Genomic DNA, 72,089 nt, shown 5'->3' on the forward strand with positions numbered 1-72,089 from the left:
AATCATTACCTGTTCCATTTCCTTTCCAGTTAATGGGCAGTCTCTCTCGGCTCTGAAAGGAGGATAGCTATAGTAGGCATCATGTTCCACTTCTTTTGGTGGGACTAGGAAAGTTTTTATTTTTTCTTATATTTCCATCATCCAATCATCATGAGGGCAATGGATTTAGGCGGGGGAGATTCAGTATGATGGAGTGGAGGAGCAAGATTCCGAGGACTGCACTCTCAAATGCAGACACCTGAAGCTTGTATATTGAAATAAGAATAGTAGAAGATGGTGGCTATGGATGTGTTGTGATTCAAAGTTTGTAACTGGAACGACAGACACACAAAGAAAGGAAAAAAAGGGAGAAAGACAGTAAGTGCAAGCCTAATTAGGGAAGTATAGCTCGCCCTCAAACTCTGGGGGTTCAGCCAGTAGTAGGTATTCATGATCATCGATTTTGATGGGGAGCGGATCATTAACTGCCTGAATACCGTCTTCGCATGGTTCCAACTTAATCAGCTGAAGTCTAACTCTGACAAATCGGAGATTCTTTTATTTGGCTGTTCCCTGGACCTTGGTTGGAAACCATTGTGGCCGGCTGACATGTTTCCTCCGGCCACAGATACTTCAGTGGTGAAAAATCTCGGAGTGAAAATGGATAATGGTCTCTCCTCTAAACCTCAGATTATGAGCCTGGTCGGACAGTGTTTTGGCCTGCTCAAAATGCTTAAGAAATTTCTTCCACTCCTATCTATTTCTCATAGAAGGACGATTGTCCAGGCTCTGATAGGATCCAGGCTGGACTATGCGAATGTGCTCTATCTTGGACTCCCTGACTATCTCTCGTTCCACCTGCAGGTTGTACAGAACTCTGCAGCGCGGGCAATTTTTGGTCTTGGCTGGAGATCCCATGCGTCAGGGATCCTGCAATCGCTTCACTGGTTGCCCATTCATCAGCGTATTGTTTTTTTATAGACCCTCACAATCGCATTCAAGGCCCTGCATGGCAAGGGCATGCAATACCTGAGGAACAGGATTGGCTTTCACCATCCAGCCAGGGCCCTTCGCTCAGCTTCACGGGCATTGGCCAGAACACCGGCCATTAAAAGGGCCCGAACAGGAGGGCGCTCTTTAAATATCTGGCACCTAAGGCCTGGAATGCATTGCCAGTGACACTAAGGAGGAGCGACAATCTCTGATCATTCAGAAAAGAGCTTAAGACATGGCTGTTCAGCCAATAATTTCACCTGTGTCTTTCGTTTTTGTGCCTGGACGGGTCTGTCAGCGCCGGGACACTCTTTCTGAGTAGCTGAGCGCTATACAAATCCCCTAATAACATAACATAACATAACATACCATGTGATACACTACTTCCGTCACATGAGCCGCTGTCCTCATCTTCCTCGCTTGCTTCATGTATTGTGTAGTTCGGTGGTATGAAGTGCTGATTCCTTTTGATCATTGTTAACCTCTCCACGTTTTTGGGTGAGAGACTGGTCCTGCTCACTATTACAATAGAACCAGCAGCACTGAAAACATGTTCGGAAGAGATGCTTGCGACAATGCAAGCCAGATAGCTTATCACCAGCCTGCTGAGGAGTGGCCATTCAGCCCCTTTCCAATACCAATACTGCAATGGGTTTTGATCAATGCACACCTCTGTTGGGTCGTCCTGATAGGCCTGGACCATCCGCTCAATGTTCAGGGGTGCTGCTGCTAACCTTTCGGGCTCTTTTCTCTGTGCATCAGCACTCTGCTTATTAATGCCTAACTGTAAACACCAATTGTGTAATGATTCTACTGGGCCTAATGATCCAGTTATTGCTGATGTTGTCGATAGTGATGTGAGTGTTGTGAGCCAAGCGCACTGCCCTCACCCTTCGAAGTTGCCCTGCTGCAGTACATCTTGTGGGTTGATCTTGCGGGCTTTTAATTAGCAGCCGTTCATTTTCCAACTTACTCGCTGCTTCAGCTATCCAAGTTTTGTAGCGGGTAACATCCATCTCTGAAAAAGGAATAAATGTCTTCAGTCCCAATTTTGCCCATGGATCCAGAATTGTGGCAGAAATGTAATGTTCTTGTGACAAAATCTTATTTTGCATCCTTGTATTTTCAGCTAAGCGACGGGCTAAGCTCTCCACCAAGTCATAGGCTTCCTTTTTGTCCTCTACACCGTTGTATGATTCAGACACCTTCTTCAGCTGATGATCTAGCATTTGCAATAATGGGATAGCTTGGCCCTTTGTACAGTCCTCCTTGCTGACTTCACGTGTGAAGACCTCAAAAGGACGAAGCATCTCTGTCAGGCATTTAACTAGGCACCATTGGTCCATCTGAAGGGTCATGCTTTTCGCTGTCACATCCAGTCTTTGCATGCCATATTCATTGAGTGGCCTGTACTGCCCAAACAGAGGATCAAGCTTGTAATACGTTGAGTTCTAACGTGTTGCCATCTCCTGGATGAGTGCTTTGACTAGCATCCTATATTCACGTTGAATGATCCTCAGCTGTTTCCGAGCTTTAAAAGAATGGCAGAAATTAGTGTATATTCATCGGCTGACTACGGGTTCTTTTTTCAGAAAGTCTTGAACTATAATGTTTATGCAGTGCACCAAACATGGAAACCCTGAAATGTAAACCAAGGTCCGTGGCCTTAAGTACACTACTGCCATTATCTGTGGCAACAAAACCAATACAAAGCCCTTTTGTGCGCAGACATTCAAAAACCTTGCTGCGAAACTCTTGCAAAATGTTTAGAGCAGTATGATATTTCTCCATGGCGAACATGGCTGCAGTTGCATGTTTCCGAGTAGCTTTAAAAATCACAGCTGTGTCAACAGCACCTCGTTCAGATACCTTATCTCTAACCCCCACAAAAGAGACCCAGTGTGCAGTGATGCACATGTAAACTGTGGCTTAGTAACTGGTCCACATGTCTGTTGTCAGGTGGATATTGTGAACTTCACTCTGCTGCAAAGCTTGTCCAACCAATTCCAGCACATCATGATGTAGTGCCGGAACAGCAATTCTTGCGAAATAGGAACGGCTGGGAACCTTCCGTTTAGAGCAGACGGATGACACAAATTTAAGGAAACCCACCCCTTCCACAAATGAAAAAGGGAGAAGGTCCAGTGCTAACATTTCAGCCAGCTTTGCATTGTACAACCGTACCATTGAGTGGTTGCGTTGAAAATGCCCCTCCAACCTAAGCATGCTCTCAATTGTAGGCTGGATTACTTTCCTTTGTGATGCTGTTGTTTTCATTAATCCACTTAGACTGAACGACGCAGTTTGTCTAATTGCCGTACTCGGTCGCCTTGGTGTCTCAGCCTGACTCTGAGTATGGCTTTTACTGCGGTGCCACTGAGATGTTACTGAGGAGGATGTGGGTGGTACGCCTAAACTACTGGGGACAGGGCTAGAAATGCCTCCCTCTTCTTTGCCTTCCACTGCAATAATATCATCCCCTGATTCTTCATGACCAATTTCAATGGGTTGAGTTGTTATACTTTGTTTTAAGTGAAGTAGGTGATTCTCCCACACGATAGTGTGGTGTATTCTGAGATGACTTGCTTGGCCTCCGGTACCATAGTTTGTACCAAGCTTACCCCTCCGAACACCTTGAAAAGAAGTCCCAAACTGGGGAGGAGAACTTTCTGGCACTGCTGGATGTGCCACTTTCAATACCAGATGAACTGTAGGGTGTGCTTGGAATGTGACTCTGTGCAGCTACACTGTGACTTTTACTACCACTACCTACTGAGATGGTTGAGCTGGATGTAGGTCCCTGCCGGGCCTTGGAAAGTATGGCAGCTGGTGGTCATGGTGGTGTAACCTGTGTTGGTGGTATCCATGCTACATTCCGCTCAGTAGTACCCTTTCTGGATAGGGTGAGAATGTCGGCCTCCATCCCCTTTGGGGCGGGAGTGATGTGCGTGATGACTGGCTCATCTTCATCAGCATCATCCCTCCTTCTACATCTACCTCTATAACTCTAGGTTTTTCTGGAACCTTCCTTTTCAGAAGCATTGTCTTGTGGCCTGCATCACTCTCAGATTGAGCTGGTGGCTGCCAAGTGGCATCACGATCATTAGAAGAGAGGCTTGAAGAAGAAGATTATGGACTAAGCCTACTTTTCCTTGCTGGTGTTCTGGAAGACAATAGATCTTCAGAAACAGTGGTTTGCTCCACTTTGTCTGCAGGGAGCTCGATTTCCTGAAATGCCCTTTCTTCAGGAGCAACAACTACTATTGTTGGCTGTTCTTGCGGCTGCTGCTGCTGTTCTTCTGGCTGCTGCTGCTGTTCTTGCAGCTGCTGCTGCTGTTCTTGAAGCGGCTGCTGTTGTTCTTGCGGCTGCTGCTGCTGTTGTTGCGGCTAAACACTTATCTGCTGAGTTTCCGCCTGCGTTGATTGTGTACTACTTTGCGATAATGACATTTCAACATCGCTGCTCGATAGTATACTGGCTACCTCTGCGACACTCAAGGGCTGGGGCCTAGGTTGGTGGGATTGGACTGCTGGTGCGGAGGTGCTGCTTCCAGCTTGGTTCCCGGACAACGCTGCTGCAGGCGTAATTTTTTGGACCCAAAAAAACATTGGCCGGCACACCAGTCTTGGTTAATGGCACTACCTTTTTCTGTTCCTTCTTCTCCCCGGCAACTTTCTTGGTATTGGACCTGGTACCTTTCTTTGGGGCCATCTTCTTCAAATGTCGGACAGGATGCAGGTGCACAAGTTGCAGATATGTCTGTGGTCACACATGGACGTGATGTGGTGAGCAGCAAGAATTCTGTCTGGCAGTACAATGAGTGATGATGATGACACCTCCTCCTCTATATTTTTGTGCACAAAAAAGCAAATAAGCCTGGAGAAGAACATCAGTGAAATGTTGCATTTGTTGTTGTGGTTCAGTTACTTACTGTACTAGTGCAAACACAACATATAGTCTAGCCATTTCTGAGACTTTGTCAACAAGGGTTATGTTATACTACTGTGTACAAACACTAACCTCTCAGGAAGGATAGGAAAGAGAATAAGAAACACCAAAATAAAAATTTAATGGAAGTTGGGTGGGCCCTATTTGCCATTAAAATATTTGAGCATCACATCATTCAAGAAGCTGCTGCTGGCAAAGGGGGTGGATGGATGGAAGCAGTAAGCCAATAGAAAAACCATGCAGGCCTATATGGCAAAAGCAGGACACTAATAACTCCCAACACAAAAAAAGCCCCCAGCCAAATGGACACCCACAAATCACAAGCAACAAGCAGGGGGCTGGGAAACACCAGGAGCTGACAAAAGGTCTATAAAAGCCAAGCAAAGGATGCATGCTAAAGCGCACTGCTCTGCCTTTTTAATGCAACAAAATGCAAATATGAAAATTCACAGACCCAAAAAAGGTCTGCAGGGTGCGGATGCATTGCATACCAACACACACCAGACACACACAAGAAAGGCATGTCTTTAAGACGCCCAACATCAGAAAGCCCACCCCAAAAAACACACTTCCCAACTCGATCTAAAAATTCAACAGACCATGCAGAAACAAACAGCATATGAAACCCCACCCGCCAAAAAATACATTTCCCAACTCAATCCAATGCCATCCATGCCCCAAATGATGTCTAAATTCTATAGACCCTCAGGAAGATCAACTTAAGGGCCTACGTCCCAAAAGTAATTTTCTAGCACCAGTCTCACATAAAACACTCGACACCTATGAGACCTTAGTCAGAAACGACTTATCCAAACTCAACTGCAATCGACAATCCAAACATAAAAACTTCACCGTTAAGGAGATTAGCACCATCAAATCTATTGCTAATAACAACCAAGTGACATGTGTTAAAGCCGACAAGGGTGGCGCCATAGTAATTCTTAGCACTTCTTACTATGATCAACAAGCGATGGTTCACCTCTCGGACACCAATACCTATTTGAAATTACCTAATAACCCCACCATCCAATTCAAGGAAAGACTCGACATAATACTAAACAAAGCTTTTGAAAGTAACATAATCTCTGAAAAAACGATTAAGTATCTCACCACCAAGCATCCCAAAAGTCCTAAATTTTTCTTGGTTCCCAAGATACACAAGGATCCACAAACGCCTCCCTGCAGGCCTATTGTATCGACATGTGGCAGCATCCACGATCCTGTGGGAAAATTTCTAGACAAATATTTCCAACCCATCGTCGTCTCTCTTCCCGCTTTCATTCGTGACACCACGGATTTCATCAATAAACTGAACCAAGTGCAAATAGATGATCATGGTCAGATATTTCTGTGCACAGTTGATGTATCGTCTCTATATACATCCATCCCACACTCAATGGGGATTGAAGCCATCGAGTACTGTTTATTGAGAAGCGACTTGGATAACCACTTAAAACTCTTTCTAATGGAACTTCTACAATTTACATTGTTCTTCAGCTACTTCACATGGAAAGAGGATTGGTACCAACAATTAATAGGAACATCTATGGGCAATTCTACAGCACCGGCCTATGCAAATATTTTTATGCATAGATTTGAAGAAGATCACATTCTAAACAAAACTCAATGGACGGATCATCTAAAAATATTTGTAAGATTCATAGATGACATTTTCTTGATATGGCAAGGTCCCGAGAACACTTTGAAAGAACAACTGGCACTACTGAATACCATAGATCAACGCATCCAATTCACATATGAATTTCACACTGAATGCATAACTTTTTTGGATGTCAAAATCACCAACACTCCCACAGGATTTACCACCAGTCTATTTCGGAAAAAAACAGATAGAAACAACACATTACACTATTCCAGCTTCCACCCACAACCATTGAAAGACCATTTACCATATAGCCAAATCATCAGAGCCAAAAGAATCACTTCGGAAAACCATCAATTTCATGAAGAGATGCAAACCACTCTACAGAGATTCAAAGCCCGAGGGTACCCACACCATGTCCTCGATCAGGCCATACAACGATCTGAAACCAAAACCAGAAGTCAACTACTGTCCAACACTCCGACATCTGATAAGGATGTAATCACCGTAGTTTCCAAATACTCAACATCAAGTTACAAATTCAAACAAATAATCAGAAAACATTGGGAAATCCTAAGGATAGAGCCTGACTTTAATAAAATTTTTGATACTCAACCCACCTTCGCTTTTACAAGAGCAAGAAACTTAGGAGAACTGTTAAAAACACCTTCATCTAACATTACACACAAAGGAACAATCCCATGTAGAAACTGCAACCACTGCAATAATGTTATTCAAGGGATTAAAGTTAACCACCCAATGAAGGGCAACAAAATCAGAGTTAGAGCTACAGCAACCTGCGATACCAGCAACGCAGTTTACATGTTGAAATGCCCATGCGGCAAGATTTATGTTGGACAAACTCAAAGTAAACTAAAAATAAGGCTCAACGAGCACAAATCGAATATAAGGAACAAACAACTAAAATCTACCGTAGCACAACATTTTTTGGAAGCAGGTCATGGCATTAGCCAGCTACGATATTGTGTTTTGGAAACAGTCAAACAACAAGAGGGCAAAGACAATCACCTAGAACTATTGAGAAGAGAAAACTACTGGATTTTTACATTAAACAGCATGAAACCGTTCGGCCTAAATGACCGAGTGGAATATCTGTGTTATCTTTGAACAGCTGGGGCTCCAGCCAATGACTCCTTACTACCGCAGAGTGGTCAATTCGCTATACCACTCACAGCTTGATACTTTCACTTAGAGCAATTTATGTTTGTCCATCATAGGCTAATGTATATATACTGCATGTCATAACATGACTCTTATCGTTTTTATCTCAAGAAGTATGATCTTGAATGTATCACGTTATTACAGTTTCAATTTTTGTCAACTTTATGTTACATTTCACTATTTTCTCACTACCCCTAACCGTTCTTTAACCTTTCTAATCTTCTTTTACCCCTGGGTATTACACTTTGCACACGGTCCCTTCGAGGCCGTGCCCTAACGTCACCTTTTACTTATATTTACTTCCGGGTCACAACTTCTCCCGAACCCGGTTACAGCTCTGACTGTCAGCGTTTATGGACGCGTTTTTGTACCCTCACGGTAAGCACTACCTTCGCCAAATGATTTGCAAGGCACTAATGTGTTTATTTAAAACTAGAGCGTTTTGAAATCCTTAGCGCAAGAGACACACTCTTCACTACGCGGTAGAGTCCACATCACTTCACTTTTTACTAATGTTTAATACTCTTTTCATTCGAAATGCACCCGTTGTTCTTTTAAAAGCATGAACCTTTAGCGCGATCCACACGCTTTTCACCACGCGTTCCAAACTCCGCTATTTCACCCATAACTTTCTCCGTTCACGTTACATCACTTTCTATCATGATGCACTCTTGATCTGACCTCTGCAGGTTTTCTCAGTTTTCTCTCAGTTTAAACGATCACACCCTATGAGCACGTTGAGCTATAATATCTTTGTTGGTTATCATGCACCAGTTAGCCTATGAACAGTTTTTTCTTTATGTAAAATACAAGCATTTCTTCGTTTTCAGAAATATATCCCCAGATGAAGGCATAATGGAAATGCTGAAATGCATTGGGATCATATGAGTGCAAAAAAATGACAACAGGAACATGAATAACAAAATACACTTGTGAATACAACAAGCTATGAATATATGTGAATAAATATCCAAACAACTATTTTTCGAGTAAAGTTATAATCCTTTCATGAAACCTTGATACAAGGACCTTTCTGGAACCCAGAGGACATCTCTCAGTGTTGAGAGTGCAACCCTTTCATTTAAATTCAACAGACCACACAGAAACACTTGAATAATAAAGCTGTGGTTACCTGCTCTGAGCCTACCGGATGAAAGCAGGTCTGTTGGCAGGCAAGGCCAGACAAGCTTGCAGGCCTATGCTTCAAAATGGCCAACAGCCACATGGCCAGGCCCAACATCATAAAGCCCACACCAAAAAACACATTTCCCAACTCAATCCAATGCCATCCATGCCCTAAATGATGTCTATTCAATAGACCAGTATGCGGTCGGGTGAGGAGTAATCAGGTAGTACCGAGCGGGTTTGCCGATAGGAACAATGTTTCCACGAGGCGATCCTGCCCTCGCCTAAGACCATGAAGTGTAACCTAACACTCGTTTATCATTACGAGTAAAATACAAACCGTATGTACAGAAAACACGCATGTTTTATTATTAACAGCGTATAGTGTAAATAACTAGTATTTATTTTTAAAAAAACACTTATTCATTGGAATATAGGAGTGGAAATACAGGGCTGGACCCTGTATGGTCCTGATGAAAAGCTTGGGGGAGCTTGAAACATGTCGACCAAAACACTGATCTAGCTCAACTAAAGTTAGAATACAGTGTTACCCCTTTTTAACTTTATACCACACTAGGAGCAAAATAAATTGTTGAGGCCCACTAGCACGGTATTTTTAATTACACACCCACTCCACCATTTCCACACTTACACCACACATAGTCATCTCACAAAACAAGTGCTCCAGCGTAGTCGCCTTGTCGCAGCACGCCCCTTTTCGTAGAGAACTGGGATGGCCCCAATGATGAAGCATGTCACCGTGGGGCAACCCCGGTGAGTGAGGGGACTCTAGAAAGACATTTTTCTTTCTTACATTCTTGGTACACACTGACTTAGTAAGTCAAGTCAAGTCAAGTCAGAGAATTTATATAGCGCACTACATACCCAGAGGGTCTCAAGGCGCTGAGGAGGGGGGGGCGGATTACTTGTCAAATATCCACGTTTTAAGTTGCTTTCTGAAAGCTAGGTGGTTCTGGGTAAGGCGAAGGTGAGTGGGGAGTGAGTTCCATTTTTTAGCAGCCAGGTAGGAGAAGGATCTGCCTCCCATAGTGGACTTGTTGATGCGAGGTATAGTGGCGAGGGCTTGGCTGGAGGAGCGTAGTTGGCGGGAGGGGGTGTAGAAGGTCAGTCTTGAATTGAGGCATTCTGGTCCGATGTCGTAGAGTGATTTGTGTGCGTGGGTTAGCAGTCGGAAAGTGATTCTCTTATTGACGGGTAGCCAGTGGAGGTCTTTCAGGTGACCAGAGATGTGTTCGTTGCGTGGGATGTCTAATATGATTCTGGCTGAGGCGTTTTGGATTCGTTGGAGTTTCTTTTGAAGTTTAGCGGTGGTGCCTGCGTAGAGGGTGTTCCCGTAGTCCAGTCGGCTCGTGACCAGAGCATGGGTGACTGTTTTCCTGGTTTCGGTGGGGATCCAGCGAAATGTTTTTTTGAGCATGCGAAGAATGTTGAAGCAGGATGAGGATACGGCGCTGACTTGTCTGTTCATTGAAAGTGAAGAGTCCAGGATAACGCCTAGGTTCCGTGCGTGGTCTGTCGGGATGGGTGCTTTTCCAAGGGCTTCCGGCCACCAAGAGTCGTCCCATGCAGAGGGGGATGTACCTAGGATGAGGACTTCTGTTTTATCTGAGTTCAGTTTCAGACGGCTGTGTTTCATCCATTCAGCAACTTCTTTCATTCCTTCGTGTAGGTTAGTTTTGGCGGTTTTGGGGTCCTTGGTGAGAGAAAGGATCAGTTGAGTGTCATCCGCGTAAGAGATGATGTTAAGGTTGTGTTGGCGGGCGATGGTCGCGAGGGGGCTCATGTATACGTTGAAGAGGGTGGGGCTGAGAGAGGATCCTTGTGGTACACCACAGATGACTTCGGAGGCCTCGGACTTGAATGGTGGAAGGCGGACTCTCTGGGTTCTTCCGGTGAGGAACGAGGTGATCCATTCAAGTGCTTTTCCATGTATTCCGATGTTGCTGAGGCATTGTAAAAGGGTGCTGTGGCAGACTGTGTCGAATGCTGCAGAGAGGTCGCGGAGGATGAGGGCGACTGTGTCTCCATTGTCCAGTAGAGTTCGAATGTCGTCTGTTGCTGCGATGAGGGCGGTTTCAGTGCTGTGTTTTGCTCGGAAGCCAGATTGTGAGGAGTCGAGGGATTTGTTGGCTTCGAGAAAAGCGGCGAGCTGGTTGTTGACCGCTTTCTCGATGACTTTGGCCGGGAATGGAAGGAGCGAGATGGGGCGGTAATTTTTGAGTTCGGTGGAGTCCGCTGTGGGTTTTTTCAGAAGGGCGGTGAGTTCAGCGTGTTTCCAGTTTTCCGGAAAGGTGGCGGAGTTGAAGGAGCAGTTGATGACGTCTCGGAGGTGCGGTGCTATGACGGAGTCTGCTTTGTTGAAGATGTGGTGAGGGCATGGGTCTGTGGGGGATCCTGAGTGGATGGAGTTCATCAGGCGGATGGTGTCCTCAGTGGAGATTGGGTTCCAGTCGTTAAGGGTGTTCGCGGGGGGAGAGTGTTCAGCAATTGGTTGGGTGGGTTGGGCTCCAGGTTGGTTGTCGAAGCTGTTGTGGATGTCTGCAATCTTGTTGTGGAAGAATGAGGCTAGGGAGTCGCAGAGGGCTTGAGAGGGGGTGATGTCGTTGGAGTTGGCCGAGGGATTGGAAAACTCCTTGACGATGTTGAAAAGTTCCTTGCTGTTGTGGGCGTTGTTGTCAAGTCGATCCTTGAATGCTGTTTTCTTGGCCTTTCGGATTAGTTGGTGGTGAGTGCGGGTGGCGGTTTTGAAGGCGTCCTTGGTACTGGTGGTTGGGTCTTTTTTCAACGCTTTTTCAAGGGTGCGGCAGAGTTTCTTGGACTTTTTAAGATCATCGTTGAACCACGAGGCCTTCTTGTTGCTAGGTTTGCTTTGACGTTTTTTCAGTGGTGCTAAGGTGTCGGCGGTGTTGGATAACCATAGGGTGAAGTTGGCGGCGGCTAGGTTTGGGTCCAAGGAGTGGGCTGGGGTGTTTAGAAGGAGCGATGAGGAGATCTGGTCAGTGGTGATTTTGTTCCAGTTTCTTTGCAGAGTTGGTTGGAGGTGGTTGGTGGGTTTGGGCTTGTTGTAGGTGAAGTGAACGCAGCTGTGGTCAGTCCAGAGCAGATCCGTAGTGTGGCTGAAGGAGACATGATTGCTGGAGGTGAAGATGGGGTCGAGTGTGTGACCTGCGATGTGGGTGGGGGAAGTGACCAGTTGTTTAAGTCCGAGGTTGGCGAGGTTGTCTAGGAGCGTGGTGGTGTTGCGGTCGTTGATCTTTTCAAGGTGAAAGTTGAGGTCTCCCAGAAGGATGTATTCTTTGGAGGGGAGTGCGTGTGGAGTGATGAAGTCCGTGATGTCTTCACTGAATTTTGCGCGGGGTCCAGGTGGTCTGTAGAGGAGGGTGCCTCTGAGTGTGGTTTTGGGGTCGATGTGGATCTGGAAGCGAAGGTGTTCGGAGTTGGCGAGGTTGGCGTCAGAGCTGGTTGAGATGCGGATTGATTTTTTATGGACGATGGCGATTCCTCCTCCTGTGTGGCTGGTACGGTCTTTGCGAGTGATCTTATAGTCTTCAGGGATGGCAATGGTGATGTCTGGTGCGGAGGAAGCATTCATCCATGTTTCCGTTAGGAAGGCGATGTCTGGAGAAATGGTGTCTAGTAGATTCCAAAGGTCAATGGCGTGCCTGTGGACTGATCGGGTATTGAGAAGAATGCATTGTAGGTGGTTGGGGTCGGGAGTCAGTGGTGTGGTCGTAGCGGAGATATTGTCGTTGCCGCAGAATTTGTAGGAGTAGCAGGAGAAAGGTCCATGGGTTTGTCCAGGGGCGGCTTGGACGCAGTTGGGGGCGCGGCCGGGGTTAAGGGCTAGGAGGGTGGCGGCATCGTAGATAATGCGGGAGGGCTGGGCAGCGCGAGGGGCAGAGGGTCTGGCGCTGGGCGTGGTCCAGGCGCGGACGGGCGTAGACGGGCTTACCTTTGGCGCACCTTCGGCGTGTACGTAGCGCGTGGACGCTGCGCGTGGGGGCATTGGCCATAAATGGATGGTGGGGGGGAGGGGCGAGGGCGTCTCAGCTGGGAGGCGGGGCGGGCACACGAGGGCAACAACAACAACAGTCAAGATGGAGGCGGAGGGGGGAGCACAGCGCTACAGTAATACGCGCAAAACAATCACCAAGCGCTCTATAAGGACCAGACAGTGTAAAACAATTTAAACAGGCAAAGAGGCAGGCAGCAGGCAAATGTAGCCGGTACAGGCACAGGCAAAGCAGCGCTACGATACCGGGAACCAGCAGGGGACGCTGGGAGCGACCACTCGGCTCGAGGAGAGGAGTGAGTCACAGCGCGCTGAGGAGGAGAAGCGCTCTATAAGGATCGTGGGAGGGCGTCTCAGCTGGGAGGCAGGGCGGGCACACGAGGGCAACAACAACAACAGTCAAGATGGAGGCGGAGGGGGGAGCACAGCGCTACAGTAATACGCGCAAAACAATCACCAAGCGCTCTATAAGGACCAAACAGTGTAAAACAATTTAAACAGGCAAAGAGGCAGGCAGCAGGCAAATGTAGCTGGTACAGGCACAGGCAAAGCAGCGCTACGATACCGGGAACCAGCAGGGGACGCTGGGAGCGACCACTCGGCTCGAGGAGAGGAGTGAGTCACAGCGCGCTGAGGAGGAGAAGCGCTCTATAAGGATCGTGGGAGGGCGTCTCAGCTGGGAGGCGGGGCGGGCACACAAGGGCAACAACAACAACAGTCAAGATGGAGGCGGAGGGGGGAGCACAGCACTACAGTAATACGCGCACAACAATCACCAAGCGCTCTATAAGGACCAAACAGTGTAAAACAATTTAAACAGGCAAAGAGGCAGGCAGCAGGCAAATGTAGCCGGTACAGGCACAGGCAAAGCAGCACTACGATACCGGGAACCAGCAGGGGACGCTGGGAGCGACCACTCGGCTCAAGGAGAGGAGTGAGTCACAGCGCGCTGAGGAGGAGAAGCGCTCTATAAGGATCGTGGGAGGGCGTCTCAGCTGGGAGGCGGGGCGGGCACACGAGGGCAACAACAACAACAGTCAAGATGGAGGCGGAGGGGGGAGCACAGCGCTACAGTCATACGCGCAAAACAATCACCAAGCGCTCTATAAGGACCAGACAGTGTAAAACAATTTAAACAGGCAAAGAGGCAGGCAGCAGGCAAATGTAGCCGGTACAGGCACAGGCAAAGCAGCGCTACGATACCGGGAACCAGCAGGGGACGCTGGGAGCGACCAGGTCTCTGAACCCTTCGCATTGGGTTCCTGTATTGCATATACTGACTGGAGGCCGACCTGGTCTGGTCTAACCTCCTTCTCCCTCCAATTCTTTTTTTTTTTCCAACAGACCACTCAGAAACACTTGATAAATAAAGCTGTGGCTACCTGCACTGATCCTACTGGATAAAAGCAGGCCTCTTAGCAGACAAGGCCAGTGAAGCTTGCAGGCCTAGGCTTCAAAATGGCCACCAGCCACATGGCCAGTCCCAACAACATCAGAAAGCCCACACCAAAAAAACACTCTTCTCAACTCAATCCAATGCCAACCATGCCCTAAATGATGTCAAAATTCAACAGACCACACAGAAACAGTTGAATAATAAAGCTGTGGCTACCTGCTCTGAGCCTACTGGATGGAAGCAGGCCTGTTGGCAGACAAGGCCAGATAAGCTTGCAGGGCTAGGCTCATAAATGGTGACCAGCTTCAAGGCCAGGCCCAACAACAGAAAGCCCACCCCAAAGAAAAGACATTTCCCAACTTAATCCAATGCCATCCAGGCCCTAAATGATGCTTGAAAATTAAATACATTCAAAAAACACCAAAGGAACAGTTGCTTCATCATGCACACACCCATGAGGCCATGACTAGCTCTGGGCCTACTACTGACTTCTACTACCCACAACATTTTTAAAAAAAGGAATGATAGTTACCAAAATTAAATTGTAGTTGCAACAACTGCAATGCCAATCAAACAGACACAACAACCGCTTACTTGTTAAATATCCAATAAAAAATCCTCAAATCCAATTGCAAGGATGCAGCAGACAAAAATATTGATCTTTCCAGCTCAAAATCCAAAGGCAGAATGATCAGGAGATGGGCAAAGAACTGGGAGGAGCTTGCTGGACAGGAACAGGAAGTTGGAAAGCCCCACCTTTTTAAAAAAGGACTCCTTGCACAAAAAAGGACAGCCAAATGTCAATATGAGGAGTTTTTTTTTCATCCACATCATCATTTTCAGAAGGTTTCATGCTGCTAGAGCTGATATTGTTCTCCAAATTGAAAATTTTACATGTACAAGTTCTCAAGCTTCACATTACTTCCGCCGGATGTCGATGGTGCATCAAATATGACGTGCTTGCGTCCTCACGCTCTCGCTCGCTGTGGAGAATGACGTGTTCGAGATCTCATACTTTTGAGGTGCATGATCGCAAGACGAATGACGTGATCACGAGATGAATGAGGTGATCGCGGGCGCGAACTCTTGCGAGAATGCTAAAATGGCTACCAACAATCCAACATCTCGTGGAGAACGCGACCGGATCGGGAAAACTTGTCGGCAAACGCAAGGATTCAGGTAAGGCGATCGCGGCCGGGAGAACATATTTTTACAGCGCAAGCAAGAAAATGATTTCCGGGATGATGCGATTGCAGAAATTTTGACATTTTGGCGCTCTTTGCTGATCGCGAAAATTTCTAATTATCGCAATTTCTGCGAGCGGAACGGAATTTGACCCCCAGGCCTAGTTATGGGTTTAGAGTAGTGCAGTGGTGTTCGTTTGGTGTAGGGGTTGTGCTGGGGGTAGTGTTTTAGGGTTTATTGTAGTGCAGTGGTGTTTGGGTAGTGCAGGGGGGTCATGCAGGGGATTGTTTTTCAGGGTTTAGGGTAGTGCAATGCTGTTTGTGTAGTGTAGGAGGTCGTTCTGGGGTAGATTTAGGGTTTAGGTAGTGCAGTGATGTTTATGTAGTGTAGGGGGTCGTGCTGGGGGTAGATTTAGAGTTTAGGGTAGTGCAGTGGTGTTTGTGTAGTGTATGGGGTCGTGCTTCGGTAGCTTTTTAGGGTAGTGCAGTGGTGTTTGGGTAGTTTGGAGGGTTGTGCTAGGGTAGATTTAGGGTTTTGGGTAGTGCAATGGTGTTTGGGTAGTGTAGGGGTCATGCTGGGGTAGTGTTTTAGGGTTTAGGGTAGCACAGTGGTGTTAGGCTACTGTAGGGGGTCGTGCCAGGGGTAATGTTTTAGGGTAGCACAGTGGTGTTTCTGTGGTGTAGGGGACGTGCTAGGGGTAGTGTTCAAGCGCCTTGAGACCCTTGCGGGTGAGTAGTGCGCTATACAAGTATCAATTTACATTTACATGGGTAGTGTAGCGGGTCGTGCTGGGGTAGATTTAAGGTTTAGGGTAGTGCAGTGGTGTTTAGGTAGTGTAGGGTGTCATGCTGGGGGTAGTTTTTTAGGGATTAGGATAGGGCAGTGGTTTATGGGCAGTGGAGAAGTGTGGCTCAATGGTTAGAGCGGCAGACCCTGATGCAGAGGACTGGCCCGGGACCAGGGTTCAATTCCCCGCCTCAGCGGGTCTTGCGCTCAAAATTCCACAGACCTGATAATTCTCGCCTCGGTGCCTATTCCAATCATGCAACTCTGGGTAATAGCTTGCTTAATCTCCACAACGGCCCCAACAACGCTAAGGATGCCAGGCCTCCACCTTGGGGGTGCATAGGAGTGAACGCCTCACAGGGAATGCCAGGATGGGTTCCACAGCGGTATTCGTACAAGCGCCTTGAGACCCTTGCGGGTAAGTAGTGCGCTATACAAGTATCAATTTACATTTACATGGGTAGTGTAGCGGGCTGTGCTGGGGTAGATTTAAGGTTTAGGGTAGTGCAGTGGTGAATGCGTAGTGTAGGGGATCATGCTGGGGGTAGATTTAGGGTTTAGGGTAGGGCGGTGGTGTTTGGGTAGTGTAGGGATCGTGCTGGGGTAGATTTAGGGTTTAGGGTAGTCCAGTAGTGTTTGGATAGTGTTTTCGGGTTCATGGTTTGGGTTAGTGCCTTAGGGTTTTTTCCGGTAGTACAGTGGAGTTTTTGTAGTGTAGGAAGTCATGTGGGGGTAGTGTTTTAGGGTTTAGGGTAGCACAGTGGTGTTTGGGTAGTGTAGGGGTCCTGCTGGAGGTGGATTTAGGCTTCAGGGTAGTGCTCTGGTGTTTGAGTGGTATAGAGGGTCGAGCTGGGGTAGTATTTTAGGGCTTAGGGTAGTACAGAGGTGTTTGGGTAGTGTAGGGGGTCGTGCTGGTGTAGTGTTTTACTGTTTAGGGTAGGGCAGTGGTGTTTGGGTAGTGTAGGGGGTCATGCTGGAGGTAGATTTAGGCTTTATGGTAGTGCTTTGGTGTATGGGTGGTATAGACGGTCGTGCTGGGGTAGTGTTTTAGGGCTTAGGTTAGTACAGAGGTGTTTGGGTAGTGTAGGGGGTCATACTAGGGTAGTGTTTTACTGTTTAGGGTAAAGCAGGGGTGTTTGGCTAGTGTAGGGGGTCGTGTCGGGGGTAGTGTTTCAGGGTCATGCAGTGGTGTTTGTGTAGTGTAGGGGGGTTTTCTGGTGGTAGATTTACGTTTGTGCAGTGGTGTTTGTGTAGTGCAGATAGTCGTGGTGGGGTAGATTTTGAGTTTAGGGTGGTGCAGTAGTGTTTGGATAGAGATGGGGGTAGTGTGTTAGTGTTTAGTGTAGCGCAGTGGTGTTTGGGTAGTGTAGGGGGTCATGCTGTGGTAGTGTATTAGGGTTTAGGGTAGTACAGATGTGTTTGGGTAGTGTAGGGGGTCGTGCTGGGGTTGTGTTTTACTGTTTAGGGTAGCAGAGTGGTGTTTAGGTAGTATAGGGGGTCATGCTGAGTGTTAGAAATGGGATCCCTGGCTGGCCAGGGTTCGCGCCAAAGTCAGTCAGAGACCACCATTCCTAAGTCAGGGCAAGGGAGTTACACGCCAAGATAACCCCTGCTCGCCCTCTAGGTAACGTGACGCGAGCAGCAAGGCTAAACTTGGAGGCTATGTAGGTTAAGTGTTTGCGCGCGCACCCAGCAACAACACCCAAGGCCCACCACAAAGGAAACTCCACACAAGGTTATATATAAATATAGCCTTTGTATTATACCAAAACACATTAGATAAAAACACACACTTTACAATGTGCCAACAGGCACGGGCAGAATTTACAGGGGATATGTACAAGACAGGGCCACCTGGACCACTGTCAGGAATAGGCACTTTTAGGACTAGCACTTAGAACATAGAATTTAAATCACTGTAGCACAAATTAGGAAATGTAGCACACAATCTGTAATCACTGGTAACAGGTAAGTACCACCTACGCAACACTAACCACCTTAGGAAAATATTACCCAGGGAACTAGGACCTCACTAGCAACACCTGTACTTGCAAGAACAACCACCTAAGTATCACAATACATTTAGGGGTATAGGCAAAAACACATTACACATGATGCATCACAACATTCAGAGGTGTAGGGAAGGAAAACACATGATGCATAAAAACACATTCAGAGGTGCAGGAAACACAATTGCGCCATAAATCACATTAGTCACCACCTGTGACTGTACCCAGGCCAACTGACCTCGTAGGGGCTAGGACGCCCTGTGTCCTAAAGTCAGGGGGGACCTAAATGTAGCAGCTGCACACTTAGTGCTGGGCAGCTGTAGCAACAATGATGGGGCCAACGTGGGAGCCTAGCTGGCTCTGAACAACTGACTGTCCCCTTTGGAGCCTCGCTGGGCTCTAACTAAATGGAATGCCCCTGAGCCTCTCGTGAACTCTTTACAAACAATTGCCGCCTTGTGGGAGCCTCTCTGGCTCTGAATAATGATGTGCCCCATGAGCCTTTCAGGCTCGGAACAAGAAGGCTGGCGTTGGAGTCCCGCGCTGGGGACTCGTGACCCAATGGCCCCCGGAGCCCTCTGGGGCTGGAAAACAAAATGTGCCCGTGTCGTTGGAGTCCCGTTCGGGGGACTCTAAATGTTGAAATGCCCCCCTGAGCCTCGGGGCTCAAAGAAATGCCACTGAGCCGCTCTGGACTCTGAAACCGACAAAATGCCCCCGGAGCCTCATGGCTCCAAACAAGAAGGCCCCCTGACATTGGAGCCCCTCGGGAGCTTGGCCCAAAACAATGCCCGCAACACTGCCCTGAGCGGAGGAGCGACCCTGGGGACACCCACACTCACCGGCTGTCTGGGGAGGCGGTGGCTCCTCGCCGGTCGGCTCCTCTCCGCTGGGCTTCTCCGGGTGGCGGTGGCAGGGCTCTCTCCTTGGGAGAGCCTCACTGGGGAGACGGGCTTTTTCTTCCGGCGTCGCGGGGCTCTCCTGCAACACCGGAGCCCCGCCTGCGCTTTCCACCGCCCAGCTCCTCTTCTCGTGTTGTGGGGCGGGACTTCCGGATTGTGGCTTCTGTTTCCGGGTCGCCGTAGGCAGCGCGGCGGCCCAGGGGGGTACCTCGGTGCCTGTGTTGGCGGCAATACGGGGTGGGCTCCCGTTGAATTAAATGAATAAACAAGGATGGGCACCTGGTTTCAGATCGGCCAACAATGCGGCAATGAGCGGGGTGGGCACCCGCGCCGCACAGCTCCACAAACCACGGGGAATATGCCGGGTGGGCACTGGCCTTTAAGAGCAGCAACCAGGGGGGTCCCCACGACACGGAATCCCTCAAGGGCGGCCTCAAAATCAGCAATAGGCGGCGTGGGCCACCGCAAAAGTGGAAAATAAAGCACTCTGAGCGCTAGGGGGCAAATCCAGCGCTCCCAGGTGCTGTAGTTCAAATGATGTCCCCTGGAAGTCCTTTGGAAGGTGGGGTGGCAAGGCTGGGCCCAGAGCCAGCTCACAGGGTCCTCCTAGGCAGGGAGGCAATCCCCAGTGGTGGTCCTTCTGGCGCCCAGCAGCAGCAGCAGCCCCCCTCAGCTTGGATCAGGAAAAGAACAGTTTGTAAGGGGACACAGCCCCTTTTTATACACAGTATTCCTTTGTCTTTGCTCAGGGTGAGGGGAAGAACCAGTCGCAGCTGGTCTGGGAGCACCCTTGATGTGCTCATCCCCTCACTCTATTCACTGGCAGGGCTAGGGTCATCAGTCGCACCACAGGGGGTAGAGTCAGCATTGTGTGGGGAAAACCCAGGCCTATTTAGGACCCAGGTGCACCCCTCCCTCACATCACACATGCTAATCTCAACACTCACCACCGGGCAGACCCATCCAGACTCCTTGACCCAGGCTCACCAGCCAGCTCCAGCCAATCACGTGCCAGCACACTCACTGCACACGTACACCCATGTCTAGAAGTGGCACTTTCACACTAGACACATACACGCCGCATACATCATTGCGCAGCATTCAATCACACAAGTCCGCACATACCAGACTCGAGCCTGCACACCTCACGCATCAGGAACTACCAGGGACACAGACATTCCCCATGCATTCCCATGGGAGGCCAGGCCAACCTTACTCCACGCACTCACTGGGACACAGTGAACGTGCGCAGAAACCAAAAATCACTACCACCAATTCTAATTCAGAAAGCAAAAAGTTTACGGGTAAACCTGCCAGAAGGGCCAAGTCCAACACTGAGGGTATTGTTTTAGAGTTTAGGGTAGAGCAGTGGTCTTTGGGTAGTGTAGGGGGTTGTGTTGCAGGTAGTGTTTTAGGGTTTAGGGTATCACTGAAGTGTTAGGCTACTGTAGAGGGTTGTGCCAGGGGTAGTGTTTTAGGGTAGCGCAGTGGTGTTTGTGTAGTGTAGGGGCCGTGCTGGGGGTGGTGTTTTAGGGTTTAGGGTAGTGCAGTGGTGTTTAGGTAGTGTAGGGGATCATGCTGCGGGTAGTTTTTTGAGATTAGGGTAGTGCAGTGGTGTTTAGGTAGTGTTGGGGGTAGATTTAAGGTTTAGTTTAGTGCAATGGTGTTTGTGTATTGCCGGGGATAGTGCTGGGGGTAGTGTTTTACGGTTTAGGGTAGTGCTGTGGTGTTTGTGTAGTACAGGGCGTCATGCTGGGTGTAGTGTTTTAGGGTTTACGGTAGTGCAGTGGTGTTTAGGTAGTGTAGGGGGTCGTGCTGGGGGGTAGTGTTTTAGGATTTAGGGAAGTGCAGTGGTGCTTGTGTAAAGTAGGATGCAAGCTGGGGGTTGATGTTTAGGGATTAGGGTAGTGCAATTGTGTCTGTGCAGTATAGGGGGTCGTTATTGGGGCAGATTTAGGGTTTAGGGTAGTGCAGTGGTGTTTATATGGTGTAGCGGGTCGTGCTGGGGGTAGATTTTAAGGTTTGGGTAGTGCAATGGTGTTTGTGTAGTGTAGGGGGTTGTGCTGGGTATAGTGTGTTAGGGTAGTGTAGTGGTATTTGGGTAGTGTAGGGGGACGTGCTGGGGTATATTTAAGGTTTAGGGAAATGTAATGGTATTTGGGTAGTATAGGGGTCGTGATGGGATAGTGTTTTAGGGTTTAGTGTAGTACTGTGGTGAATAGGTATTGTAGGGGTTGTGCGGGGGTAGTATTTTAGGGTTTAAGGAAGCGCAGTGGTGATTGGGTAGGGTAGGGGGTCGTGCCTAGTGTAGTTTGTTAGGGTTTAGGGTAGTGCAGTGGTTTTTGGGTAGTGTAGTGGTCGTCCCGGGGGCAGTGTTTTAGGGTTTAGGATAGCGCAGTGGTGTTTGGGAAGTGTAGGGGGTCGTGCTGGGGGTAGTGTTTTAGGGTTTAGGGTAGCGCAGTTGTGTTTGGGTAGTATGGGGGGTCATGCTGGGGGGAGTGCTTTAGGGTTTAGGGTAGTGCAGTGGTGTTTGTGTAGTGTAGGGGGTCGTGCCAGGGGTACTTTCTTAGGGTTAATGGTACATAGTGGTGTTTAGGTAGTGTAGGGGTTCGTGCTGGGGGTAGTGTTTTAGGTTAGCGCAGTGGTATTTGTGTAGTGTAAGGGGTCGTGCAAGGGGTAGTGTTTTAGGGTATAGGGTAGCACAGTGGTGTTTGTGTAGAGTAGGGTGTCGTGCTGGGTGAAATGTTTTAGTGTTTAGGGTAGTGCTGTGCTGTTTGTGTAGTGTGGAGGAAGTGTTTTAGGGTTGTGCAGTTAATCTCCACTCCTGCAGACTTTGTGCGTGTTGTGCAGGTAAATTGCAATCCCTCTTTCTTTTATAATCAGAGAGGGCACTTACATTGTTGCACTATTAGTTTGACACCATCCCTTAATTTTTTTACAGTGAAGATCATACCCAGTCCCCGTCCTGAGGAGAACCTTCAATATCTACGGTTCGAAACGCGTTGACCCCCAGCCTGTGACAAGAAAGAAGGGTGCAGCCAGGGAATAATCAATACCATTGTAGTGGGCCCTTGCTGGCAATCTTAAAAACGCTTTATCACAGGTCTTGTGAGATAGGCAGGCAGTCTTATTCCACCCTTAGTTCCGCCTGTCCACTTGTATTTAAGTTAAAGGACTGGCTCTTTTTGCATAGCATTTTTCCTTGTTTAAATGTCTTTCATATTATAATTAGTTTTGAATGTAATGACTATGTAATAAGTTGTATTTTGGTGTCGTGAATTTTGAGTATCCACTGTGAACTTCTGTACATCTGTATATATTGCGCACACAAATGTATGTTATTGATTCGACTGTTTTGACAGGACTTTCCTTTGAAGACATATGGATGAAATTATGAAACTCAATTATAAATGAAAATACATTTTTTGTAATACAAAACGTTTGGTTCACGCAGCACAAATTGGCTGTGTGTGTCCTAATTCATCATAAAACAAACCTGACTAGCCATCTTGTTCTGTTTAGCAATTGTTGAGGTCCAGGCTGGTCAGTTGTAGGATCCAATACCTTCTTTTGTGTACAGGGGGTAGATTTAGGGCTGAGGGTAGTGCAGAGTTGTTTGTCTAATGCTTGTGGGTTTGTGCTGGGATAGTGTTTTAGTTTTTAGGGTAGTACAGTGGTGTTTTTGTAGTGTAGGGGGTCACGCTGGGGGTAGTGTTTTAGGGTGTAGGGTAGTGCAGTGGTAATTGTGTAGCATTGTGGGTAGTGTTTTAGGGTTTAGGTTAGTGCAGTGGTGTTTGTGTAGTGTATGGGGTCGTGCTGGGGGTAGTGTTTTAGGGTTAAGTGTAGCGATGTGGTGTTTGTGTAGTGTAGGGGTAGTGTTTTAGCGTTCAGTGTAGCACAGTGGTGTTTGGGTAGTGTATGTGTTCGAGCTGTGGTAGTGTGTTAGGGTTTAGAGTAGTACAGATGTGTTTCAATCAATCAATCAATCAATCAATAAATTTGTAAAGCGCACTACTTACCCGTGAGGGTCTCAAGGCGCTGGGGGGGGTGCTGCTACTGTTCGAAGAGCCAGGTCTTGAGGAGCTTCCTGAAGGTGAGCAGGTCCTGGGTCTGCCGCAGTTGGGTGGGGAGGGTGTTCCAGGTCTTGGATGCTAAAAGGAGAAGGATCTGCCTCCAGAGTTTGTTTTTTGGATGCGCGGGACGGCGGCGAGGCGAGGCTGGCGGAGCGGAGTTGGCGGGCGGGGATGTAGAAGTTGAGTCTGTTGTTCAGGTAGGCTGGTCCGGTTTTGTGAAGTGCTTTGTGTGCGTGGGTGAGGAGCTTGAAGGTGATCCTCTTGTTGACTGGGAGCCAGTGTAGGTCTCTTAGGTGGGAGGTGATGCGGCTGCGTCGAGGGATTTTGAGCATCAGGTGGGCGGATGTTCTGACCAACTTTTTCGGCCCTCTTTTGAGGGAAGGTGATTGGAGGTCACTTCAGTCTACTATCATTCTAGTATAAGGATTAGAACCGTAAATAGGGCCTATTCACAAGGCGTGTTGATATAATTCCGTACCCTTTTCTCTAGATCAGGGCTTATAAATGTATGTTAGGGGATACATTCATTAGTATTAGTGATAATCCGTCCTTTTGTAAGAGTGTTAGTATACCTTCTATGGAGTTATGCTTATTTCGGGCCTTGTAGGCTTCAAACGGAAGAGACTCCATCTTTCTTTCTGCCCAGGCAGCTTGAGATGCTTCTAGGTCAAATGTAATGTTTTAGTTACGAGGTGTTGTTCACTTGGAAAGAACCGGCTCAGGCTGGCCCTTATCGAAAGACTGTATTTTTCTCCATTCCGAAGACACAACATCAGGCCGGCCGGCTGGGAACGTGTCCTTGGTACGGGGAGGTACAAGAATTTGGTGGGTGGCAGGTTACTGGCCGTAACTTTCCATGAAGGAACAAGCTTCCATATTAGTGAAAGCATGAGGCAGTCAGTGAGTCAGTCTGTAGGCGGCAGCTAGCCGTTAGCATCAATGCCTTTAATTATTTCAGGGCAGACAGTCGCCATTGTAAAGTCCGAGGAAGATCGAGGAGCTGATACTCTCTTAGAAAGATTGAAGATACTTTAGCTGGAGTGGCTGGCGAGCTTTGACATTAAGATTAGAGCATAAAGAGTGAAGCAGTTAGTTAAGGGAACGAATACCCGAGTGGCTGAAACTGAGTTATAAGATCGAAGCCGAGAAGTGAAGATGGTCCGTGATTGAGAGTAGAGAGGAGTAGTGCAGAACAGCCAGAGAGAGAGAGAGCAGGCGATGAGAGGAAGGTTCCAGTGACTTGGAGGAAGGTGAAGAGAACAGAGCATAACGGTGCAGACGTGTATCCGTGACTGCAGAAGTGTGACCTTAAGACGAGCCAAGGCACAGACGAGAAGGGAACCTAGATGACTGCTGAGTCCAGACTTCATATTAATAAAGTGACGTCGACCCTTTCTTAGTAGCGTGCACATTCTAACCTTTCATTTTCCTTTGCAGGCTATATGTTATAGTATAGTGTTATATTGCTATTGTTGTTCTGATAAATAAAGTACCCCAGTTCTTAGTGAACTAGCATGTGCCTCTTATTCTTATATGAAAAGGTAACCTGTTCTTCTAGTCAGGCGCCACTGTTTGAACAGACGCTGCCCCTGATCAGGTAAGTGGTGAATGAATAATTAGGGAGAGAGGAGCCCTTAAACTGGAGGATAAATTGTACATCATCTAATTTGACAATCATTGTGTGATCCATAATATTGTAGTATTATACTCCTAGTGAATAACGAGAGATTCCACACCATGAAGAGCTAACGGTATTCATAGGAAAGTGATCGTTGTTGGTAGGCGGCGTTAATGAGAGCACCAGGGGTGACACTGGTGCGTATACCCACAGGATTGTGGCTTGTGATGTAAGTAAGAGAACACCAGGGGGATACTGGTGCTTATACCCACAGGATTGTGGCTTGGGTTACCCACAGGATCGTGGCTTGGGTGAGCACTGATTGCGGTCAGTGTGTAATGGTAAATAATCAGTACTGCCCTAGGGTAGAATAGTCTGGACCCAGGTTGCCGCAAGACTAGCTGGTGGGAGTGTGATATTGTAGAAAACATAGGCATGTACATTGCTAATTCCCCATCCTTGGGTAGGAGACATAGATACCTGTTGTAAATAGGTCCTAAGGAGGGAGGTGGTTACGTTTCGGCTGGGTTAGTGGTGCTCTGATGAGCTGATTCTATCTGGTCTGAGAATCTGGTCGTTACAGTGGAGCCGTTCTGGATGTGCTGCAGCTGTTGTAGGTGTTTGGTCGGGATTCCTGCATAGAGTGCGTTGCCGTAGTCCAGTCTGCTGGTGACAGGGGCCTGTGTCACCGTTCTTCTGGTTTCGCTGGGGATCCACTTGTAGATTCTGCAGAGTATGCAGAGGGTGTTGTAGCTGAAGGAGGAGACAGAGTTGACCTTCTTTGACATGGAGAGGGAGGAGTTGAGGATGAATCCTAGGTTGCGTGCGTGGTCCGTGTTAGCCGGTGCTGTTCCCAGTGTGGTCGGCCACCAGGAGTATTCCCAGTCGGAGGGGGTGGGGCCAAGGATGAGGTCTTCCGTCTTGTCCAAGTTCAGTTATAGGTGGCTGCTCCTCATCCACTCGGCGACGGCCTTCATTCCCTCGTGGAGGATGGTTTTGGCGGTGTGCTGGTCCTTGGTGAGGGAGAGGATGAACTGGGTGTCATCGGCGTAGGAGATAATGTTCAGGTTGTGCTGGCGGGCTACTTGTGAGAGGGGGGCCATGTAGACGTTGAACAGCGTTGGGCTCAGGGATGAGCCCTGGGGGACGCCGCAGATGATGTTGGTGGCTTCGGATCGGAAGGGTGGGAGGCGGACTCTCTGTGTTCTGCCGGAGAGGAAGGACGTGGCCCAGTCCAGGGCCTTTTTCCTGGATTCCGGAAGCGTGTTCTTAGTGTGCGGTGGCAGACCGTTTCGAAGGCGGCTGACAGGTCCAGGAGGATGAGGGCCGAGGTTTCGCCGTTGTCGAGTTGGTGTCTGATGTCGTCTGTAGTGGCAATGAGGGCTGTCTCGGTGCTGTGGTTTCATCTGAATTATGACTGGGATGGGTCTAAGATATTGTTGTCTTCGAGGTGGCGGGTCAGCTGTATGTTGGCGATTTTCTCAATGACCTTTGCTGGGAAGGGGAGCTGGGAGTTGGGCCGGAAGTTCTTGAGGACCTTGGGGTCTGCCTTGGGCTTCTTGAGGAGGGCGTTGATTTCCGCGTGCTTCCAGCTTGCCTGGAATGCTGTTGAGTCGAAGGAGATGTTAATGACCTTCCGTAGTTGGGGGTCGATGGTTGCATCTGCTTTGTTGAAGACATGGTGCGAGCAGGAGTCAGACGGAGATCCTGAGTGGATGGAGTTCATGACCTTGCGTGTCTCAACGTTGTTGGTGTGGGCCCAGCAGGTCAGCTGGTTGGTGCAGGTGGGGTTTGGGGTGGGGGCTGTCATGGTCGGGGCATACGGGGTGTTGAAACTGTCGTGGATATCGGCGATCTTGTGATGGAAGAAGGTGGCCAGTGAGTTGCACAGGCCTTGCGAGGGCGGGATGTCGTTGGTATTGGCTGTGGGGTTGGAGAGTTCCTTTACTGTGTTTGCTGTTGTATGTGTTGTTATCCAGGTAGGTTTTTATTGAGGAGGATCTCTTGGCTGTTCTGATGAGGTGGTGATGTCTGCGGATGACGTCCTTGTGAGCTACGTGGCTGTCTGGTGTGCGTTCGTGAAGCCATTTCTTCTCCAGCTTCCGGCATGTCCGTTGGGAGGTATGGAGATCTTTGGTGAACCAGGCGGCTTTCTTGCTGAGGTGGTTGATGGAGGGTTTCTTGAGCGGGGAGGGGAGATTGTGCAAAAAAGCTCCGTCAGATGGAGTCTCACCTACTTCGGGGTACAATACCCATACGAAAGCAAAACAATAATAGCTAAAGAGTAGAAATGTAAACTTGGGCACTAAACCTTAATACATTGCTTTTTTTAAGACACATATAAGTGACAACAGCCAGTGTTAAAAACAATGCACATAAGTTACAGCAAACAATGTTGAATAACAGACATGAAGCACTAATGTCTTTCTGCTTTGTATAAAGTTTTGTTGAATAAATGTTTACAACTACATATCCCATAATGACACTTAAAGGCAGAAATGTGAGAGTATATATAGAGAAAGTAAAGAAAGACTTACTGACCGTGAGAAAAGCCAAGTCAGGCTGAAACGTGTTGGTGGGGTGTAAGACGATTGAATAAAGAAGCTTAAAATCCATCCAAGAGTGCCGCATCCTTTGTTTTGCAAAAATTGTTTGTGGCCAGGATCCGGCCAATATCGCAGAGCACCCACTGCTGAGCGCTCTCGGAGCACAAGGATCACATTGTGGACTAAATTAAGCGAGAAAGAGTGCCCGAATATCCATGTTTGAGAATACTCCAGAGGTCGGAGAAAATCACCCTTGGTAGCTCGGTTCTGAGACAGCATCGTGAGGCGCTGCCTCTGACGGTAACCCTTCGACGATGTGAGTGATACTACATTTAAATTAATGAGTGGATAATAAAAGCGGCTATTTTCGCTCACAAAACTGAACCATGTATGTAAACATTACAGGCGGCTGTGAGCAAAGACGGCTTGGATGGAATTGCTTTAATTAAATTAAAGCGCGTTATCAATCAACCATGAAGTAAAAAGCGCAGTCTGAACATATTAATTGTTATGGAAGCACGTGTGGCAAAATGAGCTTCTAAGGCGACAGCAATGTTTAAAACTGGCGAATGAGCTGAAGGGTTAGGTCAAAGGGCTACAAACAGTGGAATTAGCAGAAGACTGACATTGAAACAGCAAGTCAACCAAATGGAGAGATTGTACAAAAAAGATACTAATAAAAGTTGGGAAATTATATCCCTGGAAAAATATATTGAAGTGAGATGCATCCCTCGTGGACTGAGAATATTCACGATGCCCACATATCTGGAAACAAAAGAGGAATTATTAGAGGAGTGGGTAGAAAATAACACTGAGTACTCTCTCAATATGATGCGCATTTTAATTAAACATGCCAAATTGGATGTGGTTGGTTGAAATTACATCCAAATTAAGAAAAATGGAAGAAGCATTGGCAAAAGACACAAACCAGGAGGAAATACTAAAATTAAGGAAAGAAATGGACATCAGACTAGAAAAATATGAGCACGAAATAGAAGAACACAAAGAACGCAAATTCAAGCGCGATGAACAAGACTATCTACATGGGAGAATACTCACATTTGCAAAGAGATGTGACAGCCTGAAAAAAAGTTACCCCGCGATACAAACTAAAACAGTAGTAATGAGCACAAGCAAATCTGATGTAAGTGAGACAGAAACAAGTGATATGGCCAAATCATCCAAATTGTCTTTTTTAGAAGAGATGAGAATAATAAATCTGGACAAAAACCTCGCAAGGGCAGGTGCTCGAGGGAGAACAACGAATCAAGGCAGAGGAAGAGGCACACAGAATCCCTCACAAGTACAAGAAAAACCAGAATGTCCAAGCGGAGAAAAAAGATATTATCCACATCGCAACAGGAAATAGAAAAGACCAATCTCATCATCAATCTATCACAGTACCAACTATCAAATGATGAAAAGACACTCTTGAACAAGCGCTTATCATTCTGTCTGGAGTCACATTTTAACTACACACAAGTTCATATCGACCTATATAAATACGTCAGAAAGCTGAAATTAACTTAAATCAATGCAAACAAACCAGGCACAAGACAGGAGATCATATCAAACAGTGAGGAAGACAATCTACCGATATCAATTGATCAAGTGTCAGATCTAAAAAATATGTTTGATACTGTATGATCTGGAAGATGACACGATGTCTGATGAACAAGTATTGGAACATCTTCACATACAAACAAACAAAAGGCCTGACACTAGATTAAAAAGAAAATCTAAATATTATCCAACATTATCGCCTGGGAACAAAATTGACCTTTTCTCAGAAGCTGTGGTTGCGAAGTTGGAAAAATTGACAAATTTGAGAAACAAAAAACAAAGAGCAAATCTGAGCATAACAGAAAGAAACGCAATACATACATTAATGGATAATGAAAATATAACAATAAAACCAGCCGATAAAGGGGGTAACATTGTCATAATGGACACCAATGATTATGTGAATGAAGCACTGAGACAGCTAAATAACACAAATAACTATTTGAGACTCAAAAACCATCCGATGGAAAAAATGTCAAAAGATCTAAAAGACAACATACAAATATGGTATGAAAGACAACTACTGAATGCCGATGAAAGGACATTTTTAATTGTGGATTTTCCTGTAACACCATGTATATATTTTTTACCAAAAATCCATAAGACACTAATCAACCCCCCAGGAAGGCCAATAGTTTCCTCTTGTAGCTTGATCAAAGAAAACATGTCCAAATATGTGGACAAGTACTTTTCGCCCATTGCACAAAACATGAATTCCTACTTGAAGGATACGGGTGACTTCCTAAAGATATTAACAGGAATAGAGTCGAATCCAGGATATCTTCTGGTGACAATAGATGTTGTTTTGCTATACACATCTATTAGACATGAAGTTGGTATAACGGGTTGTCAATATTTTTTGAAACAACAAAATATATCAGAGTTTGAACATACAACAATGCTTTTGGAAATCATAAAAAATGTGCTTAACCAACAATTCAAATTATTCAATAAAGAGTTATTCCGACAAGAGTTTGGCACTGCCATGGGGATTTCATTTTACCCAAATTATGCTTACATCACCATGGGATGGTGGGAGAGGAACATCGCATGGAATGCGGAAAACCAAATGAATCCGGAATGAGTGGTTTTATGGGTCCGGTACATCGACAACCTCTTCCTAATATGGAATGGAACAGACTGGGAATTCAGGGATTATTTCACAAGACTAAATCAAAATGAGATTGGTCTGCAATTTACCTGTACCAAACACAAAAGACAAATCGACTTCCTTGATACCAAAGTATACATAGAGAATGGCAAATCGAGACCATACTGTTTCGCAAGAAAACGTCAACTAACAGTGTATTACATGGAACTAGTTCCACCCTAAACCTCTTCTACAGTGAATTCATACGTATGAAAAAGAAGTTCGAAAAAGGAGGATGCAGAGGAAAAAATTCAAGAAAGTAAAACCAGGTTCCAACTCATAGGATATAACGAACGAATATTAAACAAATGTAAAGAAAGAGCTGATTCAAAAACAAGAACAGAGACACTAATTGAAAAACCCAAAATTACCCAGGAGGAAGATCCACCAAGATTTATAACCACGTACAGCAAAGAAAGTGGATTGATTGCAAGCAAAATAAGGAAGTACTGGCACCTGATATCTGGGGATCCAGATATCGGTGAAATTGTGGGCAAGACACAGACAATAACATACAGGAAAAACATCTCCCTCAAAGATCTATTGATTAACAGCCATTTTCAAAAGAAACAATCAACAAATTGGCTAATTAATCAACGCAAAGTTTTTAAACCATGTAACTCATGCAAAGCATGCAAGATAGGTCGCAGTAAGACTACCATCTTGGAACCAAATAGAAAAAGAATGCAAATTGAAGAAAATATTACATGTAGCTCCAAATTTGTCACCTATGTAATAGAATGCAAGTGCAGCATGAAATACATATGGAGCACTACATGTATGTTAAAAAATGTATACTGGAGCACATAAGGGCAGTAAAGAATGGAAACATGCTATATGCCACAGCTAAACATTTCAAAACCTGCCAAAATGGAGATTGGAGAGGAATGTGCTTTTATGGAATCGAAATGGTACCTATAGGAGACCGAGGGGGAGATTGTGCAAAAAAGCTGCGTCAGATGGAGTCTTGCCTAATTATAAGATTCAGGACAAAACAGCCAGGAGGCATAAATAATGATGAAAAACTCTATGTACATCTTTGAACCTTCAGCACATGTGTCAGAGACTTGATAACACACTTCACAGAGCAGGGTTCTATACCCATACAAAAGCAAACAATAATAGCGAAAGAGTAGAAATGTAAACTTGGGTACTAAACCTTAACACATTGCTCTATTTAAGACACATATAAGTGACAACAGCCAGTGTTAAAAACAATGCACATAAGTTATAGCAAACAATGTTGAATAACAGACATGAAGCGCTAATGTCTTTCTGTTTTGTATACAGTTTTGTTGAATAAATGTTTAACTGCATATCCCATAATGCCACTTAAAGGCAGAAATGGGAGAGTGTTTATAGAGAAAGTAAAGAAAGACTTACTGAACGTGAGAAAAGCAGAGTCAGGCTGAAACGCATTGGTGGGGTGTAAGACGCTTGAATAAAGAAGCTTAAAACTCGTCCAAGAGTGCCGCATCCTTTGTTTTGCAAAAATTGTTTGTGGCCAGGATCCGGCCGCTATCGTAGAGCACCCGCTACTGAGCACTCTCGGAGCACAAGGATCACATTGCGGACAGTATATATATATATGTATATATATATATATATATATATATATATATATATATATATATATATATATATATATATATATATATATATATATATATATTACCTACTGGCTATCGCCAGTAGGTATATATAGTTAGGATTAATTCCCTATGGGATTTCTGAAAATTCTATGTCTAATAACTTTGGCGTTTGTGGACGGAATCGGCTGAAATTTTCAGGAAAATGGCACATTTTATTTCTGAGCAGCCCCTAAAAATTTGGTGGGGTTTCGTCAAGGGGGGGCTGAGAAAAAAGGGGGGTCCCAAAACGCGTTTTTTACATTGAGTTTTCCATAGGGCGGTTGGACTCACTTTTAGCTCGAACGGCTGAATGGATTTGCACGAAACTTGGCAAAATTGTAGGGACTGTTAGCCCGATGTGCCTTTGCTAGGTCTCAATATATGTGCTTCAGTGGATTTTGAGAAATTAACGTTTAAATCAAGATATATATCTGTAACAGCTCTCCGGGCAGCGATCCGGTCCGCTTACTTTTCGCGTTTCGGAACTTTGCGCGCAGAAAGCTGATTGGCTCTCCGGTGTCTGTCAACATTCTAAACAGTCCGGAGCGGCCGCCATCTTGTCTCTCGGTAGGATCGAGAGAGAAGAAGAGGTGAAAAACGAAAGGGGAATTTAATGAAAGGGGGCAAGGTATCCCCCTCTTGACCCCCTAGGAATGTTGTTGGGGTTATTAAAGGGTCCCGTGGGGAAAAGAAAAAAAAAATGATTTTTCACGGTAGAAGCGCTTCACGGGCCGCGAACTGGGCCGCAAACTGGTAGCGAAACGGGAATTCGCCATTTTGTGCTTCGTTAATTAAATTATTAGGTATAAGGGGGTGCGGGAGACGTATCCTAATCCCCTATGTTTCCTGAGGGTGGCTGAGGAGGCTGATATATGTTGATACATCTCTTCCAGCGGCTGTGCGTGAGCTTTTTTTTTTTTTGCTGCGTGACAGTCCGGAGCGGCCGCCATCTTGTCTCTCGGTAGGATCGAGAGAGAAGAAGAGGTGAAAAACGAAAGGGGAATTTAATGAAAGGGGGCAAGGTATCCCCCTCTTGACCCCCTAGGAATGTTGTTGGGGTTATTAAAGGGTCCCGTGGGGAAAAGAAAAAAAAAATGATTTTTCACGGTAGAAGCGCTTCACGGGCCGCGAACTGGGCCGCAAACTGGTAGCGAAACGGGAATTCGCCATTTTGTGCTTCGTTTTAATTGTTTAGAGACAAAAATTATCGCCGCACATCGGCCACAATGCATGAATATCGTTGAAAAGTCAGCGATATTCATGCATTATCCAGCAAATGCTCTTAGCCGTGTTATCCACCTTCCATTGGATAACATGGTTACAAACTGCTCTGTGCGTGAGCTTTTTTTTTTTTTTTTTTTTTTTTTTTGCTGCGTGACGTTTGTTAACGTTCGATTCGATGGAAATCATGAAGTGTTGACCACCATTTTGTCACTGCGAGTAAATATTTTGTTATAAATGAATCCTTATTGAAAAACATTGTCTGCGCCATCTTGCCTTTTTGTCCAATGCCACAATTTTGTCGTGCACGGCAGCCATTTTAGATGCCTTGACCAGGCCCACTCTCTGCACGCCGCCGATCCTCAGCATGGCTCCCCACCCTCGCAAGCATCTCCCCCACGCACTGGTCATCCCCGCTCTCTCTCTCATGCATGGGCCATATACTTCCCCCCATCTGCGCTGCTCTTCTCTGAGAATCACACCCTGTGCCCTCCCGACACCTCTCTTTCACCCTATTCACTACCGCACCCTCTGACACTCCTCTTCCTCTGTGTCCGATTGTCCAGGCCGGACCTAGGCTATCACCTACCCCTGCAGATGTAGTTTATGGCCCCAGCTGTAGAGAATTCAGACATGTCCCGCCTCCCGATTTCTGCAAGCAAAAACCCGGGGGCATATTACGAACAACTAGCGATAATTTTTGTCTCTAACTTGTTTAGAGACAAAAATTATCGCCGCACATCGGCGATTTTTATCGCAGATAAACCTTGCTATTATCGCAGAAAAGTCAGCGATATTCATGTATTATCGAGCAAATGCTCTTAGCCATGTTATCCACCTCCCATTGGATAACATGGCTAAGAACTGCTCAGGGCAGGTGTTAGATTTTGGAGATATTCGCGCTTAGCGCGAATATCTCCAAAAGTTGGTAATAGAAGATAGCGATGTTAGGGACTGTTTCCAGTCGCTAACATCTTGGCACGCCACTTTGCATGTCATTAGTGATAAGTATCACTGACATGCAAAGCGGGGCCCAAGATGGTCGCTATCTCCTTTTAGCTGTCACTAACTGGTGTTAGCGACAGCTTGGTAATAGGGAGATATTTTTATCTCCGCTTTCTTGGCTTTTAAAGCCAAAAAAGCGGAGATAAACCCCCTTGATAATATGCCCCACGATTCCTTGGGGGTTTCAGCTGACAGGGCTTGGTATTGTGTTACATGGTAATTTTTCCAGGAAAAGTCAGAGGGTCGATGCAGGGGTTCTAGAAGAGGTGATAAACCATTTAAGCCTCATGAACAAGCGCATGGTCTTTTAAAGATTTGTGAAGTACTCGGGGCGGCGGTGTGTGTGTGTCCTCTTTCAGGAGCGGGCGGGGGGGGGGCACTGCCAGCAACTTGCCAGGTCAGGTAGTGTTCAACACGTGCATCACCCTTTCTCTGCCTGCTATTGCGCTCCATGCTTCGGAAAGGTAAGAAAAAGAACGTGCATTTGAGTTTGAAATGTCCGATCCTGCAGCAGCACACTTCCAAAGCCCACACATGACAATAACCCGATTCAAGGCCCCATTCACCCGTTTTTAAAAAAATAGATAACACTCCAACAAAGTAAGATTATAAAACTTTATTAACTATTAACTATAACGAACGGAACAAAAACTAAAAACATTTAAACATTTTTCAACACAAAAAGCAACAATGGTTAGAAGCTGTCTTTTGTGCGAATAGTCCCAAGGCAGCACAACGTGCAGAGTTCTGGACGGCACCCAGGTAATGTCGCCTGGGTGCCGCACTGGTTTTGGGATCCTACAATGCAGCACAGAAAAACAGCGTGGGGCGTCCCGGGTGGTGTGGGGGGAGGCCTCGTCAGTAGCGGTCTGTTGTGCGAATAGTCCCAAGGCAGCAGAACGCGTTGAGATGTTGATGGGACTGTGTCCATTGTCACATGGCTGACACAACATGTACGACAGGCACCCAGGTGATGTCCAGTAAACTGCCGCACTGGTTTTGGTATCCTACAATGCTGCTCCGAAAATTGGCGTGCGGCGGCCCGGGGGTGGGGGAGGCGGCGTGAACGGGCCTCCCCAGGTGGCGGCCATCTAGCTGAGTTGCGCTCGCTCTTGCGGCTACAGCGTCTCGCTCACCATGTTGTTGAGTTGCTTCCACTCTTGCAGTGCAGCGATAGGCGGCTGCCACATGGCTCTTAAAATGGCGGACGGCTCCTCGGTTTTGGGCCTGGTCCACTGAAATGGCCCTGGGACACCTTGGAACTCGGACGCTTGCCTGCTAGGGCTTGGGCTCCATTCTCGAAAAGCGTCCCCTCAGCCGTGAAGATTCTACAAAAGTCTTGGGGGCCCCCGACTCCCGCAGGCTTCCGGTGGGGAGCGGCTGCCATGATTGCTCGCGGAATGACCACGACGGAGCCACGAGATGGTGGTGCTCTCATGCTGACGCCAGCTTCAGTCTGAATGATCCAGAAACAAGGTGGGGCTTTCATCGTTTGGGAAAAAAAAATGTTCTAAACCAATGAAAAGTGTTATTTTTAGGTCATATGACCAAGCCTTCCATCTTTAGGAAACCAAAAGTAAAATGAACCAATGAAAAGTTTTATAAACAAGTCACATGACCTGTTATGCGGCATAGGGCAACAAAAAGCGTAGAAAATCCGTTGGCACGTGAGGCGGCGTCAGTAGCGGACCGATGTGCGAATAGGCCGAAGGCAGCATAACGCGCCGAGATCCGGATGGCACCGAGGTGGTGTCCAGCAAATTGCCGCACTGGTGTGGCCATCCTACAATGCTGCGCCGAAAGACGGCGTGTCCAGCTGAGTTGCGGTCACTGTTGCGGTACAGTGACTCGAACGCGCCGAGATCCGGATGGCACCGAGGTGGTGTCCAGCAAATTGCCGCACTGGTGTGGCCATCCTACAATGCTGCGCCGAAAGACGGCGTGTCCAGCTGAATTGCGGTCACTGTTGCGGTACAGTGACTCGAACGCGCCGAGATCCGGATGGCACCGAGGTGGTGTCCAGCAAATTGCCGCACTGGTGTGGCCATCCTACAATGCTGTGCCGAAAGACGGCGTGTCCAGCTGAGTTGCGGTCACTGTTGCGGTACAGTGAGTCGAACGCGCCGAGATCTGGATGGCCCCGATGTTGTGTCCAGCAAGTTGCCGCACTGGTGTGGCCATCCTACAATGCTGCGCCGAAAGTCGGCGTGGGGTGCCCCGTTGGCTTATGAGCTGATGTCAGTAGTGGACCGATGTGTGAATAGGTCGGAACCAGCACAAGGCGCCAAGATCCGAATGGCAAGTCCTGGATGTTGAGTGCCTCAGTTGAGAGTTCTGAGCAGTGCTTGTAAGACTATCTGAAGTTTATTATAAGAATCAGAGTAAGTTGAAGACTGTCTGAAGCTTATTTGCACCTTTTGCAGCTTCACTATTGCCCAAGGTGGTGTCCAGCTGAACTTTTTTCCTTTTCCTTTCTGCTTCTTTTCCTACAATCCGTTTCATCTGAAGACACGACCAGGTCCCTGAATGTGTGTAGGGGGACGCTATTGAGTGAATGAAATTGGCGGCTTGACACAAAGCTGACTCAAGCGTTACTGTTGATGCTATACAGACAAAAATTGGTTTTCAGTTTGTACATTCTTCAGGTTTTTTTTTTCCATCCAAGTCTGATTGAGAGTTTGTAGAAAAATGGCTTCAGATTTTCCACATACTACTCTTCAACATTCTTCCTAAATGTAACAATGTGAAACTCACTAGGAGAACGGCTGTTTCTGTTTCCTTTCAAAATGCTGCCAACAATATTTTCTGAATGGAAGACACCATCTTGTAGCATAAAGGGCCGAAAGGGGTTCTGGTCTGGCCGATGGTTGGTGGAGACATTTTGACTATATCTTGGACCTGCCCGGCCTCGCCCAAAATGGCACCCGTATAAATGGGACTCGTAACTCCTTGGCACATTCTGTTTCTGAGCAACCCTTAAAAATTTGGGGGGGTTTCATCAAGGGGGGGCCGAGAAAAAAGGGGGGTCCCAAAACGCATTTTTCCCATGTTAATTTCCATAGGGCGTTTGGCCTCACTTTTAGCTCGAACGGCTGAATGGATTTGCACGAAACTTGGCAAAATTGTAGGGACTGTTAGCCCGATGTGCCTTTGCTGGGTCTCAATATATGTGCTCCAGTGGATTTTGAGATATTAACATTTAAAAAAATTTATATATCTGTGACAGCGTCCCAGATAGCGCTCCAGATCGCGTACTTTTCGCGTCACGGAGCTTTGCGAAGCGATGCTGATTGGCTCTCCGGTGTCTGTCAACATTCTAAACAGTCCGGTGCGGCCGCCATCTTGTCTCTCGGTAGGATCGAGAGACAAGAAGAGGTGAAAAACGAAGGGGGAATTTAATGAAAGGGGGCAAGGTAGACCCCTTTTGACCCCCTAGGAATGATGTTGGGGTTATTAAAGGGTCCCGTGGGGAAAATAAAAAAAATTTGATTTTTCACGGTAGAAGCGCTTCTCGGTTCGCGAACCGGGTCGCAAACTAACGGCTGAATGGATTTGCACGAAACTTGGCAAAATTATAGGGACTGTTAGCCCGATGTGCCTTTGCTGGGTCTCAATATATGTGCTCCAGTCGATTTTGAGAAATTAACGTTTAAAAAACAGATATATCTGTGACAGCGTCCCAGATAGCGCTCCAGATCGCGTACTTTTCGCGTAACGGAGCTTTGCGTAGCGAAGCTGATTGACTCTTTGGTGTCTGTCAACATTCTAAACAGTCCGGTGCGGCCGCCATCTTGTCTGTCGGTAGGATCGAGAGACAAGAGGAGGAGAAAAACGAAGGGGGAATTTAATGAAAGAGGGCTAGGTAGACCCCTCTTGACCCCCTAGGAATGATGTTGGGGTTATTAAAGGGTCCCGTGGGGCAAAAATAAAAATTAGATTTTTCGCGGTAGAAGTGCTTCTCGGTTCGCGAACCGGGTCGCAAACTGGTAGCGAAACGTGAATTCGCCATTTTGTGTTTCGATTTAATTAAATTACTAGGTATAAGGGGGTACGGGAGACGTATCCTGACCCCTTTTGTTTTCTGAGTGTGGCTGAGGAGGATCATATATGTTGATACATGTCTTCCAGCGGCTGTGCGTGAGCGTTTTTTTTTTTTTTGCTGCGTGACGTCTGTTAACGTTCGATTCGATGGAAATCAGGAACTGTTGACCGCCATTTTGTCACTGCGAGTAAATATTTTGTTAAAAATAATTGTTATAAATTAATTCGTATTGATAAACATTGTCTGCGCCATCTTGTCTTTTTTGCAATGCCACACTTTTGTTGAGCACGGCAGCCATTTTAGATGCCTTGACCAGACCCACTCTCTGCACGCTGCCGATCCTCAGCATGGCTCTCCATCCTCGCAAGCATCTCCCCCACGCACTGGTCACCCCCGCTCTCTCTCTCATGCATGGGCCAGAAACCTCCTCCCATGTGCGTTGCTCTTCCCTGAGAATCACACCCGGTGCCCGCCCGACACCACCCTTTCACCCTATTCACTACTGCACCCTCTGACACTCCTCTTCCTCTGTGTCCAATTGTCCAGGCCGGTCCCAGGCTATCACCTAGCCCTGCAGATGTAGTTTATGGCCCCAGCTGTAGAGAATCACCCCTCTTCAAAGGTGTTACAGTAGATCAAGGCCCCCACCCGATGAGATCCGTCACACCACACGCGTTCCTACTATCTGATAACCATCCTGTATTGTGCTTGGGGAGGGGATTCTCACTGTGAGGGTGTGTGGGACCGAGCCTGAAGCGGAAGATTCCAGGGATGCCTCTTTGTACATCAAAGTTTTTACAATTATGTGTCACATTAAAAAAAAATAGCACTCCAACAAAGTAGTAGGATTTTAACACTTTAATAACTTATAAATATATAGAACGCAACAAAAACAGTGAACACATTTAAACATTTTTTTGAAAAAAGAAGCAACAATGGTCAGTAGCTGTGTTTTGTGCGAATAGTCCCAAGGCAGCACAACGTGCTGAGTTCTGGACGGCACCCAGGTGATGTTACCTGGGTGCCGCACTGGTTTTTGGTATCCTACAATGCAGCTCCGAAAAATGGCGTGGGGTGTCCCGGAGGGTGCGCGGGGAGGCCTCGTCAGTAGCGGTCTGTTGTGCGAATAGTCCCAAGGCAGCAGAACGCGCTGAGATGTGGATGGCACCCAGGTGATGTCCAGTAAGTTGTCGCACTGGTTTTGGCATCCTACAATGCTGCTCGGAAAAACGGCGTGGGGCGCCCCGGGGAGAGGGGGGGGAGGCGGCGTGAACGGGCCTCCCCAGGTGGAGGCTCGTCTGCTGTACTGGGGCGCCCCTTTACCATTTCAGTTGCCATTCCACCCGCTTTTGCTACACTGTGCCTCATCCTCCATTCAGCTGTTTATCGCCCGCTCTTGCGGCTACAGCGTCTCGCTCACCATGTAGTTGAGTTGCACCCACTCTTGCGGTGCAGTGATAGGTGGCTGCCACAGGACTCTTAAATGGCGGACGGCTCTTTGGATTTGGGCCTGGTCCACTAAAATGGCCCTGGGACACCTTGGAACTCGGACGTCCCCTGAGCCTTGAAGATTTTACAAAAGTCTTGGGGGCTCCCGACTCCTGCAGGCTTCCGGTGGGGAGCGGCTGCCATGATTGCTCGCGGAATGACCACGACGGAGCCACGAGATGTTGGTGCTCTCAGGCTGACGCCAGCTTCAGTCTGAAACATCTAGAAACAAGGTGGGGCTTTCATCATTTGGGAAAAAAAATGTTTTAATCCAATGAAAAGTGTTATTTTTAGGTCATATGATCAAGCCTTCCATCATTAGGAAACCAAAAGTAAAATGAACCAATGAAAAGTTTTATAAAGAAGTCACATGACCTGTTATGCTTACGTTACGGGCTGCTATAAAAAGCGTAGAAAATCCGTTGGCACGTGAGGCGGCGTCAGTAGCGGACCGATGTGCGAATAGGCCGAAGGCAGCACAACGCGCCAAGATCCGGATGGCACCGAGGTGGTGTCCAGCAAGTTGCCGCACTGGTGTGGCCATCCTACAATGCTGCGCCGAAAGTCGGCGTGGGGCGCCCCGTTGGCCTGTGAGGTCGCGTCAGTCAGTGGGGGCTGTTTGAGAAAGCAATGTGATGCTGTGCGTCGCCCCCAAGATGGAGGCTCCTCGGCTGCAGTGGGGCGCCCCTTGGTGTTTCACTCGCTATCCAGCTGAGTTGCATCCGCACTTGCGGCTACAGTAGGCCGAAGGAAGCACAACGCGCCGAGATCTGGATGGCACCGAGGTGGTGTCTAGCAAGTTGCCGCACTGGTGTGGCCATCCTACAATGCTGCGCCGAAAGTCGGCGTGGGGTGTCCCGTTGGCCTATGAGGTGGTGTCAGTAGCGGACCGATGTGTGAATAGGTCGGAACCAGCACAAGGCGCCAAGATCCGGATGGCACGGAGGTGGTGGGTGTCATAGTTGAGAGTTCTGAGCAGTGCTTGTAACACTGTCTGAAGCTTATTTGCACCTGCTGCAGCTTCACTATTGCCCTGGTGTGGCCAAAGATCGCCCATGACATAGGCGCCGGCTCCCATGGTCCGGCGGAACTTTTTTCCTTTTCCTTTCTGCATCTTGTCCCACAATCCGTTTGACCTTTAGACACGACCAGGTCCCTGAATGTGTGCAGGGGGACGCTATTGATTGAATCAAAATGGCGGCTTCACACAAAGCTGACTCAAGCGTTGCTGGTGATGCTATACAGACAAAAAATGGTTTTCAGTTTGTACATTCTTCAGGATTTTTCCATCCAAGTCTGCTTGAGAGTTTGTAGAACAATGGCTTTAGATCTTGCCCTCCCCTCTTTTGACTGTTGGTTCTTGTTGCCTATCTCTTCTGTTGTCATTTAACTAAACTTTTTTTGACTGCCGAAAGGGGTTCTGGTCCGACCGCTGGTTGGTGGAGACATTTTGACTATATCCTGGACCTGCCCGGCCTCGCCCAAAATGGCGCCGGTATAAATGGGACTCGTAACTCCTTGTTGTGTGCCTTGATATCACGAGATACGTATGCAGTTTTGAAGCACATGGCGGGCGGGAACGAGAATTGATTGAATATTTTGACATCCCTATTGATATTAAGTTCTGATGTGTTATTGATTACTGTACTATTGAAAGTTCGAATTAACGTCACCCATGGTACTTGCCCGCAAATGTATATCTAGATAATTTTATTGTAAGTGGCCCTGTCGTATTTTAATTACAAAATGTACGTCCACCGATTCCGCAACTGTTAGACACCTTAGTTCTAGCAACCTAATGGCCCGCTCGTTGCGTTCCTCTACAGTGTAAATGTCTCCTCATCATATACGATTTCAGTTTGCTCCGTGGCCGGCCCACGTGGTTATAGGCCCGTATTTGTATACTGACATTTTCACAATAAAGGTTTTTAAAACAAAACATGGTAGTAGTATTTACATTGGTAAAGTTTTTACTTTTAGTCACTGTTTTCGAATCAGTAAAAGGCAAGTGAAATAAAGCAGTCCAATTACATGACCGATAAAAGGTATAATATGTAGGAACGCAGTAAAGATAAATGGTCAAGGGCAGTTGTGTTTTTCATGTCTGCAACATAAAGTGATCGATAAGAATCTGATAATCAGGCGTATCGGCGACTAAGACAGCAGGCCGAATCTCTTTTACTCAACGGCTCCGTCATGGAAGGAAGAAACGCCCTTTTTCTCGAAAAAGGAATATATTTTACTTGCAAGACAGTTGTAAATTTTCCGGGAAAGTACATTAGCCTGGAATATTATAACATATGTTTGAAAAAAAAATATTGTTCGAAAACAATAAAAAGCGTAATTTTTAGGTCATATGACCAAGCTTTTCATCATTAAATTAACAAAAGTAAAATGAACCAATGAAAAGTTTTATTAACAAGTCACATGACCTTTTATGCTTACGTTACGCGCTGCGCGCCGCGCCTCGGATCACTTCCGGGTGCGCTAACGCGGCGTGTCATATAACGCATTACGCGACAACGTAGGTCAAGAATATAGTCAAAATGTCTCCACCAACCAGCGTTCAGAACACAACCCCTTTCAGCAGTTTAAAAAGTTCTGTTAAATGACAACAGAAGGGACAGGCAACAAGAACCATCAGTCAAAGAGGGGAGGGCAAGTTCTTCTCTTCCGGGTCATGTTGGGGCGCTACCGGAACTGATCGAATTGGTAGTCTACAGTGTTTCTGGATGTTTCAGACTAAAGCTGGCGTCAGCATGAGACCACTACCATCTCGTAGCTCCGTCGTGGCCATTCCACGAGCAATCATGGCAGCCGCTCCCCACCAGAAGCCTGCGGGAGTCGGAGGCCCCGAAGACTTTTGTAGAATCTTCAAGGCTGAGGGGACGCTTTTCGAGAATGGGGCCCAAGCCCTAGCAGACATGCGTCCGAGTTCCAAGGTGTCCCATGGCCATTTTAGTGGACCCCGCCCAAATCTGAAGAGGCGGCCGCCATTTTGAGAGTCCTGTGGCAGCCGCCTTTAGCTGCATCGCAAGAGCGGGAGCAACTCAACTACATGGTGAGCGAGACGCTGTAGTCGCAAGAGCGGGCGGTAAACAGCTGAATGGTGGAAGAGGCACAGTGTAGCAAATGCGGGCGGAATGGCAACTGAACCGGTAAAGGGGCGCCCCACTACAGCGTGTCTTCAGGTCAAACGGATTGTGGGATAAGGTCCAGAATGGAAGAGTCATCAAAAGGCAAAAAATTCCGCCGGACCCCGGGAGCCGGCCGCCTATGTCGGGGGCGATCTTAGGCCACGCCAGGGCAACACGACTTGGGGAGGGGGCAGAAGTCAAGCGCACCCTCCCAGTCCGCACCACCACACCGTATGTTGAAAATCTGAAGCCATCGTTCTACAAACTCTCAACCAGCCTTGGATGAAAAATCTTGAAGAATGTACAAACTGAAAACCAGTTTTTGTTTGCATAGCATCAGCAGCAACGCTTGCTATCAGAGTGCATGAGTTTCATGCTCGATCGATTGAGCTAGCCGGATCAGGCAACAAAAGGTATAAAATAGTTATGTAAATAGTTATTTAATAAAATGTTTTACCCTGTTACTTTGCTGGTGTGTTGTATATATTTATAATATTTGCATAGAGTTTATCGTTATTTTGGGTGGGGTGGGTGGCGGAGCTGAGCTGTCTTGCAGCCATCATGGTGTGGAGCTCAGTTCATCTCACTAGTTTCGTATTTCTCATGAAGGGTTGTTCCTAATGTTTCTATTTTAGCGAGGTCAAAAAGAGATCCCATTAGTGGCCTACTGATTTTGCTCGATTTATTTTTTTTTTACACGATTTTTCACTATCTGCAAAGACTAAACAGAGTATTGCGGCTTTGTGCTTGTTAGTAAATAGAGAATGAATCAAAGAGAATAAATTCTAAAATAGTAAATGCTTGGATAACAATCAATCAAATGGAGAGACAAGCAGGCACGACGGATTACAATGGGGGCAAAGGCCTGCGTTAACTACCCTTCACTATCTGCAAAGAGAGAGTACTTCTAAGAGAAAAGAGGGGGGGGCAGCGTTCAAAGCACATCAGCGTGCATAAACACGAAAATGTTTTTACCTATCACGTACTTGACATTTGACAGCTTTTGATATTTGCTATTAAAAAACCTTTGAAATTCACTGAAAAAACCATAGGTTTTAGCCCATATATAGGTAGGGATTAGCATTTACAAAACCTTGAAAATTCACTGAAAAAACCATAGGTTATAGACCATATATAGTTAGGGATTAGCATTTACAAAACCTTATTTTACTCGCATAAACCCATTAAAATTCGCATATATAGTTAGTTGCGCTAACTATATATCGCGCACCCGCAATCCACTGCTGATGATGTCACATATTACATCATTCATGACATGGTCAGTGACATCACTGATGACATCACTGATGACATCTCAAATGACATCACTGATGACATCACTGATGACATCTCAAATGACATCACTGATCACATCACTGATGACATCATTCATGTGATTATACGATGAACCTCTACAGACTCTGATATAACCTTAGATACACTCAGTGTAAACAGACACTCACAGACTGTCACTCATCCATGGAGTTACTCACACACCTAGTCAGTCATGCAAAGAATTAATCACACCTCCATTTCCTCAACTATACAGTTATACACACCTTACTTATTCGAACATATACTAACACATATTTACTCTTTTATACAATCCCTGATACAAGTTCACAATGATCCATACAGCCACTCACACATTCACTGGCTCTTACGCACAGTAATTTATATATGTGAACTCTCACATGTACTGTGTTTTACATATGTACTTACTTTGACATGTAGCACTGAGATATCCATTCACTCACCAATACACTCGTACACAGTCAACCACCCATACAGCTGTTTCCACATGCAGTTTTGAACCCATAGATCTAGTGAATCAACTGTTCGCACATGTATGCACAGAGTCACACAGCTCCCAGCCACCCCCACACACACACTCACTCTCCCATACAAATGCTTGGACAACCAATCAATAACCCATACAGTTTCTCATATAACTACTGATCAACACATGCAGCAGTTCATAGAACAACAGATATAATGATGCACAAATTAAGATAGTTTAGTCACTAACCCATGCACTCAGTGAGACACATTTAATCACTCTCTCATACAGTCAGTCATGCATCTACTAAATCCTTCATCCAGACACTTATACATCCACTCATTCTTCAATATGTAAGACATATTTTAACTTTACAGAAACAGACAGCCACTGGATGATGTCATCAGTGATGTCACTGACCATGTCATGAATGATGTATTATGTGACATCATCAGCAGTGGATTGCGGGTGCGCGATATATAGTTAGCGCAACTAACTATATATGCGAATTTCAATGGTTTTATGCGAGTAAAATAAGGTTTTGTAAATGCTAATCCCTAACTGTATATGGTCTATAACCTATGGTTTTTTCAGTGAAATTTCAAGGTTTTGTAAATGCTAATCCCTAACTATATATGGGCTAAAACCTATGGTTTTTTCAGTGAATAAATATATATATATATGTATGTATATATATATATATATATATATATATATATATATATATATATATATATATATATATATATATATATATATATATATATATATATATATATATATATATATATATATATATATATATATATATATATATATTCACTGAAAAAACCATAGGTTATAGACCATATATAGTTAGGGATTAGCATTTACAAACCCTTATTTTACTCGCACAAAACCATTGAAATTCGCATATATAGTTAGTTGCACTAACTATATATCGCGCACCCGCAATCCACTGCTGATGATGTCACATATTACATCATTCATGACATGGTCAGTGACATCACTGATGACATCACTGATGACATCACTGATGACATCTCAAATGACATCAGTGATGACATCACTGATGACAACATCCAGTGACTGTATGTTTCTGTAAAGTTAAAATATGTCTTACATATTGAAGAATGAGTGGATGTATAAGTGTCTGGATGAAGGATTTAGTAGGTGCATGACTGACTGTATGAGTGAGTGATTAAATGTGTCTCACTGAGTGCATGGGTTAGTGACTGAACTGTCTTAATTTGTGCATCATTATGTCTGTTGTTCTGTAAAGTGTTGCATGTGTTGATCAGTAGCTATATGAGTAACTATATGGGTTATTGATTGGTTGCCCAAGTATTTGTAGGGGAGACTGAGTGTGTGTGTATGGGTGGCTGGGAGGTGTGTGACTCTGTGCATATATGTGTGAACAGTTGATTCACTAGATGTATGGGTTCAAAAGTGCATGTGGAATTAGCTGTATGGGCGGTTGACTGCGTGCATGAGTGTATTGGTGAGTGAATGGATATCTTAGTGCTACATGTCAAAGTAAGTACATATGTAAACACAGTACATGTGAGAGTTGACATATATAAATAACTGTGCATAAGAGCCAGTGAATGTGTGAGTGGCTGTATGGATCATTGTTAACTTGTATCAGGGATTGTATAAGAGACTAAATATGTGTTAGTATATGTTTGAAAAAGTAAGGTGTGTATAACTGTATAGTTGAGGAAATGGAGGTGTGATTGATTTTTTGCATGACTGACTAGGTGTGTGAGTAACTCCATGGATGAGTGACAGTTTGTGAGTGTCTGTTTACACTGATTGTATCTAAGGTTATATTACAATCTGAAGAGGTTCATCGTATTATCACATGAATGATATTATCAGTGATGTGATGAGTAATGTCAAATGAGATGTCATCAGTGATGTCATTTGAGATGCATCAGTGATGTCATCAGTGATGTCACTGACCATGTCATGAATGATGTAATATGTGACATCATCAGCAGTGGATTGCGGGTGCGCGATATATAGTTAGTGCAACTAACTATATATGCGAATTTCAATGGTTTTGTGCGAGTAAAATAAGGTTTTGTAAATGCTAATCCCTAACTATATATGGTCTATAACCTATGGTTTTTTCAGTGAATTTTTATGGTTTTGTAAATGCTAATTCCTAACTATATATGGTCTATAACCTATGGTTTTTTCAGTGAATTTCAATGGTTTTTTGATAGTAAATATTATTGTGTTACAACATTCAAGACATCTACAGAAGAGATGAAGGGAATAAAATATTTGTCCTTTATTTAAAAGTGTGCATTGGAACATACTTGTAGGGACCTAAATTAGCGACAGAACCCAATAGCTCTTTTCAGAGCTACCCTACCTCTGATTATTCAAAACGTTTATCTTTTTCTTACTTTTTTTTTTTCACAAAAGTACACTCCCCGGTTTGCTTACTGGTGCGTGTACCGGGCGCTCCCCCGCAAAATTTTTAATTTTTTATGTTTTTTTTTTTTTTTTTTTGCATGTATCAGCATCCTAATCCCCCCTCCGAAAACCTAGAGGGTCACAAAGTGTCTACCGTGCTCCCTTCTACCCATTCCGAACATTGTTTGTCCTCCATTTTGTGTCTCAATTCTACCGATACTCAAAATGGAGGACTCCAGTAACGCTGCCAGTTCGCGTACCGGGGAGCGCACCGGTAAGCGCTCGATAAAAAAAGGTGGGAAAGTAATTTACAGAAAAACCACTACAGATACATTCATCAAATATAGAATAGCCCCTACTACATAGCAGTCCCTGCAATTTCCCAAAATTTGATGGAATTCCATTGAGAAAATTATGCTGTAAGCCTGACTAAATATCCTGAGGTAAATTACCTAACTAAAACACTTATGATGTGTTAGAATTGACAACCAATCTAAATGCTACTTTCAATATCTTCTATTATTTCATGACATTTGATTGGTTATGTACCTGAATATATATAAAGAAAGAGAGAGAAACACAGCCATTTTGACTACTACTTCTTGAAGTACATATCAAGTGCATTTCAACTGAGAACTTAAACTTCTATTTGAAAGGTAAGATGTTTTTTAAAAACTGAAGTATGTTCTGTACTTTAAGTTATTTAAGAAAACATTTTCTGATAGTTATATACTATCCCTCTGTAATACTTATAGAATAAGATAGACTTCTCTGTTTTAGTTATGGATGGAGTTAGGCTTGTCTTGTATAATTAAGAATTGACTTAGACTTTATCACATACATTTTTTGATATTTCTACTTCCAGTCTGATACCATACACTGCCCAAAGAAAAAATCACTGTTTAAAAAACCAAACTACCTGTCTGTACTTAAACCCAACAGTGCCCTATTTATTTATGGAATTTTTAGCGCGCGACTAATACCCTAGGGTATCTGTACTGATATATTTTTTTTAAATTCATTTTACAGCACAAAAATGGAAGGAGAGAAAAAAAATAACGTGGAAATTGTTGCAGAATGCAACCAAGATACAGAAAATGAATCAGAATTCTTTGATGAATCACTGGACATAGAACTTCTGCAATGTGTTGAATCTGTGGATTTCTTAATTGAAAATGAGACAAATTCTGACAAAGAATTATTAGAAGTTCTTTTTAATTTTGAAAACAAATCAGAAAAATAAATTTATATATAATAATTCAAAAATTGTTTGAGACATTATTCATTTTTATATGTATTTTTTAAACTAGTAGCAAATTGATTATAATGTAAAATTAGACTTTAAATATACTGTGCAACTTTAAGTTTGCTCATAGTTACTTCCTTTCTTCCACTATATCATCTCCAATGTGTATTTAACATCTCTTTACCATGTCCTGCCTCCATGGTGTTTCTGCTTTCCTGACAGACTACGCTATGAATCCCATATACCACAATAACTTCTGAAACAACATGCAAGATATATACAAAGGAAACAATATATTTTTATTTTTAGACTCTGCATCGTTACCTACATGTTGGTACTTAAATAAAATAAATTAAAAAAAACAAAAAGAACAATCAATAAACATACAATATTTGAACATTCTTTCATCCTATTTTCCCAATATTACGCTTCCCGGACCGCTTCCCGGTGCGCTTAATGAGCGCTCCCCCGCAAAAAAAAACGATATAAAAATTATTATTTTTTAACCCCGCGAGGCCCTTTTAAAGCCCCCTCATCAAACCCAGGGGGTCAGGGAGGATGTACTCTGCCCCCTTATGCTCATTTCCCCCTTTGTTTTTGCCACATCTTGTGTCTCGATCCTACCGTGACACAAGATGGCGGACGCTCCGGACTGTTTCGAATGTTGACAGACACCCGACAGCCAATCAGCTTCGCTTCGCGAAGTTCCGTTACGCGTCAGGTACGCGAACCTGGGCGCTAACCGGAGCGCTGTCACAGATATATCTGTTTTTAAAAACGTTAATTTCTCAAAATCCACTGGAGCATATATATTGAGACATAGCAAAGGCACGTCGGGCAAACCATATCTACAATTTTGCCAAGTTTTGTGTAATTCCATTCAGCCGTTCGAGGTAAAAGTGAGTCCAACCGCCCTATGAAAAACTCAATGTTAAAAACACGTTTTGGGAACCTTTTTTTTTTCTCGGACCCCACTTCACGAAACCCCCCCAAACTTTCAGGGGACGCTCAGAAACAAAATGTGCCATTTTCCTGAAAAATTCAGCCAATTCCGTCCACAAACGCCAAAGTTATTCCACATTGAATTTTTAGAAATCCCATAGGAAAAAAATCCTAACTATATATACCTACTGGCGACCGCCAGTAGGTAATATGAAAACCAAATCCTGGGAAGAAAAGCACAGTCCTTCCCAGCGAACTGCTCACTGCCACACACCAGGAACGGACCACCACAAAAGGTTAGAGATTTTTCAGTGCAGTTTATTCAGCCATACCACAATATATATATATATATATATATATATATATATATATATATATATATATATATATATATATATATATATATATATATATATATATATAGGTGAGGAAGTTTTTTCCTTGATGGATTAAAAAGCTCAATCAAATCCTAGAAGAGTGCGGTGACTTATTTCAAATTGCTTTGTGAAAGTCTAAACGAGTCTTGTCCTTGACTCGGCACCGGCACCAGCTGAACGGTCGCTCCTTCTCCAGCAAGGGACATTTGCTTCTACATATATATATATATATATATATATATATATATATATATATATATATATATATATATATATATATATATATATATATATATATATAAATCCTAAACTTTTTCCAAACAGTCACTGGATGATGTCTACAATGATGTCATCAGAAATGTAATTTGAAATGTCATCAGCAGTGCATTGAGGGGGCGCGATAATGGAGGTGCAGAAAGAGGGAAGAGGGGTACAGAAAGAGGAAAGAGAAGTACAGAAATACCCAGCAGAGGTGCAGAAAGAGGCCAGAGAACTGCTGAAAGAGGCAGGAGAGGTGAAGAAAGAAGCAGCAAGAGAAGTGTAGAAAGAAGCAATATAAATGTGAAACAATGGCAAGAGAAGTGTAGAAAGAAGGAACAGAAATGTAGAAAGAGGCCAGAAGAGTGCAGAAAGAAGCAACAGAGGTGTTGAAAGAGGCAAGAGAAGTGCAGAAAGAGGGAATAAGGGTGCAGAAAGAGACACCAGGGTGCAGAAAGAAGCAGGTGAGGTACACACATAGGCAACAGAGGTACAGAAAGAGGCAAGAGAGGTACAGAAGCAGGCAAGAGAAGTACAGAAAGAGGCAAAAGAATTGCTAATGATGCAACGGAGGTGCAGCAAGAAGCAACAGAAGTGATGAAATAGATAAGAGACACCATTAGTACCAATGTAACACCCATGTTTAGCAATAAGTAACAGGTAGCAATTCCAGCTTTGCAAAGGACCTTCCACCATGCTGTAATACTTGTTACTGCATCTTTGGTAACGTTTGAGCCGTGTGAGCTAGAAATAAGATTTTTTTTAATTCAACTCTGTAGATCATGCAGCAGATAATTGATTATGTGGCAAATGCGGAAAATATATAATTATCCTAAAATTGGTGCAGTCGAACAGTCGCATAATTCCAATGTCTCTGCCCATACCTCTGACTAGGTCAAATAGTGATCCTCTATGGTTGCTTCTTTTTTTATGCCTCATTGAGTTTATAATTTAGCTTCTATGGAAACAAGGAAGAAGAAACCTGAGGTTACCACTCCACAACGCAGACTACCACACCAAATAATGACACTCAGTAACACATAATTCCACTTCACATAATTCCTATACACTAAATACCACATACTTTCTATCCACATAATTTCACTACACAACATACCACATAATTGTACTACACACAAAGTACATCCACTCCACTACAGAAAACATGAGAACATTTTGTTTAAATTAACAACAGCAATATCTCTAACTTTTGCAAATGTGAGACCTATTGCATTGCAAATGCTTCTTTAACTAGTAGTTGCGTTTGCAGAGTGGTGGAGAAAGGGGGCTAGTCCTCCAACCAGCACTCAGGAATTCCATTGTGTAGGACTTACAGGAGGTGCGAGGAGGGCTTCTTGGCCCCCAAAGTCCATCAGGAGTAAAGTGACCTTCATCCCCCGACAATCAGTGTGCTAAGAGGCGCGTTTGCAGAGTAGTGAAGATAGGGGGGCATGGCCTCCGAAGACCTCTTTGCAAGCCCAAGGACATTCTTGGGGGCCAACTACCCATTCTATTACCTCCAGTAAGTCCCACAAAGAAGGATTGCTAAGTTCTCATAGCAGGCCACACCCCCTTTGCCCACTACACTGAAAACGTGCAATCAGCATGCACTTACATGGGGATTGAAGGCCTCTTTGCTGCTGGGTGTCCTTAGGGGCCAACTATCCTACTTGTTACCTTTAGTAAGCCCCACGGAGTGGTATTGCTGAGAGGTGTACACAGGCCATGCCCCCTTTCTGTATGACTCTGCAAACACACCTCCTGGCATGTAGTAGATTGGGGATGAAGTCACCTTTGTTGGTGAGGATCCTTGGGGGCCAAATAGCACACCAGGTACCTCCAGTAAGTCCCACACAGGGGGATTGCTGAGAGGTGTACACAGGCCATGCACACTTTTTATACCACTCTGCAAACTGCAATGTCCTTTGGGTTGGCACCCAGGACATTGCTGGAGCCGGCCCTGGCGGTGGCAGCCCCCAAGGCCTAGTGGGCTCAAGGAGGGGGCCAAATGGCCCCCTCCTTTGGTAAGCAAAGCCCTGGTGATGTAATGGTCTCTGGGATCGGGGTATGCAACAGACCCCCTAGCTTCTTTTTATTAGTGCCCGGAGGGTGGTGGTCCCTGGAGTGTGTGGGGGGCTCCAGCTCCCCTACACTTCTTTATTTTTAGAGAACCCCAGGGAGTTGGTGGTCCTCGGGGCTGCGGGGGAGCCACATGCCCCAACATTAATTATTTAAAGTCCCAGGGAGGTGGCAGTCCCCAGGGCTGCATGTAGGGGGGCAGGAACCCCCCACGTTTAAAAAAAATAATAATATTAAAGCCCCAGGGAGGTGGCGGTCCCCAGAACTTTTGGAGGGCTGCAAGTCCTCGCATTTGAATAATATCGCCCCGGGGAGGTGGTGGTCACCGGGGAAGCAGGGACCCCGCATAAACAAACAGATATGCCCCCAGGGCCTAGTGCCCCTTCTGCCTCTACTTGCTGTATTTCTTTTTTGTACTGCAGCAGCACTGCTTTGTGGCCAGTAGACCTTTTCACTAAGAGAGGGGGCATCCAGATTCCTATCAACTCCATGCCCATTCTAAGGGCTACATTTACATATATTCTATTATGGATTTGTACCCCAAACATGACTTAAACCAATGCAACATATTCATTTGGGATTGACTTTCCAGAAGAAAACTTTGGGGCTGATTATGATGTTTGTGGGAAAGGGTCAGAACAGCATTCAGATTTTCCTACCATGTGTCGGAACCCATGTTTCCAACTGACTCAGAAACTTTTGCAACTGACCAGCTATGATGGAAAGGTAACCATTCGGTCATTATAAATCAGTTCCGACCGGCATTAGGAGACTCTGAGTCGGTCAGGGCAAAATCATATAGCTCAACGGACCACATTTCCTACCGACGTATTAAGATGTCAGATTCGGAGAGCCTTTCTAAATCGGTCTGTCCGACACAGAACAGCTATTGGAAACTGACTTTGGGAGTCTTTAGCAGGACCCCCTTCACCCTGAAACCTCTGGTTGGGGCCCGTTGGGGTCCCTAGGGAACCCCTGTAAGGCCATGTACTGTGTGGCAGGAACCATGTGGTACCCACCACAGGGTGCAAGGTTTTCTGCAACCACCCTTTTTCAATGGGAGTCTGTGATTTTGATCAGAACACAGGCTCCCCTTGAAGTCAATGAGAGACTTTCCAACGGTGTTTGGAACCATCGTAATTGGTGGAGTCGGTCAGTTTGCTTTCTGACCGACATTGTAATGGGGCCCTTTGTTTGTGCTGGGAAGTAGCCCTACTATGCTTTGTGCCAAGCAGTTATACCATGGTTGGTACATATGCATTACCATGCAGTCACACAGAGTTTATGACTCAAAGCCTAGCATATACTAAATTTATTGACACAATTTGTGCCAAAAAAATGCCTCTTTAAGGCTGTTGTTAAAAAGAATCAATATTTTTTTTTCTAAGCTGTTCCGATTTTGCATTGGTTATGTACTCTACATCACAAGACCAATCAGGGAAGAGTTTTAAAGTGTGTCTAGACATCACACAAACAACTTTGCACACTTGTGCAAAGGGGTGTATGTGGCACTACACAGCCTGATTCTGTGCTGGCACTAGGGAAGAGAGCAGCAGCACAATTTCTTAAAGTCCATATTGTGCTGTCCTGGTATCAGTCTCATGTAAGGAGGTGTAGTGACTTTGGTTTCTGCATTATGACAACTTTTTAAGTCTACCCTCTGTCGTTTGTTGCTTGTCTCGGGCGTGAAACTATTTTGTGCTCATTGTCTCCTGAGAGTCACTAATGAATGCACTGAAGTCCTGTGTGGCAGCACCTCTGGAGCACACCAATGCCCTTGTTTTTTGCTAACTCTCGATTCTGCTATAGGCATTACCTGCACAGTTGTCACCAGGGGAGTACCAAACCATATACTATAATAGTGGTATGTGAACCACAACTCATTTCAAGACAATACTCAGAGGATGTAGAAGTGCTGGGGACCCGAGGAACCACCCAAGGTGAGTATCTAGGAGGCCCATGAAGGTCATGTGCAGTGTAGGAACATGACAGCATTCTCCGTACACATCAATGTGTAAGTTGTGATTGCAATTTTAAAGAAGAATGACCCTTGCTAGGGGACCCTGAAAAAACCATGAAAGACAGAATTTTGGAGTGTCACCCCACCCGGACTCTATGCGACTTCGAAGTGACGAAGAGGCAAGGAAGACGAATGCCCACCGACGTTCGGTGCTGTAGAAAAGTTAAAAGTGAAATTGGAACTACAGCTGTAAAAGACCAGGAGCCGTACATTAGCTGTCCCATGTTGGATGTCAAGAGTTGTGAGGTCGCTGTCGGGTGGAAGCATCGACAAGCCTTCGCAACTGCAACTAACCTGGAAATTAAAGAAGGTATACTGTCTGGATCAGCAAGGTTACAGGAGACTCACCACAAGCAGGGACAACAGGGAAAGCCCCAAGAAATCAGGGGTGCCCAAAAGATTTCAAAGGTGACCCTCAAGAGGACCCACAGGCCAGAGGCACTGGAGTCGCAGAGGACCTCAAGCAGCTCACCAAAGATGCAGGCCCACAGTGGAAGTGATGCAGGAAGGATGAAGATCTTGGTCCCTGGAGATGCCTGACTTTAGAGCTACTTGGAGCAATAAGATTTTGGTGGAAGGAATCCAACAAGCCTTTGCAACAGCAAGTCAATGTGGAGCACAGGTGTTCAGTTCCTGCAGCTCCGATGAGGGATACTGGCCTCAAAATGAGTTGAGAGAGACAGGGGAGCCCTTGAGGGATGTGAAGAACCACCACCTGTGTTGCTGAACCTTTTGAAGTATGTAGGATCAGAGGATCAGCAGACCAGTCAGCTTAGTTGCCGTGCCTGCAAATGCAGGGAAGTGACTCCATCACTTCAAGGGAGATTCCTTCAGGTGCCTTGGATGTCCAAAGGCCCTGGACGGGTTCCTGTTTGCACAGGCATGGACTTTGCAGGAGACGAGCAGGGCATAGAAATCTTGAGCAGCAGGAGTCTTCCCGGTTGCAGCCTTGATGCCCAAAGAGAAGTCCAGAGTGCCCAGATGGTCGAAGTTGAAGTGGTGTCTTAATTTTATTGTGTCCCTTGACAAATCTAGGGACCCACCCTCAGGTAAGCATTTAAAAACCTTAAGGAAAGGGTTGGGACGATACAGGAATTCCTCCCTAAGGACGGGATCGACAAGGGAAGGATATTTCTCTGTATATTGCTCCCTGAACTAGTTTGAACTGGACTATGCATGGAGAGAGCCAAATGTGCCCTGCACGCAGACTATGTGGTGCTGCCAAACACCCCCACCATAACCTGAAACACTAAACCCTGTCTGGGAGGTGGTCATACCTCCCTGTAACAGGAAGCCTATTGTTCTGCCTTCCCCTGTTCTAGCTTGGCTCAGCAGCACGAGGGCAATATCGTATCTCTGGTCAGCAGCAGCCATGTTGTGCTGTCTGGGTCTGGAAGACTGGTACCGGGAGCACTTAAGGCCTTCCGAAGGGTCTTTTAGAATGCTTGGAATCATACCTCCCATATCGTTTAAGGTTTGGGGGCATGATTCCAATATGTTGGATACCAAACATGAAAGGCATAGTTACAGCCAGTTTCGAGATTACCATCGCGTAATGACATATATATTATATGGCTGTCTCACTTACAACCCTGGAGAATGGCCCCCATAGGCTGGAGTTGTGTCCAACCAAGCACCCTGCCTTCAGGATTAAAAAGGCCTGTTGTAGGGCTGGCTTAAAGGTTTTAAGTGCAGTGAGCCCAGATATAGTGTAACCTATATCTTCTGTATGTGGTGCTACACAGGCTACAAGGGCAGGTCTGTAGTGATAGTTAGAATGGTCTCCCATTGGTGGCATAATACATGCTTCAGCCTATGGGGGACCCCAGGGGTACCTATGCCCTGGGTACCTTAGTACCATATACTAGGGACTGATAAAGGTACCTCAGTATCCAGTCTGGCATGTACTTACCATTACAGTTTAGGGGGAAACCAGAGAGACTGGGGTCCTGATTAGCAGGATTCCAGTCAGATTAGTCAGAAAACAGCTTTACATCAAGCAAAAAGTGGGGGTAACTACAGAATCAGATCCAACTTTCCTACTGGGCCAATAAACTCACAAACCTCACACCACTCATAATGGGTATTGCATCAGTAAGTTTGTCACCGGGGCACAAGCGCACTTTGGCATGGTTATCTTAGTGGATGCTAACATTCTGGATTAAGATTTCATTGGGTGCTCTTTGTCACCTCAATGACTCCCTTGGAGATCCCCTTGACACCAGATCAAAAGCAGCTTTTAAATGAATGAATACTACATACAAATGTCCCCCAATAAATTCAGTGTAGTTACATGCTATACACATGAGCCTGAATACCTGATCAATCATACTATCTCTCAATCTAAACCCCATGTGATAGAGGGAAAGAATGTTATTCTCATCTATCCAGTGGCTAAGCCTATTTAAAATTTGTTTTGGATATACTTACTGTTGGGTGTCAGTTGTGCTAGATGGCTGGATCTTGCTTATTACCCTTTTTAGCAATAGGCACAATTTCAGCCCCTCTCCATTTGTCTGGGACTGGTGTTCCTGATGCCACCTCATATAATAAATTGACATATGGCACCCATACTGCTGTATCATGCTTCAGTAGGTCCCCTGGTATTTTCTCGGAGCGCAGTGCCTTCCCTGTTTTAATTGTGCCTTTAGCTTTCCTAGTCTCGTTTTTACTGAACTGTTGTTACTTTGCTCAAGGGGCCTGGTTTAGCCTGAGTGATCCCTTCAAAGGCTCTGATGTCTCGGAGTACAAGTTTGTAAAATACCTGCTCCTGTTAACTGGGTCCACATAATTATCTACGGTAGTTTAGCCGTTTAGCTGCCATGGGCTTTTATTCTCCAAAATACAGCATGGTCTTTGTTTCTGGTGGCGGTGAAATGGTCTTCCCAATTTGCATTACCACACCTCTTTTCAGCAGTAGCTAGCCCTTTTTGGGTCTTGGCTAGCGTAGGTTGCGCATGCGCAGTCTCGCTGGCGAGATCTTATGTCTCAGAGTAGCGAGGCTTTAACCAGCCCCTCTTCTCCATTGGCTGGCCTCCTAAACGGCGGCCAACCATTGGAGAAGAGGTCTCTGTGACGATCTCTTCTCGCTGTAAACCCCGTCCTTTTTGGATTGAAGGGCGTGTTTTTTTCGTTTCTTTCTCTAAAGAAAAACAAACCCAAATCCGAAAAGGACGGAGCTTAGTTCCTGGTTGTGCTCGCTTTTCTTGTTAACCACCGGAACCAGGCTCCTTTCTTTCGCCCGGGCTTGTTGTTTTTGATGCAACAGCAGCACCTGTTCCCAAAGCGCTCCACCCGATGCCAGGATGCGAGATTGGGCTGAGCCCCTTCCGCGACCCGAGGACAGGAAGAAAATCGCAGGCGCAGTGGGCCTCTTTGCTGAGAGCGGCGATCATGTGTGTCAAAAGCTTCCAGATGCGGCGTTTCTCCAACCAAGGAGGGGTTACTGGCTCTGCCGCTGGGAGCCCCCGAAGGCTTCCCCTGGGATTCTCCCGGCAGCCCGCACCCTGCCTCCGCGGCTCCCAGTACCGCTTGGTTTATCCACAGTAATAAGGAGTACAGATATTACAACACAAACAACTCACTACCTCAACAGCTGGAAACAGATCTGCAAGTCTAATAAAAGTATTCCCAGATACTCGCGCCTAGGCAGATGCTGCAACCACTGCCACCGATTCCCTTGCTCAGACAGGGAGTATCAGGGGGCTGGGACACAGACACTCTCTCATGAAGTTGTGCACAGCCTGCTGCTGTCCCAGCTCTTCCTTGGAAGGAACAGAGACCCCCCTCCACCACCGCTGAGATGAGACACACCTCTGTCCACCCCATTAAAATATTTTCAATTTTCATCTCATCCCTCTGCGAGGATGTTGCATTTCCTTACAGCCTAACAGTGGTATCACTGCGCACTGCACACGCCCAGCGAGCATTCCCCCTACAATACTGCTAATAAAGAGCGCTACAAGCACTTCTGACGATGCACCCCACTCCCCTGTGTCCGAAGGTAGCTGTCCCCCTGTATGCTTCCATGGGAAGATTTCAGTGCCCTCCCATTTCCCACCGCCTTACATTGTCATTTTATGATATTTGATATCTGACTTGGGGTAAACTCAGATTTACTACAAATATAAATGGCCTCTTAAAACAGTATCTAAATACAAGGCCCCAAAATAAGTGCATGAGTGCCCTTGTGTTTCTTTGTAAGAACGGATTCATTGAAATTAAATTTTCCGCAGCTTCATTATTTGAATTGTGAACAGCGTCGTTTTTTTTTCTGCGTCAGATCACTTCACACAAAAAGAAGAATGTAATATCTTTTCATAGACCGCGCTATACAAATGCACACAACTTCTGTTCAGGGTTTCAGTAAATACTACACCCAACAATCACTTTATAAACATTAAAACAGCACCAAAGTAAGGACAATAAAATACAACTTTATCTTTTTTTAACCTTACAGTTTATTTAAGTGCAAAACACGAGATGGAAAGAAAAATTTTGTCATATGGATGCACGAATGGAAGCTGAAAAAAAACTGTAAACGCGCTCTTTTAGCAGGCGTAGAAGGGACAGCTGAGAAATGTTTGTTTTTTGTTGGTAAATACAGCTAACGAAATGGGGTTTGGAGAAACCCATTAGTGCATGAAGCAAAATCAAAATACGTTGCTGCGATAATACCAGCAGTGCTGTTAACATATTCTATCACCTTCTGGAACAGAGCGTAGATTAAATGTATTTTCGTGGTCCCCAGGCATAAACATGTCATTCAGTGAGCCGTAGCGCCGCGCGCACGATGCAGACCTGATCATGTGTTTGTTGACAACTTCGTACATGCACGCAGACATGGAACAGTGTGTACTGTACATTGAACATTAGTAACCCCGAGCCAGCAGACATGGGACAGTGTGCACTTTGTGTACCCCCGAGCCAGCACACAAAGAACACAGTGGCGGTTTTACCATATGGGCGGTGGGGCGTTGCCCCACTAATAATTATTGGGGGCAATTTAGCGTGCACAGTTGAAGTGACAAGTTTCTATATTAATATTAAAATAATCTAAACTGCGCTCCATCGCGCTGCAGGGCCAACGTCATCAAATCACGTGACACTGACACCCTGCATTCACTCTGTGTCTGACTCACTGTTGCACCACTGCACATGTGGTGTTTGACCGGCTGCCTTTCTTGAGCTACTGAAGCCTGTGGCAAGCACCGCTGAGTACGGTGTTTGCTTACTGCCACAGAACCCAGTAGTTGAAAAAGGAGCAACGTTTTTTTCATGCTCAAACCAATCCTGACGCTGCTCTCTATAGAGAGCAGCTCTCCTCTGAAGAGAGCAGCGTCAGGATTGGCTAGTCAGTGAAGCATCATGTAGTGCTTCTAGTCACTTGTGGTTGCCAGCAGCAGTCTAGTGTTGCACCGCTGGGGTGGGAGCGTCCAGCGTGGCAATGCCCAGTCACTGTAATGGCTTAGTGTTAAGCCATTAAGTGATTGGACATTCTTAGTTGCTGGGCAAATTGGGCCGGCCCACGTCCAGTCAGTCACCCTTGGAGCACGTGCAGTTGATTCGAGGACGAGGACGGAGTGTAACCGTTTGAGTCTACTCTGGAGATCAATCAGACATCGAGATTCTGACTGTGTGACCACAGACCACTACACTGTGAGTGACGACGCATCAGGTAGGTGTGTCACACGTCTTGCGACATCCACATCAGCCTGTCTTCCCGCAAGCCACCTTGATGTATATTGGCAGCTTTTAGGGCCTTGCTGTATTTGTTAATATATGCACTTATGCGACGTTTTTCATATCACCTAGGTCTCTTCAAAGCCTTAGCATCTAACTCATTAGAAGAACAGAATACAACTCGATGTCCATTAAACTGCGCTAGAGCGCCCTTGCATGGGTTCAAGGTGCACCTGTTCGACGGGCCTGTGGACTTTCCTACTGCCAGGGTCTGGGAACAGGGCTATGCCATTTATATATAATGTTATCGCTCTGCTGGTTTACCATCTGTAGAGCTGGAGAAGTGACTGTGCACGTAGAGCGGCCCTGGGTTTTCAAAACTGCCTTTCAAGGTCTCCAGCCCACCGGTAAAATGCCAGGGGAAATAAAAATCCTGTCGGCCCCTGCCACGGCGTGCCCTGTAACTCTGGCGTTACATAGCTGCGTCGCGTGGGTTCGTGCATAATGCGCCTGTGGTAATAACGCTTTCTTGGCAGTGCTATGATGCGTGACCCCGGCCGCGCCATGTTGGTATCTAGTAGTGCGCTTGTTATTGAGGCGGCAGCGGGGGTACCATCTCGTCCTATTTTATCAGAAAAGCACACAGCTCTTTTACAATGGGATCAAATACGCCTATTCCACTCAGGTGACCCGTGTTTGCTCAGCAAGACATGTAAATAAACTAATACAGAACGAATAGATGCATTTTGGCAGAATCGCGTCGTGGGATTAAGGGGCCTGCCTGCTATGTTCTATAAATATCCTGATCTGAGCTTTGATGTCCGCTGACTTAAGAGGGAGTTTTGGTTGGGCAGTGTTTCTTCACGGGGTGGAAAACACACATCTGTCTTGCCACTGTTTTTGGATAACGGGATGTGGGCAGAATTGGGCGAGCATGGTTGCCTGTAATGACTCGAGGCAGACATGTCCTGTGACTATTGTATGCATCGGATTCTAAAACAGCAAAACAAAGAGGGTCAATTGTATTGCGATCCCTTATTTTTGCTATTTCCTAAGTCCCTGTCAGACCGACTATTACCTTGAAAAGAACTGCCGTCGAATTTCATAAAGATTGAAAAATGTTTTTGCTTCGAAGGCCGACATACCAGTATTTGTCAATGGTGCACAAGTGAACATAAACTGAGTCTGTGTGTGTAACATTCCATATTAGGCTATCAAAATAATTTAGCATCAGCGCTCACATAGGGGATGAAGCTTGCAAAATACCTATATCAAAAAATGTGTAATGTAGAACGTGGTAACCTGCAATCCATTTATAAAATGTCCCTGATTTCCTTATTACAGCCTCATAAATGAGGCCCCTGGTATTCAGGGCTGGCTCCAGAATCCAACTACCCAGCAGTGGCAGAAATCCCAGTGGTGGGAGATGGTATGACCCACATCGCTCTTGAGCTCTGAATTCGATAGCAGCAAATATGCGTGACCGCTGCATTGTGGGTAAAGGCAGCTTAGCGTTTTCAGGAATGTTTATTCAAAACTCTGGCATGTCATACCCAAGTGACCAATGGCAAAGAAGCTTTCAGATGTACATCCTGACAGGTGGGGAGACGAGAACCCTCTCCTCTCCAGGAGCAGAAGGCAACTTTTGTTCAGGGTCCTGAAGGGGAAAGGTGTCCTTGAGAGGATGTGTCCTTTACGTCTTTTAAAAGGTGGCCTTTATACTCCATCATTCTGCACTGTGCTGTGGGAAAACAAACTTGGAACCAACAGTCGTCCTGAATCAGGAAATCACAGAGAGGTCTGTTACAAAAGGAAGCCTGGCTGCAGGTTGTAACACTCGGCATTGATGTGTTCAGTGCCATTGGCTTATATGATGAGTCAGACTGTGAATGAATTCGACATGTCATATTATCCATATCTTGGGCACAGTTTTATGCGCTCAGTAAGAAGTCCCCTTGAAAACACATCCAGGACATGTTTATCATTAGTGCAACAAGTGCAGTGATACTGGTGCCCAAGGTATGGAGAGGAGGGGCTGACTGCACTCCATTGGGATTATCTTTTAGTATCAAACCACGGGTGGGAGATTCACTACTCTTGCTTGTATTCTGCCCATGGTGCATCCTTGCTTTTTCAGTGGGTGGGGTGGCTCTGTGGGTGTGTGTGTGTGGCTCTGTGTGTGTGTGTGTGGCTCTGTGTGTGTGTGTGCATGACTGTGTGTATGTGTGTGTGTGTGTGGCTCTATGTGTGTGTGTGGCTCTGTGTATGTGTGTGTGGCTCTGTGTGCGTGTGTGTGGCTCTATGTGTGTGTGTGGCTCTGTGTGTGTGTGTTGGGCTCTGTGTGTGTGGCTCTGTCTGTGTGTGTGGGTGCGTGTGGCTCTGTGTGTGTGTTGGTGCAAATGCAATACGTCTCACATTTGCGAGAGATTAAGCTATTGGCATTGTAAATGACAATGCCATTTATTTATATGTTTTAAAAACCAAAAATATTGTCATGAGCAATGCCAGTAGCTCTAACCTTAAGAAAGACGAGACCATTGTATTGTAAATGCTTGTTTATACACTGCCTTTGTGTTCCTCTCAAGCACTAAATTTACAGCCTTAAGGGCTGATAATAATAATCTCTTAGTTAAGAATGGGGTCATACTCTCAACCAGAGAATGATGCATTTGTGCAATCAGTATATCAGCTTGCAAATTACCAATAAAAGTGGAGTATTTGAAAGGCATTATAAATGCCATTGATAGAGTTTAGCTTGTTAGCAATGCATGGCCATCTAACTGATCTGTTGTTGTTACTAACTGGAGATTGGAAATAATTTCTTACATTGTCAGGGGACCATGTCTCAAGAAGCCTTTCTGTAACAGTTAGGCACAGTGGGAACGTATTGCTTTCTTTCCTATTCTCTATTTTGAAATCGATCAGGTTACACTAGTGTGCAACACTGGCCAAAATATAGCCAATTCTTGACTTGGTGGCACCCTTTTTGAAAGTTCAGGGACACAGGCTGTCAGACGGGAGCTTGCCATTGCAGAGACACAGCCAGTGTTCTGCAAGAAAATGAACAAATTCCATAACAGCAACTGAGCAAGGGACGAGAGTGCCTGCGTCCAAAGATGCTTCACTTTTAGCTAAGTCTTCTTTCTGTAAGACTTATTCCATGCCTCCTACAGGCTCAAATCTGTAGTTAAAAACCCGCCTATAACGACAACAGCATCAAGACTTATAGAATTGAGGACGCTATCTAGCGGGACCCTCACTGAGGATTTTGCTGTGGCCAACCTTGGTCCAATGTAAGCATTAAGCAGATATACATTGATCCAGCGTAACTATAGAAATTCTGTCTCTGAATAAACATCAATCTCTACCTAATACTTACCATACTAATCAAAACTAAGGCCCATACAACTGAGAGAGAAATGTGTGCAGTTGAATCATATGGCCTAATTAAACACTCTATCTAAACAAACTATATACATTATTCACAAACTGCAGTATAACATTTTATTCATTGACTCTAGGAAAACATTTTATTAGACAATTTTGGTCAATGGAAATACCTAATGGTAACGACTAAAATAATCAAGACCAGCTTGACGTTTTAAGTCTTTTATTTTTTAAAGTTTCAAACTTTCAGTTTCAAAATCTTTATTAGCTCATTTATTATTTTCAAACATTTTTATTAAATCAGTATTATCCATTAGTTTATTGGCAAAAAAGGTCTGGCACTTCAAAATTGCACAAAATTAATGAATTAAAATAAACATCAACCCTAAATCCCTATGTTAAGCTTTCTGACCTGGAAAAGAAAAAAACATTTAATATGCAATCAGTATCCTTACGTGTCCAAGGGAAAATCGGACAGCACTTCGCCCTCAGGAACAGTCAGCCCCGCTCCCCTCAATGGGCTAAGTTTTTATACGTTTTCTAACTCACTAATCTAGCTAAACGATATATTTTTAATAGTTTCCAGCACCCTGATTGGTTGCTGCCTGTCAGACCACCAAGAGGCCACCGCTTCCAAATATTAAAACGTCACTCGTCATTGTCCATTGACATGAAGCGACACCGGCTTCCCAAGGATTGATAAAGTATCCAAAGTCATTTCACTGTTTCCTCCATAGCTCGGCCAAATAATCCCTTGTCACTTCCTTGGCCTTGTAAAAATATCATTCAGAGCACATTACGCACAAGTGTCTTTGTTTAGGCTTCAGTTTATTTCAAAGAATAGTTTTTGTGGAAAAGCTTCAACATGGCTGTGCTTGGCTCTGCTCACAGTCGGGCTAACCATCATTTTCCAAAACTAGGCCTCAAGCCTTTCTCTCGGGAAAGTATGCAAACAAATACAAAAGAATAATTAATACAAGAAAAGAAAGTCATTCTGTTACCCAAACTTTATTTCTAATATTATCCCATTAGTACAAGTCACCTAGCAGAAGCACAATAAAAGCAGCACATTTATAATCTACCTTTCTTCGTAAAATCCAACAGGTTTCTTTATGAATCTGAAATGATAAAAAGAAATACAAACACAACATAGATAACAACATAACATAGACAATAGCACATATAAATTAAGCACATGCCATCAATAAATCAGGCGCATTAATGTTGACAAAAAAATAGGACAAACAAAACAACATTAGTTATGTATTATTAAACGCACCAGCAAATGCAACAAGAGCACATTTATCATTAAACCCACGTGTAATGCAATAATGATCTTTTAATCTAGATTGATTTAATACAACAAACATGCATTAACACATTAATATATTAGTTCATGTTACAAGGAATTAATTTCACGAGCCAGAATAAAATTATTTCTGAAACTCGCTCCATCGATTCCCTCATCTGGTGATTTCAAAATCACCAAACAACACCCAAAATGTAGAATTTTGAACCTAATTTAGAGACGTCACATTTTGAGTTCTTTCAGTATTAGTCTCCCTAAACCCCATGTTTCTGCCGTTTGCTCGACACTTTCAAACTGAGCCCTTCGCATTTCCTCTAACTCATATTCTTTCTCCTGCTCCTTTCTGAGTTTATAAATCCTACTCTTTTCTTTCTGATGCTTCTTTCTCTTGTGAATCATGCAACTAATTTTTAACAGCAGTATCACCAAAATGATGACAATCACTGGATAGAGCACATTGCCGATAATTGAGCCACCAATCTCTGAAAACCTTTCTTTAATTGCCTCAATCCTTTTGCCTATTCGTTCAGTAAAATTTTCTTCTTCCAGGGGTTATATCTCTTCATGAAATTCTGTTCTGTTTTTAATAAGTGACCCCATATTCCGACTCTTGTCAGAAATATATGTACAACAATGCTGGACATGTAAAACCCCACAGACTCCTCCCTCTTTTGCAAGCAGAATGTCTAATGCAAGACGATTCTGCATAACCATGCTCCTGGTAGCAACAAGTTCTGTGTTGACTAATTGGAAACCTCTTGCTGTATCTGTAGACAATCTATTTACAATCGTGGAAACTTTTCTGATTTTGATGGAATTCATGGTAATTCCTACCATAGGAATGACTACACCAAAGATGTCTTCCAAGACTTCTGTAAAACTTTCTCTTTTGAACCTGTTCAGGTGTTCACCAAATTCAAAGGTACCCTTTCCATTTCTGTTAACATGAAACATTTTTGGAAATACTAATCCAAGATAGCACGTCCCATACCAGTGGTCTGGGAGGCTAAAATATGCCTTATTACCACAAATAAAATAAATTCCAGGAAAAATTGGATCTTTACCACCTTTAAATTCCCATCCCCCTATGATACGATAAGTATCCTCGCATTGACTAGCACCAACAAAAAGGTTATCATAAAGTGTGTTATCTCTTCTAATGCAAAATTTACCACTAATTGGTTCATCTATATGTATGGCTGCATTTGTGTTAACACCATTAAGCTTACCGTCCTCCATTTGCCAGAATTTTGATTCGGCATGTTTAAGCACCTCATTTCTTTTGTAAACCGCCCTTCTCTCCTCAACCATATTCAGGAAAGTCTTTTCTTCTGCTCTCATTTTGCATGTTAGATTATTTCTATAAGCATATTCATAATTACGTTCATTAGTTACTAAAAAGAATTTCCTCATCTGCTTTGCAGGCTTAACTTTATTTAAGCTATTTACAACTTTGAGATTTGCAAAAACCTCATCAAAGTCTGAGTAATAATACTTTAGACGACCAGTTTGATAAAAACAGGCTAGCTATTACACTGCAAGTGATGCCATATGTGAGAGGTAACATGTTATAGGTAACTCCCTCTGAGACAGAAGCAGGCAGCTTCACACAGACATAGCAATCCTTTACATTCATCACTTTAACGTACTCAGATAAAAGCCTAGAAAATGAAATGCTAGAAAAATCTCCAACAGATCTATCTTGATGGATCTCTGGATTATGCTCAATAACTCTGTTAGACTTGCCAGCATGTTTTTCATGTTTAGTCTCTACTTTACTTGTTATATTAGTCTTAAGCTTCTGTTTATCAATACCAAAAGGATATACTACAGCTAAAATTAACCAAACCAGTATTAAAAGAACCACACAAATTGAAGACATTTTGCAACATCTTTTCAAAATAGAGCACCTCAAAGTATCTGAACTAGGCATTTTAAAATGATTAAACAAAACAAAAATTTACAATTATTAATGAACTATAAACTAAAACTATTAAAATATAAAATATCCCCCCTTTTTAATTTTTTTTTCTTTAATAGAAACCCTAAAACAGCTTTTCTTCGACCTTGCATCACATGAACATGTGTTTTCCAGCTAAACACAATTTCTTCGACCTTATGTCACCTAACACATTTTCTTCAGCCTTATGCCAGGAATCAAAAACCCTTATCCAAAATTAAACAACTTCAATCATTGTCACTAAATTCTTCCAAATCTTCTTGACTACTGCTTCCTACCTCAACAATTGGCGGAATGTAATGTAATGTAATGTGTCTTGTAAAGCGCACTGCTGCCCTGAGGCGTCGTGGCGCTGTAGACCGCTGGGGAACCCGTCCTGGCTATCCCTGTGAGATGGTCCCTACTGGGTATCTCCAAGGTGAAACCAGGCATCCCCGGTGAATGTGGGGGGCCGTTGTGGAGATAAGGCAAGCTAATGCCCAGAGTTGCTGAGTGTGATCCCTGGTTAGAGTAGGCACCGAGGCGAGAATTATCGAGTCCGCTGACCCTGCCGCATCGGGAATTGAACCCTGGTCCCGGGCCGTTCTCTGCTTCTGGGTCTGCTGCTTCTAACCAGTGAGCCACACCACTCCACTGTACACTGGGGACTTATACTTTTGATTTGGCTTTATTACTCTTTTTGTCTTACGAGTGATTACTTCAATTTTCTTATTCTTTTCGTCTTTCTTATCAGAGTCACCTCCCTGACTAGAAATTTCGTTGATCTGTTCTTTTGATTTCTTCACTAGTTTGAATTTCAGGTTATCTTCCGGCCAAATATCTCCTTTCCTTAAGATTTTCTTTTTCGGCACGTTTTCATTACTTTCAGCTTTCCAAGCACTTTTTCTGAATTTTCTTATTTCAGACTCTTCATCACTCCCATCTGTGTCTGTTTCTGAGACTTCAAATCTGTATCTAGGAACTTCTTTACTCGGCAGCTTCACTCCATTAGGAACATCATCCTTACAGCTGGTACTTGGTAATTCTTCCTCTTCTTCAGGGATCACCTTCAGCTTCCCAGTTTCAGAATTCTTGCTCCTGCACACAGAGCTACTCCTTTTCCTTTCAATACTCTCCTTGCTTAGATTTTTATCCTGCTCAGAGTCTTTTTCTACTGAATCTTCTTTTTCTTTTTGAGATTCTTTTTCTTTCAAATCTTCATCAACATCTTGATCTCCAGTCACAAATTCAAATTCAAAGTTCTTTATTCGACTGTCTGAAATACAGTCCTAAAAGTACAGAGAAATACATATATATACAATTCATATTCAAAAAGTAAAAAGAGCGGTAAAAACAGAGAATCACAGAAAACGTAAATGATAACACGGTCAAATGTGGGTATACTTATTAGGGACATGATTACTGGGGTAATACAGTTCAGCTGGGAGTTAACGTCCATGCTTTTTCTGAATTTCAGGGCTGTTTTTAAAAAGTTGCAGGTAAAGAAAGTGCTATCACAGTGCAGCATTTGAAGATATAGTAGTGCTGGCTTGATTTGCACAAAGTTCAGTTTCTTAAGCAAAGGTTTTAAAAATATGTTCCGTGGTCTCGAATAAAATGTGCATGAAAATAAAAAGTGAGCCAGATCTTGCGGAGACTTATTGTCGCAGCCGCAAGGTGGCAACACTTGCCCTCTATGTGCTCCACTCGGTACGGCTAGCAGCAGGTGATATAAACCAAGACGAAATCTGCTCAGCAAGAAGCGCTCATATCTTGAAATGGGCCAGGATAGGTATGGTTCAGATCGTATACAAGTTTTAGTTAAAATATGACTCATTACACTACCCTTCTTCAATTCAATTTCTTCCCTAGCGAGCTGTCGATTTAGTAGGAAAGTATCCTTTACGTAATTTACATCTTGCTTGGATACATGCTGAGGTGTTAGATAGAGATCCAACCTGCCCAGGTCTTGGAGGCAGTGTCTGATGTATTTCAGCCAGGGTATCTTGAATTGCCCTTCCCAGGTGAGGGCTTCAAGGAGGATATTATGGGTTAGTGGTATTGCGTCATTCAACCAGCAGCTTAACCAGCAGAGCAGAGGGTTTGCAGCACTTTTATCTCCTAAGTGTGGTGTGCCGAGTTCCTCATGAGTGGAGAAGTTAGCAGTACTTTTTGGTAGACACAGGACCTGTTTCAGGAAATTATTTTCAAGAGTTGTGAGGGCGTCCACTGAGGCAAAGCCCCAAAGTTCACTTCCATAACAGGCAACCGCGACGCTTTTCGCTTGATATAATTTCATCACGGCGATCACTGATGTGTTGCCCATTTTGCGTGCAAAGTCCATTATTCCAGCGTTAGTCCTTATTATTTCACCTTTCTTTTTGTTTATAGCAGGACCCCAAGAGAGTTTATGATCAAACAATACTCCAAGGTATAAGAAGGTTTTTGTTGATGGTATTTTTTCCCCATTAACTGAAAAGGGGTAAAGCTTTTTTGATCCTGAGCCTATCTTCATAACAAATGATTTGGAGTTGTTGATACTCAGGCCACGTAAGGTCATAAATTGAAGAAAGGAATCTAATAGTTTTTGGAGTCCAAGTGCAGTTCTGGATATAAGGACGGCGTCATCTGCGTAGAGCAGAACAGGGATGCCCTTTTTTCCAATGCGAGGGTAGTCCGTATCAGTTTTTAAAAGATGTTCCTCGAGACCATTTATATATAGGTTAAAAAGAAAAGGTGCTAAAATACAGCCCTGCCTAACCCCCCGGTTGATTTTGAAGTCTCTTGTTACTTTCAGGTCTTTAGTGTAACGAACATTGGCACGTGTATCATTATGGAGGTCAGCCAGAAAATTGATCAGGTTATTTTCAACACCCATTTGCTGCAAGACTTCCCAGAGTTTACTTCTGTCAACACAATCAAAGGCCGATGAAAGGTCCATAAAGGCCATATATAATGTTCCTTTTCTGGCCTGGGTATACTTGCCACTGATTAAGTATAAGTTCAGGCATTGGGTTGTTGTTGAATGCCCCGGTCTAAAGCCGTATTGAACAGGAGCCATTATGTTGTTTTGTTTGGCCCACGTTGTCAGCCGATTTAAGAGGATCCCTCCCACTACCTTTGCAACTGAATTTATCAGGGAAATTGGCCTGTAACAAGCTGCTTTTGTTCTGTCACCCTTCTTATATACAGGGACGATGGTGGAGGCTCCCCAGGACTTTGGAGCCCCGATTTCGGCCCCAGCATTGATAACTGCTGTAAGAATTGGGGCCCAAAAAGGAATATTTGATTTAAATAAGTCCGGGGGAAGACCATCTGGGCCCGGGGCTTTGTTACTAGTTAGACCATGGATCCCTATTTCAACTTCTTTAGTAGTAAAGTGCAAAGGTGTGCTTTCAGGAAGTTTAAAAGTTTGTATTGCCTGTGGGACGTCACTCAAAAAATTGAACTGAAGTGGGAGATCCAATCGTTCTCGGGTATAACAGTTCCGAGGCTGACAGCATTCGGGTCGTCAAAAAGTGGCTTGTTGATTATGCTCCAGAACTTCGAGCTATTCCCCAAAGTTGAGGGATCAAGCAGGGACTCCCAGATTTTAGTTTTTATAGTCTTTTTGCGAGATGCCAAAGCAATTTTATATTCTGAATGTAGGGCCTTGATGAGTGTGAAGTCTCTTGGTTTGTTCTTGAGGGTGGTTTTCAGTTTTCGATTAGCTGAAGAACAAATGTGATCAAACCATCGTGGTTGTTGAGCGGTTGTTCCTTTTGTAGGTACAGAGAGCAATTGAGCGATCCTTTTTGTCACCACTACAAAGGCGGATAAGATGGATTCCGGATGGGTGGAGTTCGAGCCACAAAGGTTGAGTTCAAATTCGCAGTGCTTTATAACAGACTCGTGCAAAATGTCGCTATTTATCGAGGTCCATTTCAGACGGCGATTGTTATTGACCGGTTTTAGCACTCCCGGGTCCTTGATGTTTTTCCGAAGTACAAAAGGGCCACGTTGTAGCTCAAGATAAAGTGGGTTGTGGTCACTATAAGTGCTTTCAAGTATATCAAAGTTTAAAACCTGACTTACCACACCAGCTGATAGAAGTATGTGATCTATAAAAGAGCCTGACTCTGATCCTTTATAAGTTGGAGTTTTAAAGGTAAAAGAGTCAACTTTCAGAGATAGTGCCATACTCAAGTTCAGGGCATCTATTAAGGTGTTCATACTTGTTCCACGGTGGCAATGTGCAAAGTGAGGACCTGATCTGTTTCCGCATCCCAAAGAACCCAGGGGTGTCGTGGATGGGTTTCCACAAATGTGCGTGTTAAGATCGCCAACAATTATTATATCCTGGGACGATTTTGTCAGGTTTTCACATAGATGATTTTGAAGTGTGACGATGTTACATTCACCTGGTGATGTGACGGAGTTGTAGAAATTGACCAGGGTTAATCCTCTCTTTCCCTTTCTAAGATCCAGTATCTGGATATTCCTACTGTCCAGCTGTATATTATGTATCTTGGATTTGAGGGACAGGCTAATAAATGTTGCTAAGCCCCCCTTTGCCCTGCCACTGGGTGAAGGAGATGCGTGGACAAAGAAGCTTTGGTATCCCTCAATGAAAACATTATTATCTACTAGCCAGGTTTCCTGGAAGCACAATATAGTGTAATTTTTAACAAAAGATACCCACATCGGGTCGTTTGTTTTGGCAGCCAGTCCTGCGACGTTCCATGACAGAATTTTGATAGGGTTGGAATCATTATGATATATTGATGATGCTGGGGTCGTGTTGGGTGAACAGTGCAGTTGTGGGTTAACATTATTTGCTGAGTTTATCACTTGATTTCTAGTAATAAGTGAGGAGTGAAGAACTATAGAAGTAGGGGAGCTACGTGCTTCAAATAAGGAAGGGGTAGAGGCGTGATCTGAGGAAGGGCTATCTGAGTAAAGGGTTCTCATCGTTGTTACATTGTTAGCTAAATTAACATCTGAGAGGTTGGAGGTTACTGATGGACTAACCTTACATACCGCGTTAGAGTGGCCATGGGTATCCACCCAGTCAGGGAAGGGAACGGGGGGCAAATCGGATGGCAGTCAATCCACCTCATCCAGTTGATCATAGGTGTATAGAACGTCATATCTATTTGATATTGGGATCCCAAAGTTATTATGTTGTAAGTTAAGATGGTTATAGTCTCGATGTTGAGTGGACCCTGATCTCTCAAATGTTGCTGGAGGTTGATAATTATACATTTTGCCTTCCCAAGGGTGATCATATGAGTGTGGTTCAGAGTCCACTGGCATGCCTTGGGAGGAAACAAAGGGGGCGGGCCAAGGTTGAAGATAAGGTTGCAGAGCAAGGGGTCCTTCTTGCACATAATGGTGTTTATATTGGTGTTTATATTTATTCCTTTGGCTATCTGAGTGAACGGGATAAAAGTAACTTAGACCCATTGTTCGAATCAGACTATTTGTCACAGAGCTCCTCCAGTTTGCAATAAATTTCGCCGCTCCTCTGTTTTTAAAAGTGACCACGATGCAATCACCCTCTGTAGATTTAAATCGCGTGCCCACTGTGGTGGTAAGTTTATGTGTGAGGATATTCGTGTTGTGGGGGGTCTAGGTTGCTGTACTCCGGTTACTTTAGTAGGTATGTTTGCGTTTGGTGGAGCTAGGTGTCTTGAAGTCTCAGCAGTAACTGTATTTGTGTTAGAAGGGTAACCCTCTGCTGCCCACTCACTGTCATCGTCGTCCTCACGTGTCTGAATATTTTGCGTGTTATTTGTGGTTGTAACTGCAGTCTTTTCTGAAAGATGTACTGTTTGTGAGTTTGACGACAAATCAATTGTGGAAGGACCCTGTTGCTGTGGCTTTTTCTGCTTACCTGTGTTCATTAGTGGATCACTTGATTTTTTTTACAGTTTTTGGATTTTTAACATTAAGGGTTGTAGTGGCTGGGACAAAGGTAGGGAGTGTATTGGGCATTTTTAATAGTTTAAGAATGCTAGATGATATATCATTTTGTGCCCTCTCGAA

The sequence above is a fragment of the Lissotriton vulgaris genome, chromosome 7 (genome assembly GCF_964263255.1).
Source record: "Lissotriton vulgaris chromosome 7, aLisVul1.2, whole genome shotgun sequence".
Classification (NCBI taxonomy): Eukaryota; Metazoa; Chordata; class Amphibia; order Caudata; family Salamandridae; genus Lissotriton; species Lissotriton vulgaris.